At 41.7% G+C, this 68,592-nt stretch overlaps 4 protein-coding genes and 2 pseudogenes across 6 annotated transcripts; 1 reads left to right on the top strand and 5 right to left on the bottom strand.

Moving 5' to 3' along the window:
- Positions 1–8,973: 8,973 nt before the first annotated feature.
- On the top strand, positions 8,974–22,645 carry TRIM21 (tripartite motif containing 21). Of its 3 annotated transcripts, none has more exons than XM_006062019.4 (7): positions 8,974–9,118; positions 10,715–11,158; positions 11,654–11,749; positions 13,008–13,238; positions 18,512–18,534; positions 19,760–19,860; positions 20,156–22,645. In XM_006062019.4, the coding sequence occupies exons 2-7, from the start codon at positions 10,751–10,753 to the stop codon at positions 20,701–20,703; spliced, it is 1,407 nt and encodes a 468-aa protein (XP_006062081.3). In that variant the 5' UTR covers positions 8,974–9,118; positions 10,715–10,750; the 3' UTR covers positions 20,704–22,645. The 3 variants fall into 3 exon arrangements, with proteins under 3 accessions (XP_006062081.3, XP_044785366.2, XP_006062082.3); XM_044929431.2 differs by lacking the exon at positions 8,974–9,118 and adding an exon at positions 9,652–9,797 and having other exon boundaries at positions 10,715–10,954; XM_006062020.4 differs by lacking the exon at positions 8,974–9,118 and adding an exon at positions 9,653–9,797.
- A 5,276-nt stretch (positions 22,646–27,921) lies between these two features.
- On the bottom strand, positions 27,922–29,141 carry LOC123464977 (olfactory receptor 52B4-like). Its single transcript, XM_045162867.1, has one exon. The coding sequence runs from the start codon at positions 29,139–29,141 to the stop codon at positions 28,191–28,193; it is 951 nt and encodes a 316-aa protein (XP_045018802.1). The 3' UTR covers positions 27,922–28,190.
- Positions 29,142–40,348: 11,207 nt separating this feature from the next.
- Positions 40,349–43,624, bottom strand: LOC102410847 (annotated as a pseudogene).
- Positions 43,625–43,659: 35 nt separating this feature from the next.
- On the bottom strand, positions 43,660–44,604 carry LOC102411176 (annotated as a pseudogene).
- An 8,280-nt stretch (positions 44,605–52,884) lies between these two features.
- Positions 52,885–53,878, bottom strand: LOC102411512 (olfactory receptor 52B4-like). The gene has a single exon (XM_044929013.2). It carries the CDS (start codon positions 53,851–53,853, stop codon positions 52,885–52,887), a length of 969 nt encoding a protein of 322 aa, XP_044784948.2. The 5' UTR covers positions 53,854–53,878.
- An 11,698-nt stretch (positions 53,879–65,576) lies between these two features.
- Positions 65,577–66,498, bottom strand: LOC102405306 (RNA polymerase II subunit A C-terminal domain phosphatase SSU72-like). The gene has a single exon (XM_044928970.2). The coding sequence runs from the start codon at positions 66,377–66,379 to the stop codon at positions 65,795–65,797; it is 585 nt and encodes a 194-aa protein (XP_044784905.2). The 5' UTR covers positions 66,380–66,498; the 3' UTR covers positions 65,577–65,794.
- Positions 66,499–68,592: the final 2,094 nt, after the last annotated feature.

The raw sequence follows: 68,592 nt of genomic DNA, 5'->3' as shown, positions 1-68,592 counted from the left end.
TCCTAATGCTTTCACCTGTAAAAGGGAAATTTCTCTCTTGAGTTATGGTGAGGTTATCAAGAACTCATAATCCCTTAGTGAACAAATGTTAACTCTAATCAGCTATTACATAGCTGTCAGCCTTCTTGACTTGGGTTAGCTAAGGATTAGTAACCCCTCTATGCCTGCTCAAACTAGTCAGAATATACAGTCTAAGGGGAGGTTTGCTCATTCACTTTGACCCCAGATTAATGCAGAATCCATCCTCTATGACTGTTTGTCCCATAATCAGAAGCCCCACAGTAGGATCCAGGAAAGCTGTCACTTTCAGCCTGTGCAAACAGCAGACCCTGTGGGGTGTATCTGGGGCTTGTTCTGTTGGTTTGGCTAGTTGGCTGAGGACTGAGAGGGAGCAGTGTTTCCTTTTATCATGAGGTCACCATGTTTCTCAACAAGGAACCATCAAGCTCAGAAAAGACACTAATGTGGTAAGAACCCATTCCTGATGCCCACCCAAGCCCAGTATGTTATAATAAGGAGGATCCACAAAGGCCTTGAGGTAACTCTCACCTCTCAGGTTATGGAAAGACCTGAAGGGTAGTTGCCTGCCCTAAGCAGAGAACATTCAGTGCTGCCCTGAGGCAGCACTCGTAGGGCTGAAACGCTGCTGGTGGAAGGCGGTGGTGCAAGACCTCCAGGCTCAGTCTCCTGGCCCCAGGCCCCGGCTCTGACCCCACAGTCCCAGAACTCACCATGGCTCCAGAGCTTGCATCTCCTCTCATCTGAACCAGTGTTTGTGAAAAGCATTTTCTGCTGTCAGTGAAGACCAGTACTTTATAATTCTCCTGATGAAGTTAGGGAAATAATAGGTCTGCTGGGATCTGTATGCAAATCCAAGAGATTTTTGAAGATGAACTTTCTGAACCCCTTGAGTGCAGCTGGGGGACTTGGAAGAAAGTATCAAGCATTACATCCTGGGACTTCCCTGGTGGTCCAGTGGCTAAGACTCCATGCTCCCAGTGCAGGGGGCCTGGGTTCAATCCCTGGTCAGGAAACTAGATTCCACATGCCACAACTAGAGAGCCCAGGTGCCACAGGGAAGATCCTGCATGAGGCAACAAAGATCTCATGCACCACAACTAAGACAGGGTGCAGCCAAATCAACATTTAAAGAAAAAAAAAAAAAGGCAGTCCATCCTGATGACTTTTCATAGGAGGCGCCAGAAGGAGGTTAAAGTGTGCCTGCTCCTTCCCAAAGAGCCAACCCCCCAAACAGCCTGACTGTAAATGGAGGTAGGTGGGGACTAAGAGGATGATTATGAGAAGGCTGGGACCTGGGACCCTTTGCTGCAGTGTTGCAAACCTTGCACTTGGACACACCTCTCCTGGAGCAACAAAATACAAAGAAACTGTGGGACTAAAAACAACTGCATGCATGTGCAGTTGGGGCAAATTCTGGCCCCAAAAGATACAAGAGATTTAAAAAAAAAAAAAAAACTGCCATTTTGGAAGAGCCTGGAGGAAAAACAGGGTGTTGGGAACAAAAGCAAGGTATTGAGCAAGCCCCCCTTGCAGACATCACCTCAGAGGTGAGCAAAGCACCTAAGCCACCCCTCTGGCCCGACCAATAGACACACCTCTACCCTCAAGCTTGTGCCCCTCAGGGAGCAAGAAAGGAAGGGAACATGTTGCTGGCTGTCACTGTAACCCCTTCTGTAGCAGGGCCACACGTAAAGCCCTGCCTGAAGTTCTTGTCTGCCCTCTAGTCAATTAGTCCATTTCTATTGATTGGGGAAGGCCAAGAACCCTGGTTGGTAATAGAGTTTGAGCCGTAGTCTGTTCCTCTGGGGCAAGAGAGGCTGCCAGGAATTTCCATTTCTAGAGAGAATGAGAAATCAGGCACGTAACCAAAGACATGTGCATGTGTGCTTTAAACACGGAAAGTCTGTTGGAGAGGAGAAAAGTTTTCTATCTAAATTTATGCCTGTGCCTAGGGAATGAAGGTGGTTGAAAATAAAGTCATAATGATGAAGCAACAGCTCTCACCTGTTAATATACTCAGGGATCAAGCATGATGTGGCAGAAAAGCGGTGCTTTATTTCTGGATCTGTCACTCATCAGCTGTGATAATGAGCAAATGACTTTAACTCCTTGAACCTTTCATGCTTCACTTGTAAACTGGGAACATTTGCTATTTCATGGGATGGTTGTTAGAATTATATTAGAATGGGAGGGCACTCAGAAAGGAACATCATATAGTTTAGTTCAATTCAGTCACTCAGTCGTGTCCGACTCTTTGTGACCCCATGAACCGCAGCACGCCAGGCATCCCTGTCCATCACCAACTCTCGGAGTCTACCCAAACCCATGTCCACTGAGTCAGTGATGCCATGCAACCATCTCATCCTCTGTCGTCCCCTTCTCCTCCTTTCTTCAATCTTTCCCAGCATCAGGGTCTTTCCAATGAGTAGGCTCTTTGCATGAGGTGGCCAAAGTATTGGAGTTTAAGCTTCAGCATCAGTCCTTCCAATGAACACCCAGGATTGATCTCCTTTAGGATGGATTGGTTGGATCTTCTTGCAGTCCAAGGGACTCGCAAGAGTCTTCTCCAACACCACAGTTCAAAAGCATCAATTCTGTGCTCAGCGTTCTTTATAGTCCAATTCTCACATCCATACATGACCACCGGAAAAACCATAGTCTTGACTAGACGGACCTTTGTTGGCAAAGTAATGTCTCTGCCTTTTAATATGCTATCTAGGTTGGTCATAACTTCCCTTCCAAGGAGTAAGTGTCTTTTAATTTCATGGCTGCAATCACCATCTGCAGTGATTTTGGAGCCCAAAAAAATAAAGTCTGACACTGTTTCCACTGTTTCCCCATCTATTTGCCATGAAGTGATGGGACCAGATGCCATGATCTTAGTTTTCTGAAAAGTTGAGCTTTAGGCCAACTTTTTCACTTTATAAGCTCCGTACATGCTCCCTTTCCTTTCCAATAAGATATTGAGAACAGGCTTCAGTGATCTGCCTGGACTTCTCTGCATTGTCCTTCCACATGCCACACTTCCTCCACCACTCAGAGTCAGAGTTTGGCATCTTTTAAAATAAAAATTTTATTTTGGGATACATTTAGATTTACAGAAAAGTTACAAAGATAGTGTAGAGAATTTCCATACACCCTTCAACCAGTATCCTTAATGTTAACATAATACATAAACACGGTACATTTGTCAAAGCTAAGGGACCAATATCGGTACATTACTATTAAGGAAAGCTCACAGATTTTATTTGGATTTCACTAGTTTTCTCACTAGTGTCTGTTTTCTGTTTCAGGACTCTATGTAGGTACCATATTGCAATTAGTCATCATATCTCCTTAGTCTTTTCTGGTCTGTGATGGTTTCTCAGTTTTCCCTTGGTTTTCATGACCATGAGTCTTGAGAATGTTAGATAGTTATTTTGTAGAACCAACTTCCTCCATTCCCTCTTCCTTTCTCTCCAGTGTGGAGAGAAGACAATGTAGAGGTGACAGACTACACTGCAGGATGCGCTGACTCCTTTTTTATTTAAATGTTTTTTATTTTTACACAATTTTTAAAGGTTAGTTTCCATTTACTGTTACTGCAAAATATTATCTCTATTCCCCATGTTGTACAATACACTCTTGAGGCTATCTTTACCCAATAGTTTGTACTCCCCCATTCTCTTACTGAGTCCAAGCTTGCTCTGCTCGCCACACAACAGGCCAGTAAATCTAAGAGATGAAGTGTTGAGGCAAGGAATATGACTGACCCAGAAGATGGCAGACTAATGTCTCAAAACAATCATCTTATCTGGTTCTGGATGCCAGCTTCTTTAGTAGAACTGAGATGGGGGAAGGTGAGGGAATTTTTTTTTAAAGTCTATTTATCTTGCAAAAGTTCCCTAGAATGGCAAGCCTTGGGGAGAGGATGTGTTAATTTCTTCCTTCCTGCCATCCACAGTTGGACAGGGTCCTGAACAAAGGTACTTTGGGTTAATATTCAGACAGAAGGTCAGGTTTCCCCAAGGCACGCCATCATGTATAAACAGTATCCTTTTGTGAAAAATAATAATGAGAAGCAAAAGTTAAAGAAACAGCAGATCAACATGGGCTCAATTCTTCCATGTAATAATTCCCCCACCTCTATACTGCCCACCCCCCCACAATCACTAGTTCTCTACATCTGTGAGTCCTGACTCCTCTTTGTTCTACTCCAGGTTCCAGTGTTTCCTGCAGATCAGAGAACAGGATATTTCCAGATTCTTCCTGCTTGAGGCTGTTAGCAGTTCCTGGGGTTTTCCAGGTGGTTCTTTCAACCAGGACACCAGTCTCTGTCCTCAATGGATTGAAGCCCAATATAAGCTTTCCCATACCTATCATACACCCTTTTTTCATTCATTGAAATTTTAAAATTTTTGGAGGTTCTTATCATATTTCAGTTTCTAGGGTTAAAGAAATCACTTTTTAATGGATTCTTAGCTGTTTGTTGAAATATTGACATTTCTCTGATGAAATGCTTTCTTTAGCTTTTCTAGCATCTAATTCTAAAATGCTTTCTTTGCCTTAAAAGTAATAAATATGGCTAATGCCAGATCATCTCTCAATTCAGGGATGGGATAGAAAATGATAAATGGTAGTAAGCAGGTAAAACTTCATTCTATATGCTTAGGAGAGATTGCTCCCCATTCAACTCATTCTAAAATCTAAATTATCCAAGAGTCTTTGAGGCAGAAGGCAGATGACCCCCACACTGCCCCCAGAGTAAAGCAATTGGAGATTCATTCTCTACTGACCAAAACTCCAAGACAAGAATAGCAGGACAGTTACAGAAGGAGGCTGGGCCCTGCTCAGACACATATTTCTCAATCCAAAGTCAAGAGACTTCCCCAATGACACATGCACAGAAAAGGCTCCTTGCAGGCCAAAGGGGTAGCAATGTCAAGGGATGCTCTAACAAGACACCTCTTTGGAAGGATCCATCTTGGCTAAGAGATCCATGTGCACACGTGGAAGGATCCTGAGATATACCAAATATAGACTGTGAACCAGGCAAATTATAATGATTTGCCAAAGGAAAACCAAAAGAAATATCCCATAAAACTAATTCAAACTGCCACGAGGGTGCAACTCAGGGACTCTCCCTCTGAATCTGCCCCCATGTGTCTATCCACACGTACTATACTCTTTTTCTTCTTAATAAATACTTTACTTGCTTCACTACTTTCCATCTTTGTGGAAATTCTTTCCTACAAAGCCAAAGGGCCTGGACCCTTGTCACTGACCACTGGTCTAGTGGCTAGGATCTGGTGCTTTCACTACCTCAACCAGGCCCCAATCTCTGACTGGGAACCCAAGCCCCTCTCCAAATCTTTGCAGGCCAAGGCCACCCAAAATCATATCCGCTCACAAAATTGGGGTTCATTTACTCACGGTGTTTTACCCAGGGATTAATTAGGTACCAATCCTATCCTCTAGTAGTTTATGCCTCTAAACAAGAGTGCACACTCAGTCATGCCTGACTCTTTGCCACTCCATGGACTGTAGCCCACCAGACTCCTCTGTCAATGGGATTATCCTGGCAAGAATACTGGAGTGGGTTGCCATTTCCTCCTCCACGGGACCTTACCGGCCCAAGGATTGAAACTATCTCCTGAGGCTCTTCCATTGGCAAGTGTAAAAGTGCCTAAAAACTAAAATGGTATATTATTCTCTACTTTAGCAGACGAGAAGAAAGAAGAAATGTTTCATATAAAAGAGGATGGTGTTTGAGTTGAGACTTTAAGGATAAGTTGGCCTTAAATACATATATTTTTTAAAGCCTGCCTGGATTATAGTTAAGATCATTGTATATGGAATCAAGCAGAACTTAGTTAAACTCCTTACTTTTAAACTAGGTACCTTGTGCCAGGTACCTGGACTTTAAATGCATCAGCATCCACTCTATAAAATTGAAATGACAAGACTATCTAGAGAGGTATAAATGAGATGACATATAAAAAACACTGAGCCAGTCATTTGCTCTCAAATATATCCCTTCTCCCTCTTCACTGCAAGAGGTTAATTCCTGAATGCTGGCTTTCCAAGGCCCCCTTGTGACCTGGTTTCTAACTGGGTTTGCTGCTGCTGCTGCTAAGTCACTCCAGGCATGTCCAACTCTGTGTGACCCCAGAGATGGCAGCCCACCAGGCTCTCCTGCCCCTGGGATTCTCCAGGCAAGAGCACTGGAGTGGGTTGCCATTTCCTTCTCCAATGCATGAAAATGAAAAGTGAAAGTGAAGTCTCTCAGTTGTGTCCGACTCCTAGTGACCCCATGGACTGCAGCCTACCAGGCTCCTCCGTCCATGGGATTTTCCAGGCAAGAGTACTGGAGTACATTGCCTTCTCCGTCTAACTGGGTTTAGGCATTGCAAATATTGAAGAAAGATTGACCAGATCCTCTAGATGAGCTGAGATATGATTAAATTAGTGATCTTTAGTCATCAGGCAATGAGAGTAAGAAAAAAAGAAGCAAGACAATCAGCCTTGGAAAAAAGGGAAGTGAGGCAAGGGAAAACACAAACCAATGCAATACATCATCACACTGGATGACATTCACAATAAGTTTCAAAAATATAGAACAAGCCCCTCAGTCAGTGGGTTTTCTCATTAGAACCACAAGGAGGAACCTCACCTTGAAATAGTCCATGGGAGAAAAATGAAGGGAATTTATCTTTCCCACTCTCTTTTTGGGCTTGTGCCATTTGCTTATAACAACTGCTCAGAAATCTGGATCCCATGCGCTATATGTGATGTCTCATCAAATCCAAAAGTGTATGTACAGAACAGTAACCAGCACTGGTAGGGTGCTGACTATGAGAATAAGAAGGGTTCATGAGAATCGGAGATGGTGCACAAGATTAGTATCCAATACACATCACCCTGAAAGACAATGGTGATGGAAACTCTTCCTAGTGTACAGAACTTGAAGCAAGAACTTGTCCATTTTGCTTGAAACCAAAGATAAATTTGTATATATGATGTATATGTACCACCTGATTTTGTCTTACAGATTGGCCTGTAGGTCCAGGGCTGGAAAAAAGATTGAAAGATTGATGACAACGAGTTATGGGTAGACGTATACACTGAACGTCTAGGACAAGGCCCAGAGTGAAAATGTTTTCGTCCTATGTGAATTCCCACCAGATAATGTAGAGAAGGCACCCAATAATCAGGTAAATAAGATAACCCATCCTGTCTGGATATTCACTGGAAGGACTGATGCTAAAGCTGAAGCTCCAGTATTTTGGTCATCTGATGCAAGCAGATGACTCATTGGAAAGGTCCCTGATGCAGGGAAAGATTTGAGGATGAAGGAAAAGAGGGCATCAGAGGATGAGATGGCTGGACGGCATCACCTATGTAATGACCATGAACTTGGGCAAACTTCAGGAGATGATGAGGGACAGGGAGGCCTGTCATGCACAGTCCAGGAGAGCTGCAAAGAGACAGACACAACTAGGCAACTAAACAACAACAATCAGGTAAATAAGATGACCCATCCTCTGGGTGTTGATCAGCCTCTTCTCAGTCACCTGGTGCTTACTCAATGGACTCTTGTACAAGTGTCTTATCAGTAGTGGTAAATGGATAAACCCATGGAATCCATACTCAGGCAGCAATTGTATTCCTACTGCTATAGACACCTGCACATAAAAGACCAACTCTGAGCCTGATTTTTCCGTATTTCTAAGAGAATCTAGACAGTCTTTTAGTGGCACGTTAATGACATTGAACCAACAGCAATTTATCCTCACAAAATAGGTACTATTCCAGAGGAAGATTCATTTGCCATCTTATATTGCTTCTGCCAGCACCACTGTTTTTCGATTTACAACATCAAATTCTCCAACAACATCACTTACAACCAAGAAACTGATTTTACCATTGAAAAATTCTGATAATGGGATTGCACTATGGAATGCAGTGGTTTTACAATGTACATCATCAACCAGAAAAAGATGGTCCAATTAAAATATGAGATGCACTGCTGAAGGCTCAGGCATGGCAGCAGTTTGGAAACCCCACTCTGTGATATAAGAACGTTGAACCATAAATTCTGGTGCACACCTAAGATCAACAACTAATAGGTGATGGCATTTTTTTCATAACCATTATAAACACACTCTTCAGAGAATAAAGAAGGGAGGTGGTTGCAGCTCCTATTTCTCTCAAACTAGTAACTCATTTACAAATCATTTTCTTTCCATCCCCCAACATAGGGCTCAGCCTTGTTCTAAGGGTCTAGTAAAGAAAGAAGTTCTTCCACCAGAGTAAAAACTCTGATTCTCATAAATAGGAATTTGCCACTACTCCCTGGCTCGTCGAGGTTTCTTGTGCTTAGTCGCCCAGTTGTATCCGACCCTTTGAGACTCCATGGACTGTGGTGAAGTACACAGCTGTGAACGTATTTAATGCCACTGAACTACACACTTAAAAACGGTTAAGATGGTAAATGTTATACGTACTTCACCATAATTTAAAATAATAATAAAACAACCTGAGCAAGTCCCTGGCTCAAGGATAAGTGCACAGTTGGTGCCTCAATAAATGTCAAGTCCCTTCTTACCACTCACTGGTGTGATAATGCCCTGAGGTACTGCGGAATAAATCGCTCTCCCCCTGATGTTAAAAGAATATCAAGTCTCCTGAAAAGGAATTGTTTTTGGAAGTAGGGAACAGAAGGTGGCCTTTAGAGGGGAGCTCTAGGCACCCCTGTCCATCCAAACCTCCTTAAAAGCAGCTCCCACACGAGGGCACAGCACGTAGGCCTGGGGTGATGACCAGCATCAAAGAAAGCAGCATGGCTCCTCCACGTAGCAGATACGATGCTTCACTCTATTACACAATGAGAACACGGGAGGGAACGCAAAGCAAGGACTAAACTCTGAGGAGCTTTCATTCGCCCCAGCCTCCAAGAAGCTCCAGACTCCAGCGGCATCTCAACCCCTCCGCCTTCCTCCTCCCTTGGCCCCGCCCAGTCTCCTCCCCCTCTGCCCGCCTCCCTTTCACGTTTGCCGTGGACGGGAAATCGAAAGTGAAATAAGGAACGGGCTGCTACCTACTGCGTCTTGAAAAGGTGAGTGAACTTGGCTAGACAGAGGTACCCCAGCTCTCCCTGGGGGACCTCTCTCCCCTGCCCCGGGTCTGAAAAGCCTCATCCAAGCCGTCCCCACCCCTAGAAACTTCGATCTCAGGTTTTCTTTCGCAATAGGTCTCCCTCAACCCTAACCCAGCAGTTCTTCCCCTGCAGCCTGGGAGGAGGCTGGGCTGTAAACCTGACTGGGATGTCCCCTGGAAGGAGCTCGGATTGCCCTGCTTCCGCCAACACCTGAGCTGGGAAGAAAGACCCAGGGAAACTGGGAGAACTAGGATGGCAACCTAGCTCGGGGGTAGTCCAGGGGAGCCCGGTGTGGGGTAGGTCCGCGATCCCTTAGACTGCTGCTGCTGCTGCTGCTAAGTCCCTTCAGTCGTGTCCGACTCTGTGAGACCCCATAGACGGCAGCCCACCAGGCTCCCCTGTCCCTGGGATTCTCCAGGCAAGAATACTGGAGTGGGTTGCCATTTCCTTCTCCAATGCATGAAGGTGAAAAGTGAAAGTGAAGTCGCTCAGTCCTGTCCGACTCTGAGCGACTCCACGGACTGCAGCCTACCGGCCTCCTCCTTCCATGGGATTTTCCAGGCAAGAGTGCTGGAGTGGGGTGCCATCGCCTTCTCCGATCCCTGAGACTGCTATCCCCAAAAGGCTCCCTCTGCAGGTGAGAGAGACAGGGTTGCTTAGGATATTAGAAAACTATGGGTCTATGCCCTAGAAGAAACAAAGGCGGTGCCAGGTTCAGAGTAGCTGAGAAGAGCCCAGGAAGTTCTTAATAAACCACACGCTTCTGTGTGTATGCACATACATATATATACACACATATACATATGCATATGTGTGTGTGCTCAGTCGTGTCTGACTTTTGCGACCCCATGGACTGTATGTAGGCCACCAGGCTCCTCTGTCCATGGGATTTCCCAGGTAAGATACTGAAGTGGGTTGCCATTTCCTTCTCCAGGGGATCTTCCCAACTCAGGGATCAAACCTGCTGTCTCCTGTGTCTCCTGCATTGGCAGGTGGATTCTTTACCACTTGCACCACCTAGGAAGCCCATGTACTTAATACGGATATCCTTATAAGAATATGTAAGAATAAATATTCTTATATATATTCATGTTACTGATAATTAGATACCAATAACTCCTACCTATTGAAAAGATTGATGAGAATGTATGTGAAGCACGTAGCACCTGACACATGGAAGGAGCACAGTCAACGGCCGCTACTGTTAAGATTAGCTTCTCAACAGAGTGGAAGACCAGTGGCCTGAGGCAGAAGATCAATAGGTAAAGCCTGGACTCTGAGGGGTTAAGCAGAGATGAACATGATGCAAGTCGAATTGTAAGCAGCTGTCTCTCAGGTTCTCAACAATTCTTGCTATCTCTTGGGGACTCATTGTCCCCTTATGTCTGACTGAATCAGTGACCCAGACTCTGGAAGAGGAGAGCTTGCTATTCAGGTTGAGGTCCTTGTCTTTTCTTGTTTTCACTCCCTCCAGTTCACCCTCTTTCATGGTTCCCTTTTCTCACCTGGCTCTTCTCTTCCCTCCCTTTTCTCTTCTCCTCCCCTCACCGCAAGATCTCCCCAGCACTACTGAAGAGGAGCATCACCCCAATGGCCTCAGCCGTACCCTTGACAATGATGTGGGAGGAGGTCACGTGTTCTATCTGCCTGGATCCCATGGTGGAGCCTATGAGCATTGAATGTGGCCATAGCTTCTGCCAGGAGTGCATCTCTGAGGTCGGGAAAGAAGTGGGTAGCGTCTGTCCTGTGTGCCGACGCCACTTCCTGCTCCAGAATCTCCGGCCCAATCGACAGGTAGCCAACATGGTGGACAACCTTAGAAAAATCAGCCAGGGTGCCAAGGAGGGCCCACATGGGGAGCTGTGTGTGGTGCACAGAGAGAAAATTCACCTCTTCTGTGAGGAAGATGGAAAGGCCCTTTGCTGGGTGTGTTCCCAGTCCCAGAAACACCGTGATCATCCCATGGTCCCTATTGAGGAGGCTGCTCAGGAGTACCAGGTGAGGCCTCAGCACCGAGGCAGGAACAGGTAAAAAGGAGATGGGGGCCCTGTTGACGGCTTTGTTCCCCAGAGCTGGGAATGGGAGAGAGTTACCTGTGGGGCTGGAGAAAGGATAGAGGTCTCCTGCCTTCTACATCTTATTTAAGGGGGAAATGGCAAGCTCAGAACAGTTTTCTCATTCTCCTGGAGCAGGAATGTGCTATGGGAAAATGCTTTAAGAATCTTCTTCCCTTGTGGCCTCCTGCTTAATTAGAAACAAGCAGTTTGCCCCCACCCTTTGTACCCCAACCGTGTGGCCCTATTTTGTAAGAAATATCAGGCTTTTTCCAAAACCTTCCCATCCACAGAGTTCCTACCCCAAACAGACTACAGTCCTTCCTTGTCCTCTGCACTCAGGCTCTTCTAAGAACCAGTATGATCTTCCCCCCACTTCACACCACTGCACCCTACTTCTTGACCTGACTGGGTATCATCTTGCTTTCGTTCTCTGCAGGAGAAGCTTCAGGTGGCACTAAATAAACTAAGACATAAGCAGGAGTTGGCTGAGAAGCTGGAATTGGACATTGCAATGAAGAAAGCATCCTGGAAGGCAAGAGTCATATCCTGAAGGGAATCTTAGATCTGAAGCCTGGGGAGGGTCCAGCTATGCCAGTCTCTATATCTCACTCCCCAAGAACCAGCTGCCCCATAGGTCTCTTGATGGAGGGAATTAAAAGAGTGTAGAGATCAAAAAGAGCTCCCAATCAGATGGAGAGAGAGTCTTAGGAGAAGGTGCTGAGGGACAAGATGCACCCTAATGCTCCTGCTTCTTGAGCCCAGTCTCTGGAGATGACAGCACAGGGCCTCAGGGTCTGGGACAGAGGAATGCCAGGAGAGATGCCCAATGTCAAGAAATGACAAGTTGTCAAGAAATGACAATGACTGTGAGGACCAGACTTAAGGGAGCCATAAAGGCCTGAGATGGGCTTCCCTGGTGGCTCAGATGGTAAAGAATCTGCCTGCAGTATCGGAAACCCGGGTTCAATCCCTGGATTGGGAAGATCCCCTGAAGAAGGGAATGGCTACCCACTCCAGTATTCTTGCCTGGAGAATCCCATGGACAAAGGAGCCTGGCGGGCTACAGCCCATAGAGTTACAAAGAGTTGGACATGACTGAGAAACTAACACTTTCACTTTCAAAGGCCTAAGATAGGAAAACCAGTCTGACCAGGTAGTTACTTGACCATGTCCAGCTCACTGGTCCAAAATGTAATGGAGAGCTAAAGCTTGTTCCACCCCAGGGATTAGGAGGTGGGGTGGGTCAGGGACTAGAAAGGAGCAGAAGGAGCTCATGGCCAAGAGATCCCAGAAGAGGAAGACTTGAGACCCAGAAAGCATAAGGCAGGCTGTGGTGGTATTGAGTGACCCTCCAGTTACAAGCAGGAGAGGGCAAGCATAGAATATCTCAAAGACTCCTTTTTCCCAAACTTAGGAACCAGGTTATAAGCCTGGCTTTGCAGGTTTGTTGGAGTAGGGCCAGGTGTTACTCGCTCAGTTGCTAAGATATGAAGACAAAGGGGCACATTGAGGGAGCAGGGGTGACTTGAAGGAGGTTGAGGAAATCTCTGATACCACAGGCTGATGCAGCTGTGATAGGAGAGCAACTACGGTGCACCTCCCCACCGAACCCCACCAGTCCCATTCCCCTCAGGCCCAGAAGCCTCACCCACCTCCCTTCCCAGCAAAATTGTGTATGTGTGTATTCCCAGACAGAGCCAGAGTGGAGTAGGAGTACATATAGATACTTCCATTCCCAAATCTTAGGGGATTATGATTAAAAACCACCTTTCTTTCCATTGACACCAAAGGGGAAGGTTGAGGCGCACAAATTAAGAATTCATGAAGAGTTTGTAAAGCAGAAAAACTTCCTGGCCGAAGAGGAGCAGAAGCAACTGCAGAAGCTAGAGGAGGAGGAGAGGCAACAGCTGAGAACCCTGGGGGACACAGAGGCTAGGCTGGCCCAGCAGATCCAGGCCCTGCAGGAGCTGATCGCAGAGCTGGAGAGGAGGAGGCGGGGCTCGGCGCTGGAGCTGCTGCAGGTGAGGCCTGAGGACAGCTCCTCTCTGAGACTCAGGGAGTAACTGAAAAAACCCAGTTTTTGTGTTCTCTGCCTCTTCAGGGCACACAGAAACTTGGTCCCTGGCATTTTCTTAAATAAACTGGAATTCAGACCTATGAGTGGTTTGCATTCAAAGCCTAGAAAGGTACAAATTAGAAAGGAATATTCCATGCAGTAATGAAAAGAAATGGACATCTCTAGTAAGTGTCTGTTCTAACACACAATCAGATTCATGATCTTGAGAACGTACCTTAATCTTTCTGAGGATCAGGTTTCTCCTATGTTAAATGGATATTATAAAATTACATATCTTAGGGCCCCAACCTTGCCACCAATTCCTTCCATAACTCTAAATTAAGTCATTTTCTTTTCCTAGACCTAATTTCTCCATTTGTAAACAAGGGCAGCAGGGAATAGGCTAAATGACAAGGAGTTCCCCAGGCTTTAGTTATAAATGTAACATGTTTACACTTCTATGAGCTATATATGTATAACTGTATCACTCTGCCATATATCTGAAACATTGTCAATCAACTGTATTTCAATTTTATAAAAAGAAAAAAAAAAAAGAGGCAGAGAACACAAGGGATCTGTTCTTGGGAGAACCCCATGGGGTCTGCTCAATTTCAGTACATAAATATAAAATGCTTAGAACAGTGCCTGGCACACAGTATGTGGTTGCATAAATATTATTTAATTTTATTATCATTTATGTTATAAAATACCTACTGAATACCTGCCTCTGAGGAGGCCTTAAAAATAGCTGAGAAAAGAAGATAAGCAAAAGGCAAAGGAGAAAAGGAATGGAGTTTCAAAGAATAGCAAGGAAAGAGAGATAAGAAAGCTTTCCTCAGTGATCAATGCAAAGAAATAGAGGAAAACAATAAAACTGGAAAGACTAGAGATCTTCAAGAAAATTAGAGATACCAAGGGAACATTTCATGCAAAGTGAAAGTAAGTGAAAGTGAAAGTCACTCGGTCATGCCCAACTCTTTGCAACCCCATGGACTATTCAGTCCGTGGAATTCTCCAGGCCAGAATACTGGAGTGGGTAGCCTTTCCCTTCTATAGGGGATCTTCCCAACCCAGGGATCGAACCCAGGTCTCCCACATTGCAGGTGGATTCTTTACCAGCTGAGCCACAAGGGAAGCCCAAGATGGGCACAATAAAGGACAGAAATAGTATGGACCTCTGAAACTCCAGTACTTTGGCCACCTCATGCGAAGAGTTGACTCATTGGAAAAGACTCATGCTGGGAGGGATTGGGAGCAGGAGGAGAAGGGGACGACAGAGGATGAGATGGCTGGATGGCATCACTGACTCAATGGACGTGAGTCTGAGTGAACTCTGGGAGTTGGCGAGGGACAGGGAGGCCTGGCATGCTGCGATTCATGGGGTCGCAAAGAGTCGGACACGACTGAGCAACTGATCAGATCTGAACAGAAGCAGAAGATATTAAAAAGAGGTGGCAAGAATACACAGAAGAACTATGCAAAAAAGATCTTTATGACCCAGATAACCACAATGGTGTGATCACTCACCTAGAGCCAGACACCCTGGAATGCGAAGTCAAGTGGGCCTTATGAAGCATCACTACGAACAAAGCTAGCGGAGGTGATGGAATTCCAGTTGAGCTATTTAAATCCTAAAAGATGATGCTGTGAAAATGGTGTACTCAATATGCCAGCAAATTTGGAAAACTCAGCAGTGAACACAGAACTGCAAAAGGTCAGTTTTCGTTCCAATCCCTAAAAAAGGCAATGCCAAAAAATGCTCAAACTACCACACAATCGCACGCATCTCACACACTAGCAAAGTAATGCTTAAAATTCTCAAAGCCAGGCTTCAACAGTACATGAACCATGAACTTCCAGATGTTCAGGCTGGATTTAGAAAAGGCACAGGAACCAGAGATCAAATTGCCATCATCCACTGGATCATCAAAAAGGCAAGAGAGTTCCAGAAAAACATCTACCTCTGCTTTACTGACTACACCAAAGTCTTTGACTGTGTAAATCACAACAAACTGTGGAAAATTCTAAAGATATGGGAATACCAGACCACTTGACCTGCCTCCTGAGAAATCTGTATGCAGGTCAAGAAGCAACAGTCAGAACTGGACATGGGACAACAGACTGGTTCCAAATCAGGAAAGGAGTATATCAAGGCTGTATATTGTCACCCTGTTTATTTAATTTATATGCAGAATACATCATTCAAAATGCCGGGCTGGATGAAGCACAAGCTGGAATCAAGATTGCCAGGAGAAATATCAATAACCTCAGACCCATAGATGATACCACCCTTATAGCAGAAAGTGAAGAAGAACTAAAGAGCCTCTTGATGAAAGTGAAAGAGTAGAGTGAAAAGGTTGGCTTAAAGCTCAACATTCAGAAAATTAAGATCATGGCATCCAGTCCCATCACTTCATGGCAAATAGATGTGGAAACAGTAGCAGACTTTATTTCGGGGGGCTCCAAAATCACTGCAGATAGTGACTGCAGCCATGAAATTAAAAGATGCTTGCCACTTGGAAGAAAAGTTATGACCACCCTAGACAACGCATTAAAAAGCAGAGACATTACTTTGCCAACAAAGGTCTGTCTAGTCAAACCTATGGTTTTTTGAGTAGTCATGTATGGAAGTGAGAGTTGGACTATAAAGAAAGCTGAGCACCTAAGAATTGATGCTTTTGAACTGTGGTGTTGAAGAAGACTCTTGAGAGTCCCTTGGACTGCAAGGAGATCCAACCAGTCCATCCTAAAGAAAATCAGTCCTGAATATTCATTGGAAGGACTGATGCTGAAGCTGAAACTCCAATACTTTCTCCACCTGATGTGAAGAACTGACTCATTTGAAAAGACCCTGATGCTGGGAAAGATTGAAGGCAGGAGGAGAAAGGGAGGAGGGGATGACAGAGGATGAGATGGTTGGATGGCATCACTGACTCAATGGACATGAGTTTGAGAAATCTCTGGGAGTTGGTGATGGACAGGAAAGCCTGGCATGCTGCAGTCCATGGGGTCTTAAAGAGTCAGACACAACTGAGTGACTGAACTGAGTGACTGACCTACTGAATATAAAAACAGTAGGTTGGAAATGACAAAATGAAGCTAAAAGTAAAATAAGTGAGAAAATAAAATTAAACCTTGTGCACGTTATTTTGCTCTCCCAGGAAAATAAGGACAAAGAAATGAGAATTGTAGAGAAATATTAAAATATGACTTTGTTTCTCCCTTATTTGGCCTAAGCCAGTATTCTCATTTGGTATTACAGCTTTGATGTATATGCTCATTGCACAGATTATTGAGTTATATAGCCATCCTTGTCATTTTGCTTTTTCTATGCCTGTTTACTAATCTTTAAATGGAATATAAATAACAGTACTTACCTAATAGGAGCTTATAAATAATTAAACAAGTTATACCAAAAAAAAAAAAAAATCTGTTCTAAGCAATAGTAGCCATGTGTTGTTACTGCTACTTTTCCTAATTTTTGTTTTTTGTTGTTCAGTCACTAAGTTGTATATGACTCTTAACGATTTCATAGACTGCAGCACACCAGGCTTCCCAAAGTTTGCTCAAATTCATATCCATTGAGTCAGCAATACTATCTAACCATGTCATCCTCTGCATCCCTCTTCTCCTTTTGCCTTCAATCTTTCCCAGCATCAGGGTCTTTTCCAATGAGTCGGCTCTTCGCATCACGTCGCCGAAGTATTAGAGCTTCAGCATCAGTCCTTCTAATGAATATTTAAGATTGATTTCCTTTCAAATTGACTGATTTGATCTCCTTGCAGTCCAAAGGACTCTGAAGAGTCTTCTTCAGCAACACAATTCTAATTTATTTCATAATACTATAAATAACTGAAAATTCTTAAGTAGCACATAAAATTGTCGGCATTCAGTCCCTCATGACAATGCAATGAGGTGGCTGCTACCATTATTACCCCTATTTCATAGATGAGAGAACTTAAGGTGCAAAGAAGTTAAGAGGTTTAGTGATAGACTGAAGCTAAGAAACTTAACCAAGTTCGCCTGAATAAGAGGTATTATCAGCTGAGTAAGAGGTATTAAGTAGAACACACATCAATGAATTTATTTTTTAAATAGTTTTTTTTAATAAATTCACTGATGTGTGTTCCACTTAAAAATCATCTCACACCCAGCAATGATGAGCTTCCCTCACTTTGGGAAACTTTGGACTACATGGTCTCAAAAGTCCCTCTGCTGTAGCATTCTGTGGTTCCTCTTTTCCCCATACCTTTTCATTGTCTCTTGGTCAGATACAATCATGAAAAAATTTGTTTGTACATAAAAGCCAATAAGATTGATTTGACTTGGTGGCTCTCTTCTTCCCATGATCTAAATCTTCTGCCCTTCTCTGAGTTGAGCTCTCTGAGGCACTTTTGACAGGGCCTAGGAGCCTGCCAGTCCCTGGGTAAGGACTCTAGACCCTGCCCCAGAACATTCTCAGATGCTTTGGTTTCACATACATGACAGGGACAACATTAACCATAGTGTAGGACAGCGCTTTAAACCCTTCCTCCCCAGCACTGCAAATCCACAAATGAGAGCAGTTTCTGTGCATTCCGTGTGTCCTGACTGGGCCATTCTTTCTTTGTGACTGGGTCTGGGCCTCAGCCAGGCAGAGCTATTTGCTCCTTTCTTCTCCCCCAGGAAGATTCCATCAGGAAGAATCTGATCTTTTTAATTTGTTTTCTGAATCAGATTTTGTAAGCTACTCTTCCTTCCCCTCTCGGAGAAGGCAATGGCACCCCACTCCAGTACTCTTGCCTGGAAAATCCCATGGACAGAGGAGCCTGGTAGGCTGCAGTCCATGGGGTCGCAAAGAGTTGGACACGACTGAGCAACTTCACTTTCACTTTTCACTTTCATGTTTTGGAGAAGGAAATGGCAACCCACTCCAGTGTTCTTGCCTGGAGAATCCCAGGGACAGCAGACCCTGGTGGGCTACCACCTGTGGGGTCGCACAGAGTCTGACACAACTGAAGAGACTTAGCAGCAACAGCAGCAGCTTCCTCCCCCTGATTACAGGTCACACCCATGCTGGGTTTCTGCTTCCTCATCCATTTCAAGGTGGTCAGAGGCATTTTTCAGGCCTTGGTCCAGAGGCTTGGGGCAGAGCAGTGTTCTGTAGACCTCAGGGTGACATCGCTTTACCCACACGACTGAAGTCTCAGTTGTAAACTAGTGACTCCAGAACTTACTGTCTGTTTCTTGTCTCCTCAGGAGGTGAAAAGTGTCCTGGAAAGGTAAGGAAAGGTTTTCTTCATTAGAGAAGGGGGAAGTATATATCTTAAAAAAGAGTTTTAGTTAGAAAACATGCATTGAAGTCATCCCTATCCTCCTTCCTATTCTCAAAGACCCAGTCCTCCTTAAAATATGTTCTGGTCTCAGAAGACTAATTATTGGACATCTCAGTTGGTGAATGTCAACCCACTCCAGTATTCTTGCCTGGACAGTCCCATGGACAGAGGAGGCTGGCAGGCTACAGTCCCTGGGGTCACAAAGAGTTGGACACGACTGAGCAACTGAACACACACAGTTGGTAAGGTGCCCAAAGTAACTGGCATGTCATATCTTCACAAAGTGAAATAATGGACAGGGAAGTTGAGTTTACAGTCTGCTGCGACTCTTTTAAAAAGTATCTAACTGGTTTCCAAAAGAGCCATGGGTAAGACCCACAGCATGGGTGAGACTCCTTGAGGTTCCTCATGGAGGTGATTCAGCCTGTATCAGACACCCTGAGTTATGAAGTGAAACAGAAGGTACTTGTGTAATGACCTAGGACCCGGAGAGACATACAGGCTGGCCAGATGACACAGACGCTCATGTAGCCATCAAGGCTTAGATAGAAACAAAATCCTACCTACTTTTGCCCTCTGTCCCTAACACAGATCCTAACACAGATTGTTGTAGTTGTTGTTTAGTTGCTGAGTTGTGTCCAGGCTTCCCTGGTGGCTCAGATGGTAAAGAATCCATCTGCAATGTGGGAGACCTGGGTTCGATCCCTGGGTTGGGAAGATCCCCTGGAAAAGGGAACAGCTACCCACTCCAGTAATTTTGCCTGGAGATTTCCAAGGACAGAGGAGCCTGGCATGCTACAGTCCATGGGGTCACAAAGAGCTGGACATGACTGGGCAGCTTTCACTTCACTGTGTCCAACTTTTTGCAACACCATGGACTGTAGCCCCAGGCTCTTCTGCCCATGGGATTTCCCATACAAGAATTCTGGAATGGGTTGCCATTTCCTTCTCCAGGGAATCTTTCTGACCCAAGGGATTGAACCCATGTCTCCTGCATTGGGAAGTGGATTCTTTACCAGTGCATCATCTGGGAAGCCCCCCTAACACAGGAGCTGTTTGCAAATTTGCATCAGATTAAATTATCAGTCATCCACAAGGGTGGTATAGCCATCGGATTTGGGCAGGATGAGGTAGGAGTTGGAGACAGGGTCTCTAATTCTTTTTCCCCCAGGAGTGAATCCTGGAACCTGAAGGAGTTGGATGTAGCCTCCACAGACCTGAGGAATGTATTCTATGTGCCCGGGATTAAGAAGATGCTGAGGACGTGTGGAGGTGAGGCCAGCACCACGGGTGTGGGACTGTCTTGCCAAGGGAGTGAAGGGGATAAGGAGGGTGCCTAGTGCATCCCTGGGTTGGAAAGAGATGGCAAGTTAGAGTAGGTGAGGTAGGTGCAGAAATAGGGAAGGTGGTTCCCTCAAAGGTCAGGGCAAGGGTCAGAGTTGGCTAGGGGTTATCTCCTCACACAGTGAGGCTCAGGGTCACCCCTTCATCCTCATCCCTCCACTGCTGGCACAGGGTTGCTGACTCTGCACAGTCTCCCAGCCTGACTGTGGCCCTCTCTCTGCAGTACACATCACCCTGGATCCACAGACAGCCAATCCGTGGCTCATCCTTTCGGAGAATCGGAGACAAGTGAGGCTTGCAAACACCCGGCAGGAAGTGCCTGAAAATGAGGAGAGATTTGATACTTACCCCATGGTACTGGGTGCCCAGCGCTTTGACTCTGGGAAAGTTTACTGGGAGGTAGATGTGACGGGAAAGGAAGCCTGGGACTTGGGGGTTTGTAGAGACAATGTGCGGAGGAAGGGACAGTTTTTGCTCAACTCCGACACTGGCTTTTGGATAATCTGGCTGTGGAACAAACAAAAATATGAGGCTGGCACCTGCCCCCAGACTCCCCTCCACCTTCAAGTGCCTCCAAACCGAATTGGGATCTTCCTAGATTATGAGGCCAGCACTGTCTCTTTCTACAACATCACTGACCACGGCTCCCTCATCTACACCTTCTCTGAATGTGCCTTTGCTGGACCCCTGCGGCCCTTCTTCAATCCTGGTTTCAATGATAGAGGAACAAACTCAGCCCCTCTGATCCTCTGTCCACTTAAGACAGGCTGATAGGGATCCAGATGATTCTCTCTGGACACAAGCAACCCCTCTGTTGGTTCCACTCCTCAGCCAGTGACCCTGTCTCATGTGCCCATGAACTCCAAACCACCTTTGTCTCTGCAGATGTATCAGGATACCACAAGCAAACTGGCCCCAAGGTCACCTGCAGTCTATGTCAAATGACCTACAGCACCAGGCAGGATTCCTGCCCTATGTTGCTTTATGATTCCCTCCATGAAATAAACTACTTGCATTTGGCCCCCAAACTCACCTGGATCAACTAAAGCATGTTTCTGCCTTCTGCATGTGACTTCAAGTTTTGCTTTTTCCTCTCCATCTCTAGGCTTTTGGTCCAATCTCTACTATGTATCTTGCAAAGTGAAAGTGAAGTCACTCAGTCATGTCTGACTCTGTGCAACCCCATGGACTGCAGCCTACCAGGCTCTTCTGTCCATGGGATTTTCCAGGCAAGAGTACTGGAGTGGGTTGCCATTTCCTTCTCCAGAGGATCTTCCCAACCCAGATTGAACCTGGGTCTCCCGCATTGTAGGCAGACACTTTACCATCTGAGCCACCAGGGAAGTCCCATGTATCTTGCAAAGGACTTCCTAAATAAATTGTTCTCAATCTAATCCCATCATTCCTATCTTGTATACCTCGAGGATTATCTTCCCAACATACATCTGATCAAGAGTGGCTTCACAGTGCCTATAGGAAAATAGGCATTAACAGGCATTAACTTTTAAAATGAAGGCTGAATTATGCATGTCTTAGATTGCCATGTTAAATATCTAACCAGCTATGATCCCTCATTTCCACTGTTATCTCCCAACCACATCTTGTTGATAGTGGTGTTGGTTAAAGAACATATCAACATAAATGGCCAGTGTGATAGTTTTTTGATAGACCAACTTGCCTAGGCTATAAGGCCCCAGGTTTTCAATCAAACACTAATCCAGATTGTTGCTATGAAGGTATTTTTGTAGATGTCATCAAAGTCCATAATGATTTGACTTTAAATAAGGGACATTGTCCTAGATAAGCTGGGTGGGCCTAATGTTCAATCAGGTGGAAGTCTAAGGGCGGATCTGAGGCTCCTGTGAAGAAGATAGTCCACTTGTGAATAGCAGCTTCAACTCATGCCCAAGAGTCTGAACTTCACCTTCCTCAATAATCTGCCCTGTGGATTTTATGACTTGTCTTGCCAGCCCTCCCAGATGTATAAGTGAATTTCTTATCATAAGCAAATCTCATAATATTTATTTTCTGTTCTCCTCCAGTTGAACCCTAACTGGTGTGAAGGCCAGGAAGGAGGTAATAGCATCACCTGATTTCAGCACACACTTTTCTTGAATTTAAACTTTTTAAGTTGGCACAATGAAGCTCTACATGTGAATGTCAGTAGGCTGCCTGAGAGCCACTGTCCTTCCAGGAAATGTGATTCCTTATCTAAAATAGAATCTCAGATTGCCCTTAGCACATATGCTAAATATTTCATGAAAAACTTAGATATTACACAAAGATGTCAGTGACCTTAAAAAAAGCTGTTGTTTTTAGATCTGTCTTAACACTGGACAGAAAGAAGGTACTTTGATGGAAACATAGCAACAACAGAATCCTCAGGCAAGAGACAACATCACAGAGCTAACTCAATGTAAGTTGCCAAAGGTGACCAGTGCGTTGGTTGATACACTAGAAAGAATATGGAGAATTCGATTCGTCATGAATGGGATGTGCTGGGAGAGGGTTGGATTCTGTATATCCAACATGGGTCAAAGAAATATTTTTTATTAGAAGGGTAGATTATGAAATCAGCTTTTCTACTTCTCTGCTTTGGGGGTGGTCAATGTAATTGATGATGGGTTTTTCCCCCCTTCAGTTGATATGCTGATGTGAGGACACTGCCATAATGATATAAACTTAAATAAATTTTTATTTCTCAAAATCTGAATACCTTGGCATATTGGGTTATCCTGATGTTTGCAGATATATTACACAGATGACATACTGCCATCCCCTGCATCTCCACCAAAAAAGAATTAAATAGTAGAGGTTTCATAGTATCTCAACTTTTATCCCCACCAATAATTACTAATAAGTGATCCAGGTACACTCCAGCATATCACACATAAGATTATCATACTAAGTGAAGTAAGCCAGAAAAAGACAAGTATCATATGATAACACTTATATGTGAAATATTTAAAAAATGATATAAATGACCTCATTTATGAAACAGAAACAGACCCACAGATATAGAAAACAAACATGGTTATTAAAGGGGGAAAAGGGGTTGGAAGAGATAAATTAGGAGTTTGGGATTAACATATATACACTACTTTATATAAAATACATAACCGAGAACCTACTGTATAACACAGAAAACTATACTCAATATTTTGTATTAACTTATAAGGGAAAAGAATTTGAAAAAGATTAGATACATGTGCATGTATAATTGAATCACTTTGCCATTCACCTGAAACTAACACAGCACTGTAAATCAACTATGCTTCAAAAAAAATTTTTTTAATTCTCTTGAGAAATGAGTAATTAGCCTACAATTAAAATAAATAAATTTATATTAAAAAAAGAACAAAAACAACAAAACAGAGAAATGAGAGCTTTACCAGCAACAATTCTAATTTTGATTAATATTATCCTTTACAACTCAAATAAGGTCTCTTAACTTTTTGATCTCCTTTGATACCACAACTTCCTTTTGAAATATTGATAGAAGAAGCAGAAATTATTATAGCAAAGTTTTAAAGATAAACAAGCTAAGACAGGAAGATGTTAAAAATCTGTCCAGTGCTTACTCTTTGTCAATATTCAAAATCCTATTTATACTTTAAATTTTTGGTTCTATCACAGCCATATGATAAAATCATGATCAAGAAATTTAAAGATTATGGTGCCCCTCACTTATTTATGAAAATATCTTATATTAAAACATTTCTTAAGATCAAATCAGCAAATTTCAAGTATATAATACCATGTTTTAAACTATAGTCACCATACTATACATTAGATCCCCAAACTGAAAGTTTGTACCCTTCAAGCAATATCTCCATTTACCCTACCCCTGTGCCTCTTGAAACCACCATTCTACTCTCTACTTCTGTGAGTTCAATTTTTTTTTTGATTCTCCATGCAAGAGAAATCATACTGTTTTTGTCTTTCTTTTTCTGGCTTATTTCATTTAGCATTGCATGCAGACCCTTTACCATCTGAGCCACAAGGGAAGCCCTAGTATAAGGTACTCCACGTTTATTCATGTTGTCGAAAGTAGTAAGATTTCCTTATTTTTATGATTGAATAATATTCCATTGTGTGTATGTACCACATTTTTCTCTTTTTTCTCCCAGCTTTACTGAGATATAACATTTTGTAAGTTTAAGGTGCACAATGTAATGATTTAATACACATATATATGGCAAAATTATTACAGTAAACTTTGTTAACACATCTATCACCTCACATAGTTGTATTTGTATTAATATATGTTTGTGGTGAGAACTTTTAAAGTCTACTCTCTTAGCAACTTTCAAATATACAATGAAGTATTATTAACTATAGTCATCATGCTATATGTTACATCCTCATAAAATACTCATCTTAATACTGAAAATTTGTACCCTTGACAACTTTTACCCGTTTACCCTACCCCCAGACCCTCACCTCAGGCAACTACCAATCTTTTCCCTGTTTCTATGAGTTTATTTTAATTCCACTTATAAATGAGATCATAAGTATTTATCTTTAGCTTATTTCATTTAGTTCAATATTTTCAAGGTTCACCCATGTTGTAAGAGATGGCAAGGTTTCTTTCTTTTTATGGCTGGATAACAGAAGCGTGTGTGTGTGTGTGTGTGTGTGTGTGTAATATTTTATCTATCGATTCATTTGTCAATGGACATTTAGGTTGTCTCTATGCCTTAGCTATTGTAAATAATGCCTCAGTGAACATGGGAATGGATATATCTCTTTGAGATACCGATTTTGTTTTCAAATACACAGAAGTGCAATTTCTGAATCATATGATAATTCTACTTTTAATTTTTTAAGGAACATCCATACTGTTTCCATATTGGTTCCACAAATTTACATTCCCATCAACACCACACAATGGTTCCCCTTTCTCCATATCCTTGCCAGCATTTTTCATCTCTTATCTTTTTGATAATATCCATTCTAACAGGTTTGGGGTGATACCTCATTGTGGTTTTAACTCACATTTCCCCAGTGATGTTGAGAATCTCTACATGTTCCTATTGACGGTTTGTATGTCTTCTTCAAAAAATGTGTAATCAGGTCTTTGCCTATTATTTAGTCAGGTTATTTCTTTTTGATTGTGTGTGTGTGTTATTTTGCTATTGAGTTTTGCTAACTGAGTTTCTTTTTTTTTATTTTATTTTATTTAACTTTACAATATTGTATTGGTTTTGCCATATATCAAAATGAATCTGCCACAGGTATACATGTGTTACCCATCCTGAACCCTCCACCCACCTCCCTCCCCATACCATCCCTCTGGGTCGTCCCAGTGCACCAGCCCCAAGCATCCAGTATCATGCATCGAACCTGGACTGGCGACTCGTTTCATATATGATATTATACATATTTCAACGCCATTCTCCCAAATCATCCCACCCTCTCCCTCTCCCACAGAGTCCAAAAGACTGTTCTATACATCAGTGTCTCTTTTGCTGTCTCGCATACAGGGTTATTGTTACCATCTTTTTAAATTCCATATATATGCATTAGTATATTGTATTGGTGTTTTTCTTTCTGGCCTACTTCACTCTGTATAATAGGCTCCAGTTTCATCCACCTCATTAGAACTGATTCAAATGTATTCTTTTTAATGGCTGAGTAATACTTCATTGTGTATATGTACCACTGCTTTCTTATCCATTCATCTGCTGATGGACATCTAGGTTGCTTCCATGTCCTGGCTTTTAGAAACAGTGCTGCGATGAACATTGGGGTACACGTGTCTCTTTCCCTTCTGGTTTCCTCAGTGTGTATGTCCAGCAGTGGGATTGCTGGGTCATAAGGCAGTTCTATTTCCAGTTTTTTAAGGAATCTCCACACTGTTCTCCATAGTGGCTGTACTAGTTTGCATTCCCACCAACAGTGTAAGAGGGTTCCCTTTTCTCCACACCCTCTCCAGCTTTTATTGTTTGTAGACTTTTGGATCGCAGCCATTCTGACTGGCATGAAATGGTACCTCATAGTGGTTTTGATTTGCATTTCTCTGATAATGAGTAATGAGAAAATAGAAAGAGAAATTAAGGAAACAATTCCATTCGCATTGCAACAAAAAGAATAAAATACTTAGGAATATATCTACCTAAAGAAACTAAAGACCTATATATAGAAAACTATAAGACACTGGTGAAAGAAATCAAAAAGGACACTAATAGATGGAGAAATATACCATGTTCATGGATTGGAAGAATCAATATAGTGAAAAAGAGTATACTACCCAAAGCAATTTATAGATTCAATGCAATCCCTATCAAGCTACCAACGGTATTCCTCACAGAGCTAGAACAAATAGTTTCACAATTTGTATGGAAATACAAAAAACCTCGAATAGCCAAAGCTATCTTGAGAAAGAAGAATGGAACTGGAGGAATCAACCTGCCTGACTTCAGGCTCTACTACAAAGCCACAGTCATCAAGACAGTATGGTACTGGCACAAAGACAGAAATATAGATCAATGGAACAAAATAGAAAGCCCAGAGATAAATCCACGCACATATGGACACCTTACCTTTGACAAAGTAGGCAAGAATATACAATGGATTAAAGACATTCTCTTTAACAAGTGGTGCTGGGAAAACTGGTCAACCACTTGTAAAAGAATGAAACTAGAGCACTTTCTAACACCATACACAAAAATAAACTCAAAATGGATTAAAGATCTCAACATAAGACCAGAAACTATAAAACTCCTAGAGGAGAACATAGGCAAAACACTCTCCGACATACATCACAGCAGGATCCTCTATGACCCACCTCCCAGAATATTGGAAATAAAAGCAAAAATAAACAAATGGAACCTAATTAAACTTAAAAGCTTCTGCACAACAAAGGAAACTATAAGCAAGGTGAAAAGACAGCCTTCAGAATGGGAGAAAATAATAGCAAATGAAGCAACTGACAAACAACTAATCTCAAAAATATACAAGCAACTCCTACAGCTCAATTCCAGAAAAATAAATGACCCAATCAAAAAATGGGCCAAAGAACTAAATAGACATTTCTCCAAAGAAGACATACAAATGGCTAACAAACACATGAAAAGATGCTCAACATCACTCATTATCAGAGAAATGCTAACTGAGTTTCATTAGTTCCTTATATATTTGGATAACAACCCCTTAGCAGATATATGGTTTGCAAGTATTTTCCCCTATTTCATAGTTACCTTTTCATTTTACTGATTGTTTCCTTTGCTGTGCAGGAGCTTATGGGGTCTTCCCAGGTGGCTCAGTAGTAAAGAATTTGCCTGTCAATGCAGGAGACACAGGAGACATGGGTTTGATCCCTGGGTCGGGACTACCCCCTGGAGGAGGAAATGGCAACCCATTCCAGTATTTTTGCCTGAAAAATCCCATTGACAGAGGAACGTGATGGGCTACAGTCCATGGGGTCACAAAGAGTCAGACATGACTGAGCGCACACACAGGAGCTTTTCAGTTTGATGTAGTCCTACTTCTTATTTTGTTTTTGTGTGATATCAAGAAAATCATTGCCAAGACCGGTGCCAGGAAGTTTTTCTTCATATTTTCTTCTAAGATTTTTACAATTTTGGGACTTAGAGTTAAGTCTTTAATTCACTTCAGGTTAACTTTTGTTTATGGTGTAAGGTAAGGGCCTAATTTCAATCTTTTGCATATGAATATCCAATTTTCCTAACACCATTTATTAAGAGATTGTCCTTTCCTCTTTGAGAATTCTTGACATCCTTGTCAAAGATTAACTGACCAATATACAAGGGTTTATTTCTGGGGTTTTTTTTTTCTGTTCCACTGGTCCCATTTCTAATTCAGAATAAAAGTTTATTATACCTCAAATGTATATATTATTAAATGAATACATATTCCGTCTAGATGTTTTAGTAGATAAGTTTATTATAGGAAATAATTCTCATTGTTTAATATGACTTAGTTTGGTTTTTATATTTCTGTTTTTCTGGGGCCCTATGTGTACACTGAGAAGTCTCTAAGAGAATAAGCTAACTTCCCCAAGGTCAAACAAATCACTTGCGGAAAATCCAGTACTCAAATCTAATTTTGATCCAACAGCTCATGCTCTTTCCTCAACACTACCCTTCTCAAGGTAACATAGCATTCTATCTTTCAAAATCACAACAAATTGTTTTGTTCACAGTCAAGACAACCCTTACTTCATAAATCTCTACAAAGTAAGCCAAGGAATTGCAAGATCCTATGTTGATAATCATATCGCCTGTCATACAAACTCAGCAGAGTTTCCACTGTGAAGACAAAGTACTAACCACACATTCTCGAATCTGCCTGGTCTTAACACCATAAATGATGGGGTTTAACATAGGAGGAGCTAACATGCAGACATTTGCCAAAAGAATGTGGATATAAGGAGGAACATGATGCCCAAACCGCTGAGCAATTATGGTAAAAATGCCAGGCAAGTAGAACATGGAAATGACACCAAGGTGGGAGCCACATGTGCCTAGGGCCTTTTGCCGAGCTCCTCGGGAGGGAAGACGGAAGACTGCACTGAGGATGAAGATGTAGGAAACTAAGATGAGCAAGGCATCTACCACTACAGTAGAGAGAAGGACAGACAAGCCATACCAGACATTGACACGAATATCAGCACAAGCAAATTTGGCAACAGCCATGTGCTCACAGTAGGTATGTGGTAGCATGTTGCTATGGCAGAACGGCAGTCTTTTCACCAGGAACACATCTGGAAGGATCACAGAGAAACTCCTCAGGACCACAGCCAGACCAACCCTTATGATTACTGCACGGCTGAGCACTGTGGTATAGTGCAATGGGTCACAGATGGCTACATAGCGGTCAAATGCCATGGCCAACAGAATTCCTGATTCAGCAATGAAAGTGGCATGGATGAAGAAGATTTGGATGACACAACCATCAAGGGAAATCTCTCCAGCATGGAACCAGAATATGGCCAGGGCTTTGGGCACAGTGGTAGTGGACAGGATGAGGTCCGCCACACCCAGCATACAGAGGAAGAAGTACATGGGCTCATGGAGGCTGCGTTCAGTCATGATGATGAAGACAAGGAGGCTATTCCCTAGGACAGCAACAAGGTAGGAAAGAAAAAAGGGGAGGGAGATCCATGTGTGCTGGTCTTCCAGGCCAGGGATCCCCAGCAGAATGAAGAGTGAATGGCTGGGACTAGTGTGGTTGGGGGTTGCCATGCCCAGGATAAGTCATCTGGATGTTGGTGTATGGGATTTGGCAGTCATCTCTTTTCTCTTTCCAAAAAGGTGACTGGACCTGGAGTGGGGGAAATGGAAACAGATCACTTTTCTCTGGGTGAGAAGTGGAAATGGTCCTGGTTAGAAACCGGGAAACATGGGTTAAAAGTCCTTGCCATTCTATTCAACAGCTATGTTATCTTGGTAACATTACTTCCCTGCTCTGGCTCTCTCTTTTATTTGTCACTTTAAAACTAAAGTCAGGGAGAATCTAGATTAGATGTTTGTAAGTGAGTTCTCCCAGCTCTAGAATGCCATAGACCTTAGCATCAAGTTGTTATAAAGTTGAGAGCTGTGAATAACCCTGCATTTTCCACCTTATCAGAATGTGATATACATCTCAAAAGAAAAATGGTAACTGAGTTCATTATCAATTGAACAAACCTTACTGAACACATACCATGGCTCCTGGAGGACCTCCCTGAGAAAAGTCAGACAATTAAACAAAATATCTATACAATATAGATAGTGTAGAGGAAAAGTTAAACACAGGAGCTGTGGAAACATGGAAAGCTTCCTTTCAGAAGTTCAGAAAAGGATTTCTAAAGGTGCCAATCTGAGCTGACCTTGAAAAATAAACAAGAGTTTGCCAAGTAGTCATGTGAGGAGGAAGAACATGAACAAAGTCACAAAGATCTGAAAGGACAAGAAGTTTCTAGGGAAATTATAATGATTCAGGGTTACTATAGCCTGGAGGACATGGCAGGAAATGATAGGAAATAATGTGAGGCAGTGAAGTAGGGGTCAACTCACTGAGGGTTCTGGGTGCTGATGTAAGGAGTTTAGGCTTTATGTTGAAGCAGGAAGAGCCACTGAAGGGTTTGCCGTGAGAGGGGGACATGGTGAAGTTTGCATTTGAGGTCACTCTCTCTCTGGCTCTGCTGTGTAGGAAGGATGTGGAAGGGAGGAGGCAGGTTGGAAAACAGGGACTAGGGACAAGATCAACTGAGAGAATCTCTGCTCTAACGGCTGCACGTGCATTTTCTCAGTCAACATAACAGGAAATGACTGTAGTCATTTTCCCATTTTACTGATGGAGAGCAAACAGAGCTTAGAGAGTTTTTCATCCCCCGCCCCCCACCCAAGTTCACCTGGCTAGTAAATGGTGAAGCTAGGATTTGGCTACCCATGAGATGCTTTGAAAATCACACAATGTCCACCTCACTCCACCTGGGTCCCCTTCATCAAGTGATTGCTATTTCCTGGTTCCTGGTTCAAGGAAAAAAAATCTGTTACTTCCCTTAACCATCCTCATTCTGCCAGCTACAAATTTATATTTGAATTGTCTTCTCCCTCTTTCTCCTACTCAAGGCTCAGCTCTCCACCTGTGCACTGGACCCCAACCTTCTCTCCATCAATCTGTCACTCTGGTCATTTCAAACTCTCCCTCTCTGCTGACTCCTTCTCCTTACTATGTCTCTTCCCCCATTCATCTCGGTTTCACAAAAGCAGGGGTGTGCTCTCCCTTCATTTATCCCCTTACCACCCTCCCAATCTTTACCCCATGCCATTTTGCTTATAACACCTAAAACTTCCTTTTCCTTTTTCAGTGCTTCTCATTGTGGTAAGTCACATATTATAAATCATACTATTTTAGCCATATCTGACTGCACGTTTCCGTGGCACTAAGTGCATTCACATTGTTGTTCAACTCTCATCATCATCCATCTCCGAATATTTTATCTCTCTAAACTGAAACTCTGTTCCTATTAAACACTAACTCCCCATTCCCTCCCCCACCACTCTTACCCCCAGCCCCTGGCATCTGCCAATGTACTTTCTGAGAATTTGATTATCTAGGTACCTTGTATAAGTATAATCAAACAGTACTTATCTGCACCTAATGTATATTGAAATGCATTTTTTAAGGTTAACTTAATATTCCCTGTTAGCTCAGTTGATAAAGAATCCACCTGCAATGCAGGAGACCCCAGTTCAATTCTGGGTCAGAAAGATCCCCTGGAGAAGTGATATTCTACCCACTCCAGTATTCTTAGGCTTCCCTTGTGACTCAGCTGGTAAAGAATCTGCCTGCAATGCAGGAGACCTGGGTTTGAGCCCTGGGTCGGGAAGATCCCCTGGAGAAGGGAAAGGCTAACCACTCCAGTATTCTGGCCTGGAGAATTCCATGGACTGTATAATCCATGGGGTTGCAAAGAGTCAGACATGACTGAGCGATTTGCACTTAAATATATGTCCTACAAACAGATTGCATCTCTTTTTTTCCCCCTCTGCTGTACAATAGGTTCTCATTAATTGTCTGTTTTGTGCATAGTGGTGTGTATATGTCAATTCCAATCTCGTACAGAATGAAGTAAGTCAGAAAGAGAAAAACAATATTGTATATTAATGCATATATGTGGAGTCTAGAAAAATGGTACAGATGAAACTATCTGCAAATCAGAAATAGAGACATTAATATCATTAGTTAGACATTAGTATCATTAATACTTCTTTGATGATAGCAACCATTACTACTGTTAGACATATTTATTATTTCTAATTATTGTACAAAACCTATGGAATTGAAAGTATTACTAGTTCATGCAAAAAGAAACTAATCTCAGATAAGCAACAGCCCAAAGTCAAACAACCTGTTATAGGCTAAGCTGATATTTGAGTCCCAGATTATTGGAGTCAAACCTTCCATTAGTTTTAGAAACAGACATTTCTGTTTGTTGATTACCTAACCATTTGTCTTTGGCACCCTCTCCACTCCCTTCTCGTTCTCTTATTTCTCCAGAATGTCTAAGACATGTAAACAATGTAATATAGGAAAATTTATATGGACTTTAGACGTACCTGAGTTCAATTCCAGCTCTGCTTGCTGCAAATCCACATACACACACACAGTCTTCCATTCGTATCACCGTATTATCAGACACATTCATTTATACAGTCACAACATACATTATTTACTCATACAGATTTTGATGATTTACATACTAGCACACATTTTCCCTGTTCACACAAAACAGCCCTTCACCATAAGCACACACACACACACACACACACACTTTTAAATTTGCCTTCATATATATACCCACCCAAACTCACAGTCATTAACCCTTCAAATTCACTGTCACTTATCTAAGTCATAACTTTGCCTATCTCCATTCAGTATACTGGCTCTCCTCTCATTAAATCAGTTTCCTCAAGGAGGTGGATATTCCAAAGTTTAATCAGCCCTTGCCCCTGCTTCCAGTCTGACAGTCCTCTAATCTATGCCAGAAGGAAGAACTCTCTCTGGGAATGCGATTCACAAGATAACCTCCCGCTTTACCAGTTCCCTCTGGAATTGCCCAAACATGAGTCAGAGATGTAAAATATCAACACTGGTTGGCACTCTATATCAGCAATAATCAAACTGCAGCCAGTGGGCCAAATCCTGCCCACCACCTTCTTTTATAAATAAAATGTTATTGAGACACAGCCATGCCCAGTTATTTACATATTGTCTATGAATGCTTTCATGGAACAGATTGAGTAGTTGCAACAGAGACAATGCTCAAAACTTAAAATATTTGCTGTTACTCTACAAAAACTTTTTGGTGATCCCCATTTTAAAATAATCTTGTATGATTTATTATTTATGAAGGAAAGGCAATTTTCCCAAGGTCACAGAGGAACTGAGTTAAGATTTCTTGCCTCTCATTCCACTATTTCCACCATGCCACAAAGCTTCTGTAGGCACATTTTGGTCTGCCCTGACTCTGCTCTCAAGGGATGGAGAATTCCAAAGAGAACCTCTTTTGGGTGACCAAATGGTGATGGCAATCCATTATTGTTTCCCCTGTCTCTCATTAATAAACTCAGCATGTCCCACCTCCTTTATCCCCACCATTCCTGCCTACAGGCAGAAGGACCCAAAGAGGCACCAGGCTACCCTGGTCAGTACCAACCTACATCTCTCCTCACTCCAAACTGTCATCGCAGCCATTTGGAACCACAGACTGGAGCCATGCCCCTGCCTAGATGGCAGGGTATTCCCATAACCAGCAGACTGTGTGCAGTGGCCAGGGGATCAAGCTGGAGGAGAAACTGCAGGGCAAGTTATTTGTTCTCTGAGTATCTTTGGAGACCATGGTCTTATTTATGTTGTCTTTCTTTTCCCCCAGGACCTCCTCTATTGCCGGTCTCCTCAGTGACATAACCGGGAAGTCCTTAGCCCTTCTTGTCTGAGTGCTGGAAGCCTCATGTGAAAAGTGTGCCTGATAGGTTATATGAGCTTAGGAAAGGAGTTGTGAGAGAAGATTTGGAGTGAGTGTCTGACTTTTCGCAACCTCATGGACTGTAGCCTGCCAGGCTCCTCTGTCCATGAGATTTCCCAGGCAAGAATAATGGAGTGGGTTGCCATTTCCTTCTCCAATCCCAACCAGGGATTGAACCTACGTCTTCTGTGTCTCCTGCTTGGCAGGCAGATTCTTTACCACTGAGTCACCTAGGAAGCCCTAATGAACCAATACGGATACATTATTATTAATGAAAGTCTGTAGCTTATATCAGGGTACATTCTGTGTTGTATAGTTTATGGGTTTTAAAAAATGTATAGTGACATGTGTACACCATTATAGTGCCTTTCAGAATATTTTCAAAAGCTTAAAAATACTTGCAGGCCTCCTATTTATCCCTCTTCTGTTCCCTCAGAATCTCTCAAAGCCAAGGATTTTTTTTTTTTTACTATCTCTTTAGTTTTGCCTTTTTCCAGAATTCCATAAGATTTGTATCATACAGTATGTACCTTTACAAACCACCTTATTTTGCTTAGCATAATGCTTTTAAATTTCCCCCACATCTTTTTGTGTCTTCGTATCTCACTTCTTTCTATTGTTGAATAATATTCCATTGTTTGGATGTACCAGAATTTGTTTATCAATTCACCTATTCAAAGATAGTTTGGTTGCTTCCAAAATTTGGCAATTATGCACAAAGTTTCTGTAAATATCTGTGTGTAGGCTTTTCTGTAGACATAAGTTGTCAACTAGTTGGGTAAATACTAAGAGGCTTGGTTGCTAGATCATGTGGTAAGAGTATGTTTAGCTTTGTAAGAAATTGAAGAACTGAATAAGCCATTTCCAAAGTGGCTTTACCATTTTCATTTCTACCAGCAATGAGTAAGAGTCCTGTTGATCCATATTCCTATTGTCAGGGTATCGGTTTTAGCCATTCTAATAGGTGTGTAGTGGTATTTCATTGTTGTTTTAATTTTCATTTCCTTAATGAAGTATGCTGATATTGGGTATTTTTCATATCTTCATGTGACATCTTAATGGATTCTCCTCACCAGGACAGCTACTGGTTAATTTCTCAGTGTTCCCCCCTGCCATACAATACAATTACTGCAATTTTTTGCACAAATAATGTTTTGCATGTTCATGGCTTTGAATGCTCAACCTAACATTTCTTATTGGTGTCCAGAGAACAAACAGAGGAGTTATTCCTTGATAGGAGAGACAGCTCCTCCAGCAAGATGGAAGAAAAGGATGGTGGGAGCAGATATGTGCATGTACGTGCTGGATATAGATGTGTTTTAAATTTTAGTGTCTTGAATTTCTGTGAGTTTCTTACTGATTAGTTCTGATTTAGCAGGCAAGATTTTCTGTCAAAGTTAAATAGGTAGGTTCTTGAATCAAGGTTGAAGGTTTGAATAGGGTGTGTACATGAAGCATTAATTAGGTGGAATGGGAGAATGAGCTGACTTGAGCAGATGTGTAAACTTGCTGGGCTCTGTTGGTAGTCTAGGTTGATAATCATTTAATGGCACCACTCTGCTCCCCTGGTGAGTACCTAAATCTAGTTGTTAATTTGGTTTATAATAATGTGGGGATGGGTCAGAAAGAATGGAGGAAAAGATTTAAAGGATTTGAGAACACTTAGAAGAAATTTAGGGCTTCCCAGGTGGCGCAAGTAGTAAAGAACCTGCTTGCCAATGCAGGAGCCATATGAAACACAGGTCCGATCCCTGAGTCAGGAAGATCCCCTGGAGGAGGGCATGGCAACCCACTCCAGTATTCTTGCCTGGAGAATCCCATGGACAGAGGAGCCTGGCAGTTTACAGTCCATAGGTTCCCAGAGTCAAACACGATTGAAACAACTTAGCAGCAGCAGCAGCAAAAGAAATTTATTATTAATATAATGAAGAGCATGGAATCTAAACTTAATTTTAAGCACACAAGGTGGGTTGGTGATTTAGAAAGAAACTTGTAGTGTTATTAGATTAACCATCCTAGCGAGGTTGAAAAATAAGCTTCGTTAACCCATACTTGGACAAGTACTTGTGACTAGACAGTGGGATGTTTGAATTAATGAATACGAAAGTGGAGAAAGGAAATGGTTATGAGAGTGCATAACTACAGTGGGGTTAAGGGAAAGGCAACTGAGTTTAGGAGGAAATAGAGTCAAGAGCACAGGATGAAGAATTAAGTTTTCCACGTGGACACCGAAGTCCCTATGGTACTAGTGTAATGACTTGCATGCGTTTTTGAGAGAATTGAGAGGAACTTAAGACAGCACTGAAGAGTAGAAGGGAGATAGCATGAGTCTCAAAGCAGCACTAGTCTTTAAGAACACGAATGAGCGTTATTTTGGGGGAAAAAAAAAAACTGGGAAATATTTGGAAATAAAAATGGCCCCCAAATGGGCTTTAAAATATGAAGAGCTTTAAAAACTTTAAAATATGAAGAGCTTCTACAAGTTCCAAATATATGGCACCAAAGTATCAATGAACAAAAATACTTAACTGGAGGATTTTGTTTTTTATCTCTGTATGATAAATCCTACAAAGGCACCTATCTTGTTCACTCTTGTATTGCATAGTGCCTGGCATAGAGTATGTTACCAATGAAAAAATTTAACTTTGTCAAAAAAAAGAACAGTAAATAATTATTAAAGTATGGAAATTTTGCATCAATAAAAATTATATGGAAATAGAAAATAGCCATAACAATTTATTTCTTTTGAACATTGTATATTTAAATATAATCCAGAACATATACAGAAGTTTATACATAACTATATTCATCAAAGAATATTTTCTTATTGAAGTATATTGTGTTACTTCCAGGTGTGCATTATGATTTTCAGATTATTTTCCATTATAAGTTATTACAAGATGCTGAATATTGTTGGGTCTTCCCTGCTGGCACAGATGTAAAGAATCTGCTGGCAATGTATGCGACCTGGACTCAACTCCTGGGTCGGGAAGATCCTCTGGAGAAGAGAATGGCAACCCCCTGCAGTATTCTTGCCTGGGAAATCCCATGAACAGAGGAGCCTGGCAGGCTACAGCCCAAGTCATGAGTCAGACATGACTTAGTGACTAAAACACATTGGTTCATTAAATGTAACAAAGTACCACACTAATGCATATGGTAATAAGGAAAACTCTCTGATCAAGGGAGGAGGAAAGGGGTAAGAGATATACAGGAACTCTCTGTTCTTTCCACTCAATTTTTCTGTAAACCTAAACTTACTGTTAAAAAATATATTAATTTTTAGCAATCTTTGAAATTAAAATAGTGGATTGTTTAAACAGCTTATTAGATAGAGCTAAAGAGATCTGATAAAGCTAGACAGTGTATTGAAGAGCAGAGTCATTACTTTGATGACCAAGGTCCATATAGTCAAAGCAATAGTTTTCCCAGTAGTCATGTATGGATGTGAAAGTGGAATTGGGAAGAAGGCTGAGTGCCAAAGAATTGATGCTTTTGAACTGTGGTGTTGAAGAACACTCTAGAGACTTCCTTGGACTGCAAGGAAATCAAGCTGGTCAATCCTAAAGGAAATCAAACCTGAATATGCATTGGAAGGACTGATGCTGAAGCTGAAGCTCCAATACTTTGGCCACCTGATGTGAAGAGCCGACTCATTGGAAAAGACCCTGATGCTGGGAAAGATTGAAGGCAGGAGGAGGAGACAACAGAGGATGAGATGGTTGGATAGCATCACTGGCTCATTGGACATGAATCTGAGCAAATGCTGGGAGATACTGAAGGACAAGGAAGCCTGGTGTGCTGCAGTCCATGGGGTTGCAAAGAGTTGGACATGACTTAGTGACTGAACAACAGCAACAACAACAAAGGGATCATTAGAAACTTAAAAATAGATTAGAATAAGACATCCTGCACAGTGGGGGAAGGAAAGGTTAGGAGAAATTGTGAAAGTAGCATTGACATATAAACACTATCATGTGTAAAATAGATAACCAGCAGGAAGCTGCTACATAACACGGGAAGTTTAGTTTGGTGCTTTGTAATGATCTTGAGGGGTGAAATGAGGGGGATGAGAGGCTCAAGAGGGAGGGGGAATATATATATAAATATGACTGATTCATGTTAATGTATGACAGAGAACACCACAACTCTGTAAAGCAATTATCTTCCAAAGAATAAAATAAAGGGGAAAAAAAAGGAAAAATGTGTCCCAATATGACACAAAGAAATAGAGTTACAAAATAATAATGAAGGGTTAAATTTCTTGTAGAAAAGAAATAGAATATAGAGCTTTTAAAAAAAATATTGTTTCCTAAGAAATGTAACTGGACTACAGTCATCAGTTAAAATTCAAAAATTATCAGATATTATGGAAAAAATAAAATTTTATGTGGTTTAAAAGTCATAAGCTTTAAAACCATATAGGCACACAATGCTTTGGAGAAAGGATATAAAATTGTTTACTAAGAAAACAGTAACCAATAGAAAACCTACTCAGTTATATTCATATTCAACTAAATAGTATACTTACAATTTCAAAAGCGCTAAGAAGATCAGTTGTTCCAGAGCAAAACTTACAAGAATTACAAGAAACTGGAAAATAATAATTACTGTGAGAAAAATAACTCTTTTCCCAATAATTGTTGAATATTTTAAATTGGTATATATATATATAAAGTTTGAACAATACAGCTAATAAGCTTCTTCTTCCTCATTCCTTAACTCATATGACATGTTAGAAAGTTTCCAACAGTTTTATTGCATAACCAACACATTATATAATGTTACAGAAAAAAAGTTAACTATACCTGTGCAGAAAGATGTAATCATATAAAAACTGAAAAACATACTAAAATTTAATAATTATGCCTCAGTTTTCTGTTTATTGGTCATTGAAGTTTGTTTTCTTTATTTTGCTTAGTTTTGTTTATTTATTTACATAGATTCTTGAAAATTAAATATAAAAGTGTATACCATAAAAAAAGAAGACAAATCTAAGACTAATAGTCAAACCTTAGATTGAAGAAAATAGACCAAGTTTAAAACAATGAAACCCACAAAGGAAAAGAATGATGGATTTGAAAATATTTTATTTCTTTCTTTAAGTAAAACAAAAGATAACCAAAGAAAGAAAATTAAAGAAATTAAAATTTAAACAACCTGAGAAAATACTTTCAATAAATATTAATACCTTGGGGAAGTTATATATCCTCTCTGAGCTTCAAACTACAAGTCTGTAAAAAGGAAAGAATAGAAACAATAACAAGTCTGAACTGACATGACAATTAAATAAGGTGTAAAATGTTTTGCGCAAATTCAATAAATAGTTGTTACTATTAATCCACAAAGAAATACAATATGCAATAATCACAATATAAATTCTTCAAGGTGTCTATTAATAAATTCAAAGTAAAGGAAAATGAAAAAATGATTTTACCATATCACACAGCAAATTTCTAAAAATAGAACTATTTACTAAATGCTAGTAGTGTGTTTGTTGCTCAGTTGTGTCTGACCCGGTGATCCTATGACTGTAGCCCACCAGTTTCCTCTGTCCATGGAATTTTCCAGGCAAGAATACTGGAGTGAGTTGCCATTCCGTTCCCCAGGAGATCTTCCCAACCCAGGGATCAAACCCAGGTCTCCTGCATTGCAGGCAGATTCTTTAACGTCTGAGCAACTAGGGAAGCTAGTAAGGGTGCAATAAATTTTGACATGTATTTCTGACAAGAGTAAAAATTAATAGTAACTTCTCTAGAAGCAATTTTCCAATGTGCCAGATGAGTCTAAAATCTTGATATCCTTCCTTAAGGCTAAAATCATGCAAAGCTTGGGACTTCCCTGGTGGTCCAGTAGCTAAGACTCCACACCCCTAATGCAGGGGGCCTGAGTTCACTCCCTGGTCAAGGAACTAAATGCCACATGTCACAACTAAGATATGAATATGTATGTAGTTATAGTTGTTACATAAATTCATAAATTTATATACATAAATTCTGGATGATTATACACCAAAATGAACAACAAATTTCTCTGGGTAGTAAAATCATGTGCAAGTTTAATCTTCATCTTATTACTTTTCTATAGAATATTTATTTAAAAGAAAATGTTTTCAAAAGAAGTATAAACAATATGGTCTCATGTTGTAGAGAGAGTAGTACTTCACCTTGAGATGAAGTGGTTGTAATGACCTCACTGGGTAGGTGACACCAAGCTGAGCCTTGAAAGAAATGGTGTGAATTCATTAAAAGGTCAAGAAAAGTAGAGGGCATTCCAGGCAAGTGGATCATTTAGGAAAAATGTACCAAGACACCTGAAAACATGGCTGAACATGGAGAAGTTAGAGATATGCAGTTCCTTGAGACAGAATCATAGATTGCGTGAAAGTGACATGGAAATAGTTGCTGGTAAGGAAGCCTGCATTTATTCTGTACCATTTTGAGGGGAATGATCTGAGAAACAATCCCCAAAAGTCAAAATTTAGAAGTATAGCACCTCTTCACGCCCATCATACTTTGAGTAAGCATATGAAGAAATGAAGGTTTTACATGAGTGTCCAGAGATGTGTGAGATGTCTTGGGACTTAACAGCCCAAGACAGAAAGCCTACTTTTTTTTTCATCTAATTGGGACTTAATATTACATTTGACTATTCCCAAAGTTGAACTGAATATTAATGAGTTAGACATGACTGCCAAAGAACAACCTGTCCACTCCCAAATAATAAGATGTAAGTGTTTCAGTCAATCCACAGGCACAGCTTTCAGACTGATTAGAGAGGTAAGGCTCAGAGGCTCAAGTAAGTTGCTCCAGAGCCCATAACTCCATGAGTCATTTTTCCTACTGACTCAGTACTAGTTCTCTTGTTCACTGCTGCCAAAGTACATCTCATGGAGGATCACAGTTTCTGAGAAACCAGTCTCTGTCATCCCCAAAGTCATTTCTGCTTATTAAACAACATATAAACCACTTGGTCTCGTATCTGTTTCGTCTTGACTCCATAAATGATGGGATTAAGCATAGGTGGAGCAAGCATGCTGATGTTGGCCAGTAGGATGTGGATGTGTAGTGGGATGTCATGTCCAAAGCTCTGAGTGAGGACTGAGAATGTCCCAGGCCCATAAAAAAGGATGATGATGCAGACATGGGAGCCACATGTGTTGAGAAGCTTTGTGACGAGCCTCTTGGGAAGCGATGAGGAAGACAGCACAGAGAATCAGACCATAGGAAACAAAAATGAGGGGAATATCTAGGATCACTTTTGACATCAAGACAAAAAATCCATACCAGATGTCTACTTGGATGGCATCACAGGCATACTTGGCCAAGAAAATGTGTTCACAGAATGTATGTGGGATGATGTTATTTCTGCAAAAGTGCAGCCTCTTTAGAAGAAATACCATGGGGAAAATTGTACAATGTGCTCTCAAGAAAACAGCCACACCAATTTTCCCTGTCACAGAGTCGGTGAGTATTGTGGTATATCTCAGTGGGTAACATATTGCAATGTAGCGATCAAATGCCATAGTTAGCAAGATGCCTGACTCAGAAATGAAGGAGGAATGCTGAAAGTAGAGTTGGGCAATGCAGCTACTAAGAGAGATTTCCCAACTGTCACACCAGAAAATGGCCAATGCCTTGGGTTCTGTGGTTGAGGCAAAGACAATGTCAACTGCAGCCAACATACAGAGGAAAGATACATAGGTTCATGGAAGCTGCTCTTGATGAGGATGATGAAGATGAGCAGACCATTTCCAAGGAGGGCAAAGACATAGGAGATGAAGAAGGGGATGGAAATCCACATGGGTAGGTCTTCTCGGCCTGGAATGCCCAGAAGATAGAAGACTATATGGTTAACATCAGTGTGGTTGCAGCCATTCAGTCCTAAGACAGGCTAATGTGGACTTATCCTGAATTTCTCCTAATAGAAACAAAGAGAAATACAAGTTACATATGTTTTTCTAGGTTTTCTGCTTAATTATATCAAATTCAGTTCAGTTCAATTGCACAGTCGTGTCCAACTCTTTGTGACTCCATGATTTGCAGCACGCCAGGCCTCCTTGTCCATCACCAACTCCCAGAGTTCAGCCAAACTCTTGTCCATCGGGTTGGTGATGCCATCCAGCCATCTCATCCTCTGTCGTCCCCTTCTCCTCCTGCCCCCAATCCCTCCCAGCATCAGGGTCTTTCCAATGAGTCAACTCTTCGCATGAGGTGGCCAAAGTACTGGAGTTTCAGCTTTAGCATCTGTCCTTCCAAAGAACACACAGGACTGATCTCCTTTAGGATGGACTGATTGGATGTCCTTGCAGTCCATGGAACTCTCAAGAGTCTTCCCCAACACCACAGTTCAAAAGCATCAATTCTTCAGTGCTCAGCTTTCTTCACAGTCCAACTTTCACATCCATACATGACCACTGAAAAAACCATAGCCTTGACTAGACGGACTTTTGTTGGCAAAATAATGTCTCTGCTTTTGAATATGCTCTCTAGGTTGGTCATAACTTTCCTTCCAAGGAGTAAGAACCTTTTAATTTCATGGCTGAAATCACCATCTGCAGTGATTTTGGAGCCCCAAAAAATAAAGTCTGCCACTGTTTCCATTGTTTCCTCATCTATTTCCCATGAAGTGATGGGACCAGATGCCATGATCTTAGTTTTCTGAATGTTGAGCTTTAAGCCAACTTTTTCACTCTCCTCTTTCACTTTCATCAAGAGGCTTTTGAGTTCCTCTTCACTTTCTGCCGTAAGGGTGGTGTCATCTGCATATCTGAGGTTATTGATATTTTTCCCGGCAATCTTGATTCCAGATTGTGATTCTTCCAGCCCAGCGTTTCTCATGATGTACTCTGCATAGAAGTTAAATAAGCAGGGTGATAATATACAGCCTTGACGTACTCCTTTTCCTATTTGGAACCAGTCTGTTGTTCCATGTCCAGTTCTAACTGTTGCTTCCTGACCTGAATATAGGTTTCTCAAGAGGCAGGTCAGGTGGTCTGGGATTCCCATCTCTTGAAGAGTTTTCCACAGTTTATTGTGATCCACACAGTCAAAGGCTTTGGCATAGTCAAGAAAGCAGAAATAGGTGTTTTTTCTGGAACTCTCTTGCTTTTTCGATGATCCAGCACATGTTGGCAATTTGATCTCTGGTTCCTCTGCCTTTTCTATATCCAGCTTGAACATCTGGAAGTTCACGGTTCACATACTGTTGAAGCCTGGCTTGGAGAATTTTGAGCATTACTTTACTAGTGTGTGAGATGAGTATAATTGTGTGGTAGTTTGAACATTCTTTGGCATTGCCTTTCTTTGGGATTGGAATGAAAACTGACATTTTCCAGTCCTGTGGCCACTGCTGAGTTTTCCAAATTTGCTGGCATATTGATTGCAGCACTTTCACAGCATCATCTTCCAGGATTTGAAATAGCTCAACTGGAATTCCATCACCTCCACTAGCTTTGTTCATAGTGATGCTTCCTAAGGCCCACTTGACTTCACATTCCAGGATGTCTGGCTCTAGGTGGGTGATCATGCTAAGTCACTTCAGTCATGTCTGACTCTTTGCGACTCTATGAACTGTAGCCTTCCATCTCCTCTTTCTATGGGATACTCCAGGCAAGAATGCTGGAGTGGGTTGCCATGTCTTCCTTCAGGGAGGGGATCTTCCCAACCTAGGGATCGAACCCACATCTCATGTCTCTGGCACTGTTAGGAAGGTTATTTACCTCTAGCACCACCTGAGAAGCCCAATATCATATAGGAAAATCCAAATGAACTTCTTGGCCAACCCAAAAATATTAGTAACTATAGTTAAAATGATATCTATTAGATCTCTAGAAGTTATTCATCCTACATAACTGGAAAATTGTACCCTTTGTATGTGAATGTTCAGAGATGACACAAGATACCTCAAAGGATGATAACCTCAACAAAAATAGTTGAAGAAATTAAAAGCCAGAACACAATACTCATCCATCATCTAATAAATCTAGTGATGTGAAGGATACATGAGTTTGGAAACTCACAAGTTCTGGGTAGGATGAAGTTTGCTCAGTCAAACATGACACACATTCTCTGTTGCTTTGACGGCAGAAAATATAAATTCTGAAAACTTCCTGGTGAACTTGCACTGGAAATAGAATTCACTAAGCTATTTTCTAGTATCCGGTTTACCATAGTGTTTCCACCCACCAATTCTATAGCTCATGTCATCCATCACTACAAAAACTGAAAACCGTTTGTCCTCCAAAGTTATTTCTGCTTTGGGAAAAATATGTGGGCCATCTGCTGTTGGATTTCCTTCATCTTGTTCCCATAAATGATGGGGTTCAGCATAGGTAGAGCCAGAACACAGACATTAGCCAAAAAGATGTGAATATGAGGTGGAATGTGATGACCAAACCTCTGAGTCAGTGTTGTGAAGATGGCAGGTCCATAAAAGAGAATAATGATGCATACATGGGAGCCATACATGATGAGAGCTTTGTGACAAGCATCTTGGGAAGACATGTGGAAGCCAGTATAGAGAATCAGCATGTAAGAAACAAAAATTAGCAGGGTATTTAAAACCACTGTTGACATTAGGACAGAGAAGCCATACCAGATATTCACTCAAATGTCATTACAAGCATATTTGGCCAAGCCAATGTGTTCACAATAGGTGTGTGGGATGAAATTATTTTGGCAGAAAGTCAATCTTTTCCAAAGAAATACTATAGGGAAAATCATACAATAACTTCTCAGAAAGATGATAACACCAATTTTCCCAATCAATGTATGTATAAGAATAGTGGTGTATATCAATGGGTAGCATATGGCAATGTAGCAGTCAAATACCATCACCAGCAAAATCCCTGACTCAGACATGAAAGTGCAATGGATGATGAAGAACTGAGTGATGCAGTGATCCAGGGAGATCTCCCCAACATGGAACCAGAAGATGGTCAAGGCCTGAGGGATTGTGCACATGGAGAGGACAAGGTCTGTTCCAACCAGCATGCAGAGGAAGAGGTACGTGGATTCAGGGAGGCTGCATTTTGTAACAATGATAAAGATGAGGAGGTTATTCCCCAACATAGCAAGGACATAGGAAATTAAGAAGGGGATGGAAATCCACATGTGCTGGACCTCAAGGCCAGGGATGCCCAGCAAGTGGAAGACTGTGTGACTGACACCAGTGTGGTTTAAGGTAAGCATATCTGGGGCAACTTTTAGAGACATCACCTCATACTCACAGACAGAGCAGACAGAAATGAAAATCCAGATTTTCCTGGAATATTCTTTGTGAAGTCACAAAGACTTTTGGCATATCTTGCACACTCCATCTTCTGTGAACACATGCAAATATGAAATATGAAAAGTCAACAACATATGTTCTCTGTTTCAGTGAGTGATAGTCTCATTAAAAGATAGGCATATCTCCAGATAATCAAATAAAACATGCTATTGTATATATTTCTCCTACAAACAGAAGATTATGAACATTAAGTGGAAATCATTATATGTATCTAGAAAGATTATAAGAAGAGGTTTCTTGAATTTGAACTTGAACTTCACCTTGGTGGTTAGTTTATTATAAGGAGAAGAATGAAAAAAGAGGAATCAACAGAGGAAAAGTGGGTATTCAGATAGAAGTATAGCATATCCATGAACACAGCTTGTTCATATCCAGGCGACTGTGCATAGAGGATACTGAAGAGAGCAGGATAGGTTGAAGTACTGGAGATTTGGCCTAATTGATGAATGTGAGATTTGAAATCTCTCATACACACTTGTGAATTGATTCAAGAGATATTTTAAGGGGTAACATGACAGGGCCTGTGTGTCTGAGGTGAGACACTCCTCTGGCTTATACTTTAGGGACCTAAGTTAACATGTGACTGAAATTGGAAAATAGGGCATTGACATTTGGAAGATTTTTTCAGCTGGTGGAAATATTGTCATCTGGTTCTTAGTGTTCATTCATTCATTCATTAATCTGGTCAGTAAGGAAGCAGAAACAAATTTTCAGGCACCACACTACAAACTGGGGCTATAGAAAAATAGTAATTTGCCTGAGTCCTATTGGCCTTTTGTTTGAGAGAAAACTAATCTACAAGCATGTCCGTTGAAGAATTGGAGACAAACGTTAATTCCCCCTAACAAGTTCAGTTCAGTTCAGTCGCTCAGTCGTGTCCGACTCTTTGCGACCCCATGAATCGCAGCACGCCAAGCCTCCCTGTCCATCACCAACTCCCGGAGTTGACTCAGACTCATATTCATCAAGTTAGTGATGCCATCCAGCCATCTCATCCTCTGTCATCCCCTTCTCCTCTTGTCCCCAATCCCTCCCAGCATCAGAGTCTTTTCCAATGAGTCAACTCTTCGCATGAGGTGGCCAAAGTACTGGAGGTACTAACAAAGGGGTATTTTAAACTTTCTAGCTCCGTAGCTAAGTTGTATCTTACGCTTATCAAAAATAAGTCTTTACTTCTAATGTTTCTTTCTGAGGAGGAAAATCTACTCCAATTTGCATCCTCACATGCTGGGAGAAAGTGTTCTGCCATCAGATTCAGCAATCCTAGGAGTCCAGTCAGCTGGCTGAGTCAGGGCACTCTCTCCTCAAGGGCACACGGCTGCTCTGGAGAAGATTCTCTGCAGCCAGAGCCGCTGACATCCCACAGGAAAACAGGTGGGATGACAGCAGAGGGACGTGAGGGCAGGTGTGTGACTCAGAGGTGATTAGGAAAGGGAACCAGAAAAATAGCAGGAAGGAAGAGGATGAGGATGACACAAATCAACAAAGGCAGGACTGGTCTGGAGGGCAAATTATGAAAGCTCCAAGTAATTGGGGAAAGCGAGGAGCAAAGAAAATTTTATAAACTGGGGCCGGACAAGCAATGCCAAGAAGCTCAGTGCTCAATTTCCCTGTGACATTGGTCCTCCAACCAAGTTAGAGTACCTTGGTCTGACACAAGTCCAGGAGGCTCCTGCCCTGTAGTTCTCTTGTCACACCTGCCTGAGAGGTTCCTGGTCCAATTCCTATGTCCTGTTTTAGGAGTCTAGGACAGATCTCTGTCATTGTCAGGGCTTTTAACATGTTTGAAAAAATGTCTTTTTTCTAAGTCAATATCTCTTCTGTTTTCTGATGTCTGGTTGAATTATTAGGACCCTTGTCATATATTGGATCACTTTACATTCTTTATAAACCTTCATTAACCTCAGCTGCCTATAGACTCTCCACTTCCCTTCCCAAACCTTACCCTCCACATGGGCTGTAACCAACTAGTTTGATGCCTCTGATTTTTGCCAGGCATTCTGCACATATGTTAATAGCCTCCAAGAGGCTTGCCCCTCTGGCCTGTCTAGGACATAAGACCAGCCCAGTCTTTATCTTGGTCCTGGAACCACCCCACCCTTGGGCATCTAATTGACTCACCACCCTTTCCTGAGTCCTCTGGAACAGACATTAAGACTGGTGATGAAAGTCAGTTTGTTGGGGTCTGGACACTTGGCTGTTTATTCGCTGACAGGAGAGCCCTTGGGGGGAGCACTTACATCATAGCCCCAGGGACAGCTGTCTCCACCAGCTGTGCCTCCTACCAAATGGCCGAGATCCAGTCCTCAAGTTCATCCATGCACCACGCCGCCCCTCAGCCTTTCCCCCCTGTTTCCTCTCCTGCTCTCCCCACATGCTCAGATCTTCACTTCACACTGAGTGTTCATTTTTAGGATGTTTTACAACAAAAGTCTCTCCCAGTAAAACCAGCTTTTCCACAGTCCTGTTTTAATACCTACACTGCCATTAAATATTGAGTTAATGAATATTAAGAAGAGGTGAGGGAGAGGGTGGGATGATTTGGGAGAATGGCATTGAAATATGTATAATATATATGAAACGAGTCACCAGTCCAGGTTCGATGCATGATACTGGATGCTTGGGGCTGGTGCACTGAGATGACCCAGAGGGATGGTATGGGGAGAGAGGAGGCAGGAGGGTTCAGGATGGGGAACACATGTATACCTGTGGCAGATTCATTTTGATATATGGCAAAACCAATACAATATTGTAAAGTTAAATAAATTTAAATTAAAAAAAAAGAAGAAGTGGCAAGAATACACAGAAGAACTGTACAAAAAAGATCTTCATGATCCAGATAATCATGATGATGTGATCACTCACCTAGAGCCAGACATCCTGGAATGTGAAGTCAAGTGGGCCTTAGAAAGCATCACTATGAACAAAGCTAGTGGAGGTGATGGAATTTCAGTTGAGCTATTTCAAATCCTGAAAGATGATGCTGTGAAAGTGCTGCACTCAATATGCCAGCAAATTTGGAAAACTCAGCAGTGGCCACAGGACTGGAAAATGTCAGTTTTCATTCCAATCCCTAAGAAAGGCAATGCCAAAGAATGCTCAAACTACCGCACAATTATACTCATCTCACACGCTAGTAAAGTAATGCTCAAAATTCTCCAAGCCAGGCTTCAGCAATATGTGAACCGTGAACTTCCTGATGTTCAAGCTGGTTATAGAAAAGGCAGAGGAACCAGAGATCAAATTGCCAACATCCGCTGGATCATGGAAAAAGCAAGAGATTTCCAGAAAAACATTTATTTCTGCTTTATTGACTATGCCAAAGCCTTTGACTGTATGGATCACAATAAACTGTGGAAAATTCTGAAAGAGACGGGAATACCAGACCACCTGACCTGCCTCTTGAGAAATGTGTATGCAGGTCAGGAAGCAACAGTTAGAACTGGACATGGAACAACAGACTGGTTCCAAATAGGAAAAGGAGTACGTCAGGGCTGTATATTATCACCCTGCTTATTTAACTTATATGCAGAGTACATCATGAGAAATGCTGGACTGGAAGAAACACAAGCTGGAATCAAGGTTGCCAGGAGAAATATCAATAACTTCAGATACGAAGATGACACCACCTTTATGGCAGAAAGTGAAGAGGAACTCAGAAGCCTGTTGATGAAAGTGAAAGTGGAGAGTGAAAAAGTTGGCTTAAAGCTCAACATTCAGAAAATGAAGATCATGGCATCCGGTCCCATCACTTCATGGGAAATAGATGGGGAAACAGTGGAAACAGTGTCAGACTTTATTTTGGGGGGCTCCAAAATCACTGCAGATGGTGACTGCAGCCATAAGATTAAAAGATGTTTACTCCTTGGAAGGAAAGTTATGACCAACCTAAATAGCATATTCAAAAGTAGAGACATTACTTTGCCAACAAAGGTCCGTCTAGTCAAGGCTATGGTTTTTCCTGTGGTCATGTATGGGTGTGAGAGTTGGACTGTGAAGAAGGCTGAGCGCCAAAGAATTGATGCTTTGAACTGTGGTGTTGGAGAAGACTCCCGAGAGTCCCTTGGACTGCAAGGAGATCCAACCAGTCCATTCTGAAGGAGATCAGCCCTGGGATTTCTTTGGAGGGAATGATGCTGAAGCTGAAACTCCAGTACTTTGGCCACCTCATGCAAAGAGTTGACTCATTGGAAAAGATTCTGATGCTGGGAGGCATTGGGGGCACGAGGAGAAGGGGACGACAGACGATGAGACAGCTGGATGGCATCACTGACTTGATGGATGTGAGTCCGAGTGAACTCCAGGAGCTGGTGATGGATAGGGAGGCCTGGCGTGCTGCAGTTCATGGGGTCGCAAAGAGTCCGACATGACTGAGCAACTGAACTGAACTGAACTGAACTGATGCCAATCCCATACTGTTCTGATCGATACAGCTTGGTAATAGTGTTTAAAATAACTACAGAATTATAGGTAGTTGTAAAAAACAATATAAAGAGTAGCCCCTCATACAATTCACCTAATTTTACCCAAGAGTAACATCTTGTATAACTATAGTAGAATATCTAAACAAAAAAATTGACATTAATAAAATCCACATATTTTATTTAGATGTTAAACATTTTACATGCACGTATTTCAAGGGAGTGGTTCTGGGCAATTGTATCACATGTATAGGTTTGTATAAGCATCAGCACAATCAACAGTGTTCCTGCCGGGCTGTACACAGGCTTTTGAAACCTGTGCTTGCTCAGCTTTAAGATGGAAGAAAAGAGGACTTCCCTGATAGCTTAGTTGGTAAGGAATCCACCTGCAATGCAGGAGACCTGGTTCAGTTCCTGGGTTGGGAAGATCTGCTTTAGAAGGGTTAGGCTACCCACTCCAGTATTCTTGGACTTCCCTTGTGACTCAGCTGGTAAAGAATCTGTCTTCAATGTGGGAGACCTGGGTTCGATCCCTGAGTCAGGAAGATCCCCTGGAGAAGAGAAAGGCTACCCACTCCAGTATTCTGGCCTGGAGAATTCCATGGACTGTATAGTCCATGGGGTCGCAAAGAGTCAGACACGACTGAGTGAATTTCACAAAAAAAAAAAAAAAAAAAAAAGATGGAAGAGTCCAGAGTCAGCAACAGAGACGTCAATGGTATAATGGATGGGGAACTTAAATGTCTGAAGCAAGTTCCTTTCGTGACACCCCACAGTAAGCGGGGGTGACAGGAAGAATGCGATGGCAAACTTTGCTCCCTGGAGAAGAGGAGATTACTAGTTAGAGGGGAATTGACATCAGATGGGCTCATTAGTTACCAGGAAACCAGGAAAGGGGAATGTCCCCTCACTGTCCTTTTGATAAGAACAACAACTATCTGGGGCCTGGGGAAAGTACGTAGGAAGGTCAGTTGTATGAGTAGGGTGTAGGTAAAGAGGCACTGGTTGGGCAGGGGATGTACAGAGAATAGAGGAGGCTGACATGACATCTTGCTGGAGACCCAGAAATTAGACTCATTTCCCAGTGAGGCCAGTGTTGTGGCTCAGTCCTCGAAAAAATTTCTGTTTACTAGGACTGGGGAGGAAATGTAAGGCATCTAACAGTCACAATACAGGAGACATCATGACAAGCAAAATACAAGTAGTAATCACATCTGAGATAATACTACACCCACCTGTGGTTTTTTGTCCTGGTCTGCAACAATAGTCAGAAAATTCAAGTTTTCAGTAAAACCAGAACATTTGCAAAGTCATATATATAAGACCCACCTCTGAACCACAGCTACTCCATTTTGAATTTCAAACGTGTTCCCTTCCTCAATAACCAAAGCAGCTGTACAATGCATGTCTGAAAGGCCACAAAACAGGATGCTCTGGTCAGCAAAATTTAAGTTAAGCTATGCAGAAGCCAGAATGACTTTCCCAGACCTCAGTAGGGCAGAGGTTTCCACCATTTCCCTTTTTGACTAAAAACCTTCCAATAGAAAACACTTCTGATAAGAATATGAATTCAGAGATGCTGGGGTGCTGACTGCTACACCAGGTTCAGATCATGTTCATCGGTGCTAAACCCCCTTTATATTCACCCAGTCATTCATGTTGGGGGAAAACTAATCAGAATGCATGAGACTGAGACATATGTTAATGAGGAAACACTTTAGAGGCCATACATTTGTTTTAACTTTTTATTTTGTGTTGAGGTATAGCCAATTAATAATGCTGTGATAGTTTCAAGTGAACAGTGAGGGGACTCAGTCATACATATACATGTATCCATTCTCCCCCAAACTCCCCTCCCATCCAGGCTGCCACATAACATTGAACAGAGTTCCATGTGTTATACAGTAGGTCCTTGTTAGTTATCAACTGTAAATATAGAAGTGTCTACAAGTCGATCCCAAACTCCCTAACTATCCCTTCTCCCCATCCATCCCCCCAGAAATCATAAATTTGTTCTCTAAGTCTGTGAGTCTCTTTCTGTTTTGTATATAAGTTCATTTGTGTCATTTCTTTTTAGATTTCACATATAAAGAATGTCAGACGATATTTCTCCTTCTCTGAAATTACCTCACTCATTATGACAATCTCTAGGTCCATCCATGTTGCTGCAAATGGCATTCTTTCATTCCTTTTAATGGCTGAGTAATATATACATATCACATTTTTTTATCCATTCCTCTGTTGATGGACATTTAGGTTTCTTCCATGTCTTGGCTATTGTAAACAGTGCTGCAATGAACATTGGGGTGCATGCATTCTTTCGGATGTTTTTCTCTAGATATATGCCCAGCAGTGGGATTGCAGGGTCATATGGTCGCTGCATTTTTAGTTTTTTAAGGAACTTCCGTACTATTCTTTATAGTGACTGTACCAATTTATATTCCCACCAATGGTTTAGAAGGGTTCCTTTCTCTCCACACCCTCTCTAGCATTTATTATTTGTAGAGTTTTTTTACGATAGCCATTCTGACTGGTGTGAGGTAATATCTCATCATAGTTTTGATTTGCATTTCTCTAGTAATTAGCAATGTTGAGCATCTTTTCATGTGTTATACATGTTATGCCATACACAGCAGCAGCAGCAAGTCTCATGTTCCTTTGAGGTGGAACAGTTTTTTGAGTGTGCTCAGAATCAGGGTGACCTTAAGCTTTGTGAGGGTTTCACAAAACCTTGTGAAACATTGGTGAACAGGTTAGCTTAATCAAGAAGTTCCTATCAAAGATGTGAAAAATCATCTCTCATGCCCACATTGGTTTAACATTACAAATATAATTGATAGTGAAGATTTAAAGTGTGAAACCACCAGGTAAACCTCTCCTCAATCATTAATAACTTTTGTGCTTCCTCGGGATTGCTGAGGAAGAGGGTTTTCTCATTCTATGGAAGTTCATTGAGATGGTATTGAGTTTGGGGCTACACAGATGTTTGTGGTCTCTTAAACATGCTTTTCTGATGTCACTGGTGTGAATTCATTAGAATAAAATGTTTTTCTTTCCAAAAATATTTTGTCAAAATTTGACAAATGTAAACTGTATATTTATAAAGTATACAATCAGATGATTTGATATATAAATATATCAAATATACATATACATATATAGCAAAATAATACAATCAAGTTAATGAACATATTCATCACCCTTTTCATAGGTGCAATTTGTGTATTATGTATATGAGTGTGTGTGGTGAGAAAACATAATATCAACTCTCAAGTTAACAAATTTCAAATATACAATATAGGATTATTAAATATAGAAACAATGCTATCCATTAGGCTCCAGAAGTTATTCACCCTGCCCAACTGACAAATTGTACCCTTTTTATGTGATTGTCCAAGGATGTCACAAGACGTCTCAAAGAGTGGGAAACTCAGTCAGGAATGGTTGAAGAAATTCAAAACCAGAAATCAGTACTCATTTCATCTTTTACCAAATCAAGCTAATGACATGAAGGATACATGATTTAGAAGTTCACAGGCTCTATGTAGGACACACCATGCTCAGTCAAATATTGTACTACTCTCTGTTGCTTTGACAGCAGAAGATGTAAACTCTGAAACCTACCTTGTGACCTCCCCTGAAAACAGAATTCACCAAGACATTTATGTTTCAGTTTATCAATAGTGTTTCCACTCACCACATATGTAGTCCATATCATGAACAGCTAGAGATGATGAAAAGTCTGTTCCTCCTTTGGCGTTATTTCTGCTTTGGAAAAAATGTGTGAGCTACCTGCTCCCGGATTTGCTTGGTCTTGATCCCGTAAATGACAGGGTTCAGCATAGGTGGAGCCAGAACACAGACATTAGCCAACAAGATGTGAATATGAGGTGGAATGTGATGACCAAACCTCTGAGTCAGGATCGTGAAGATGGCAGGTCCATAAAAGAGAATGATGATGCAGACATGAGAGCCACATGTGTTGAGAGCCTTGTGGCGAGCGTCTTGGGAAGACATGTGGAAGACAGCATGAAGAATCAGCACATAGGAAATAAAAATTAGCAGGGCATCTAAAACCACTGTTGACATTAGGACAAAGAGTCCATACCAGATGTTCACTCGAATGTCATTACAAGCATATTTGGCCAAGCCAATGTGTTCACAAAAGGTGTGGGGTATGATGTTATTTTGGCAAAAATTCAATCTTTTCAAAAGGAATACTATGGGGAAAATTGTACAATAGCTTCTCAGAAAGATGGTAACTCCTATTTTCCCAATCAGTGTGTGTGTAAGAATAGTGCTGTATCTTAGTGGAAAGCATATGGCAATGTAGCGGTCAAATGCCATCACCAGCAAGATCCCTGACTCAGACATGAAAGTGCTGTGTGTGATGAAGAACTGAGTGATGCAGCGATCCAGGGAGATCTCCCCAGCATGGAACCAGAAGATGGCCAAGGCCTGAGGGACTGTGCACGTAGAGAGGACAATGTCTGCTCCAGCCAGCATGCAGAGGAAGAGGTACATGGGTTCATGAAGGTTGCGCTTTGTGAGGATAATGCAGATGACCAGACTGTTTCCAAAGAGGGCAATAGCATAAGAAATGAAGAAGGGGATGGAGATCCATATGTGCTGATCCTCAAGGCCAGGGATGCCCAGCAAGCGGAAGATAGTGTGGCTAACACTAGTGTGATTTAAAGTCATCATGTCTAGAAATACCACTGAATACATCACTTCTTATTCACATACAGAGATAAAAACACAGATTTTCCTAATCTTGGTGAAAGCAGCAGATTTTGGCATATTCCGTACTTCTGCCTTCTTGGAACATGCAAATAATAAGACATATACAAAGGTGAATAGGCTATGTTCTGTAGCCTCAAATGCTACTCTAGTTAAAGGATATACAGGTTTCCAACTAGTCAAATAAAAAGATATTGCTGTATGTCTTTTCCTACCAACAGATGGGTATCAATATACAGCAGGGACCATGGTACATCTCTGGGAAGGCAGTAGCAAGATTGTAATTAAACTTGACATGAAGGAGTTTATCATATAGCAAAGAAAGAAAAGAAAAAGATGTATTCTTGAAACATTTTCAGGCAGGGTGGCTTAGGCATAGAGAATACTGGAGAAGGTATGGGAGGATTTGTACAGGAAGATTTTTCCTGATTGTGAAGGACATTTATCACAGCTTTACATTTAGACTCAACCATTTACATGGGGAGCAGCCATTAGATGTCATGAAGTTATCAGTTTAGAACAGTTGATCTAGTTTTTAAAATTATCTATGGAGGTTTACCGGAACAGTAGTTGATGAAACAGGATTCTAAATAGCCAATGGTGTTCCTGGAGTAAAATGGATCTGAACCTAACACTGAAGGGAGAATTAAACTAATATCTATTATGCATCTGCTTTATGCCAGCAGCTGCAGTCATCACTTAGTATATGCTACTTTATATATTTTTACACTGCCATGTTGACTATCCATTCAAGGAACTGGATATTATCTCCATTTCACTCTTAAGGAATATGAGACTCAGCAAATGTGAATTATTTGCCAAATATCCCAAGGAAATAATTAATAGATATGAAATTTGAAAATTGTGCGTTTACCACATACAGGAACCTCACTGGTGAAGAGGGTCAAAAGACCTTAAGAGGTGCCATTGACAAGGCCTGTGTGCCTGAGGTGAGGCAGTCCTCCAGCTTACATCTTAGAAAACTAAGTGTAGAAATGACTGAAACTGAAAAAAGAAAGGTATCACTTCTCAGAATGAGGAGGGAGGGCTGCATGATATTTAAAGTCTTTTTGCATGCAGAAATTGAACATTTCTTTCTTAGTACACTTTGATTCATTAATTAAATCAGTTATTCAGGTAACATATTTTGAGCAAAAACTATTTTCAGCTGCTATATCACTAACCAGGGATAGAGGGGGGAAACAGGAATTTTTAGAGTCTTATAATATATACTTATGGTTTAAAGAGGGGCAAATTGTAAATAGACAGGTTTTAAGAAGTGGAGACAAATGTGAATTCCTTCTATTGAATGAGTATCTTAAAATATTTGTCTCATAGGATTGATCTTATACTCACTATAAACATTGTATTTTCAACTCCAGTTACCCTGGATGCTTCTAATTTTCCTATTTGGGGAGGAAAATCAACTCCTATAACCATGGCTGGGTGCTGGGAGAAAACGTTCTGTCATTAGAGTGATCAGTCATCAGTTGGCCTTGGGTCTAAAACTGTTGGGCTTCTCAGGTGGCTCTAGTGGTAACGAATCTGCTTGCTAATGCAGGAGATGTAAGATATGTGGGGTTCGATCCCTCAGTCAGGAAGATATCCTGGAGGAGGGCATGGCTACTTCAATATTCTTGCCTGCAGAATCCCCATGGACAGAGAAGCCTGGCAGGCTAGAGTCCATAGGGTCACAAAGAGTCAGACATGACTGAAGCAACTTAGCATGTACACTGAAACTGTTTCCCATTGAGCACATGCTCCCCTCTGAGATTCTCTCCAGTGAGGGCAGCCTGTCTCTTGTAGGAAGTGGAAAATCAGAGAGCAAGGGGAGAGCACCAAATAGAAACGATGGTACTTGTGAGTCCCACAGCCTGATTAAAAAAAAAAAAAAAAGGAAAATAGATAAAGGCAAGAAGGAAGAAATCAGGAAAGACAAATCAACAAGGTAGGGCTTCAGTGGAAAGTGAAAGTGAAAGTCGCTCAGTTGTGTCCAACTCTTTGTGACCCCATGGACTATATAATTCTCCAGGTCAGAATACTAGAGTGGGTAGCCTTTCCCTTCTCCAGCAGATCTTCCTGACCTAGGAATTCAACCAGGCTCTCCTCCATTGCAGGCAGATTCTTTACCGAGTTATCAGGGAAGCCCTAGAGCATTGCAAAAGTTCACCACAGCCAGGAAGTGGAGACAGGGACTAAGAGGGAAATATTTAAAGTCAGAGCCATAGAAAGAAGCCAGAAAGCTAGGGTTAGGGAATTTCCCTATGGGACTGGTGTCCCAATGGAGTGACTTCAGTCTGAAACAAGTTAATTCTTAACACCCTACTCAAATGCCTCCTCCTATTTCTCACACACAGGCAAGTCTCCCTGGTAGCTCCCCAAAGCCCCTTCCCACACCCTACCTGGGGAAATCCCACACAGATCCTTCTCATTTTCAACATCTTTCTCATATTTTGCCAAGAGTGATCTACTTTAAGACCATTTGTTTTCTATTTATTATGTCAAGCCTAATTCTATGGCACCTGTTATTTAATGAATGATATCTCCTTTTCTAAGGCAGAGAAAAGGCAGAAGAACCAGAGATCAAATTGCCAACATTCACTGGATCATCAAAAATGCAGGGGAGTTCCAGAAAAATATATATTTCTGCTTTATTGACTACACCAAAACCTTTGACTGTGTGGATCACAACAAACTGGAAAATTCTTAAAGAAATGAGAATACCAGACCACCTCACCTGCCTCCTGAGAAACCTGTATGCAAATCAAGAAGCAACAGTTAGAATCAGACATGAAACAATAGCCTGGTTCCCAAATAGGGAAAGGAGTGCATCAAGGCTTTATATTGTCACCCTGTTTATTTAACTTATATGCAGAGTACATCATGAGGAATGCTGGGCTGGATGAAGCACGAGCTGGAATCAAGGTTGCCAGGAGAAATATCAATAACCTCAGATACGCAGATGACACCACACATGTCAGAAGCAAAGAACTGAAGTTGATGAAAGTGAAGAGCAGAGTCAAAAAGCTGGCTTAAAACTCAACATTCAAAAACCTAAGATCGTGGCATCTGGTCCCATCACTTCATGGCAAATAGATGGGGAAACAATGTAAACAGTAACAGACTTTATTTTGGGGCTCCAAAATCACTGCAGATGGTGACTGCAGCCATGAAATTAAAAGATGCTTGCTCCATAGAAGAAAAAGCATGACCAACCTAGACAGCATATTAAAATGCAGAGGCATTACTTTGCTGACAAAGGTCCATCTAGTCAAAGCTATGGTTTTTCCAGTAGTCATGTTTGGATGTGAGAGTTGGGCTATAAAGAAAGCTGAGCACCAAAGAATTTATGCTTTGAACTGTGGTGTTGGAGAAGATTCTTGAGAGTCCCTTGGACTGCAAGGAGATCAAACCAGTCAATCCTAAAGGAAATCAACCCTGCATATTCATTGGAAGGACTGATGCTGAAGCTGAAGCTCCAGTACTTTGACAGCCTGATGTGAAGAACCGACTCATTTGGAAAAGACCCTGATGCTGGGAAAGACTGAGGGCAAGAGGAGAAGAGGGCAGCAGAGGAGGAGATGGTTGGACGCCATTACCAACTCAATGGACATGAGTTTGAGAAAGCTCCAGGAGTTAGTGATAGACAGGGAAGCCTGGCATGCTGCAATCCATGGGATTACAAAGAGTTAGACATGACTGAGTGACTGAACTGAACTGATCTGCTAATTTGCTAACTTCACCTGGTTCATATACTCTCAACCTCCCTTTCCAGATCTCACCCTTCACTTCTGCTAGAAGCACCTCTGTTTAGTGTCATTCCACACATATTAACATCCTCCAAGGGTCCTGCCCCTCTAGGCTGTTTAGGACATAACACCTGCCCAATCCTTACCTTGATCCTTAAACTGTCTCTACCTGTAGACGTCTAATCACTCCCTGGCCTTAGAATGAATCCTCAGGAACAGACGTTCAATGGGATATATAAGTCAGCTAGTTGCATGGCAGGATTTGGGCTGTTTATTCTCCTTGATGTGAGCCCTTGAGAGCAGCACTTATCCCAGGACTCCAGGGACAGAACTGTCTCCACCAGCCTCACCCTCTTCCCAAATGAGCTGTCTCTAAGACACCTTCACATCTTCTTCACTTCCTCCTGCTCCTTTTCTCTCTCTTACTTCTTTCAGATGCTCTGATAAAAAAAAGGTTTTTCACCTAAGCTAGTCTTTTAAAAAAAAATCAAGGGCATATAAATTTAATGTGATAAATGCTGTTTTGATAAACTGAAATGAGGCTGTCAATGTGAGTCTAGTGCTAAACCCTGTAGCTCAGATTCTCTTGAGTTTAGCAAGCCTCATCAACTCTGTCCCCTATGGTAACTCATCACGACTTTTCTCTATTCTAATTACTGTAAAAGTAGGATGTCATTTTGTCCTTTATCTTGCACTGGACATCATTTACATGTGAATTCTGCCTGCGTTCTCTTCTCCTTTGGAAATTTCAAGTAAAATAATAATTGCTACTTGGCTCCACTGTGTTCATAAACACAAATGATAACCCTGAGTTTGCCTACTAATGAAAATTACCCTTAAGCTTATCTTTACTTGGTACATTTTTAAAAAACAATATAAAGTTTTTATTTTGTATTGGGGTATAGTGGATTAACAGTTTTGTGATAGTTTCAGGTGAACAGTGAAGGGACTGTGTTAAATCTATTTTCAGTAAAAATATGAAGCTTACAGTTAATATGTACCAACAATTTTTGACATTTCTTCTTCATGAAATAGCTTGAAATTGAAAATATTAGTTGCTCAGTCATGTCCGGCTCTTTCCGACCCCATCAACTATAGCTCACCAGGCTCCTCTGTCCATGGAATTCTTCAGGCAAGAATACTGGAGAAACTAGCCCTTCCCCTCCCCAGGGGATCTTCCCAACCTAGGAATTGAACCCAGGTCTCCTGCATTGCAGGCAGACTTGGTATTTACCACCTGAGCCACCAGGGAAGCCCATGAAATAGTTTACACTAAAGTTATACCCATCCTCAGCTTTTCCATGAGTTTCAAATTTTAGAGACATGAATAATGATATTGTTGCCTAAGGATATATAATTATATGTACTTAGTGCTTAACAGACCACATGTAAATCAAAATAATTTTGACATGCTCATATTTGCCTGCCTCCTTTGGCTACACTCAAGATTTTCCCTTCAATATTGCTTTTTATATCAATATTCATGGGCCTAAGCATAGCTTCTTGTTTTTATGCTCCTTGAGGTTGGCTGAATCTTCAGATCTGTAAATATCTTTTTATGAGTTTGGAAATGTTCCACAATTCTTTCTCCAAAAAAATATTTTCAGTCCCGTTCTTCCTCTTATTTTATTTGAAACCCCAGCTCCACATTAGATATTTTGACATTTTTCCCTCAGTAGAAGGGGAAGAGGGTGACAGAAGATGAGATGGTTGGATGGCATCACCAATTCAATGAACATGAACTTGGGCAAACTCTGGGAGATGGTGAGGGACAGGGAGGCCTGGTGTGCTGTAGTCCATGGAGTCACAAAGGGTTGGACATGACTTAGTGACTGAACAACAACAACAGCAAAGTCACCCAGGACTTGATGCCATTGTTCATCAGAACCAAGAATATTTCACTACCCAGGAGTAAGGAACCACTTTTCACAGAAGCACAGTACTCAACAAATGAATGTTTTTAGCATGAAGAAAGTTCTCGTTAGGAAAAAATGCTTTTCTCCATGGAAGCCATTTGTCTTCAACAATAAGAAACCAAGGCACTCACTTTGTAATAGGTTTCCCTGGTGGCTCAGACAGTAAAGAATCTGCCTGCAATGCAGGAAACCCATGTTCGATCCCTGGGTCTGTAAGATCCCCTGGAGGAGGAAATGGCAGCCCTCTCCAGTATTCTAGCCTGGGGAATTCCATGGACAGAGGAGCCTGACAAGCTAACTTCCATGGGATAGCAAAGAGCCAGACGCGACCTAGCAACTTTCACTTTCACTTTGTAATATGCATTCCTTACCACGAATGAGACGACACTTTTCTTTAAATTTGAAGGTTTATTTCATTTTATTACATTTAATGAGTTATTTGAACAAATCGTGCCAGAATTTTAGTAATAAATACAATTCATTATGCACCCTGAGTTTCTATTAAAGTTCGCATTAGAAAAGGACATCCGATCTTAAAAATAAAAATATTTTGAAGTTCAAACATTCAATACAAACCTAGCTCACTAAAAAAAAAAAATCACATTTATACACATGCCAAAAAAGCAAAAGGATTGTTATCACTATAAATGGATAAAACAGACACTGTTTTTCATTTTCTGAAATATCGTTCAACAGTTCACTTGTCCAGCAACCTTTTATGAGCCTTGGCTTGTTGATCATTAAAATGGAGTCACTGAGGTTGACTTCTTTGCATAGATGTGTGAACACTGAATTATTCCTTTGAAGGCAAGTCTCCACACTATTCAAACTCAAATTGAAAGGACTTTGATGCCTACTTACAGTTCGTTTTCTGTTTGCCATGAAATCTTTTTATCCTCCACTTCTTGCCTGAGTGGGATGCACCTGAAAAAAAAAAAATCATACAGACAGCTTTTAGTATAAAAGAACTTTGAAGACCCTTCTCAGAGAAAATATCCACTAGCCCAAAAGTCTATACTAAAGTTCTTACTGACAAGGGAGCTGAAAATCACCTAAGATCTTCAGTAGAACAGACTGTGTGCAGAAAGCTCCTTCCTGTTTTCTGCTTTGCTGCCGGGAGCAGCTCAGCCAGACTGCTTTGCATGTCATCAGCCTGCTGGAGACCCTGGCAGAGCTCACAGGTGATCAAAGCACCAAGGCTGGCTGCCTTCAGCGTGTCCTTTATATCCAAGTTGATCACATGCACAGGCTGCCAGGGCTTCTGTTCTCTATCACACAGATCTTTCACCACCATTTTATACACTCTCTCAGCACAGGTGAAGATGACATCAAAGGGATCTGGGCACTCTTGAAATAGTTCTGGACAAGGCTTAATTATCTCATTTCTCCCCAGTATGTGAAACACCCCACTGCTGCTATAGCATACCTGGTCTTTGAGGAGAAGGTCTTTGCACATCTACTCATATGTGGTGGAGAAATCATAGACCACAGGGAGGGTGCCAGTCCTGGGAGTGTCATACAGGATTCCACTCCAAAAGACTTGACATTGAATCCTTTCTTCTTGAGGATGCTGTGGGCTTCCATGCTCTTGTTCATGTTGCTCATACAGACCAAGCCATGCTGAATGGGGAGGAGGGCATGATGGTGGCCACTTGAGATTCCAGCTGCATGGGTGGGCTTCAGGGCCCAAGGGAACTCTGAAACCAGGGAGATGAGCACCTGAGTCCAGCTCTTGTAACTAGTATAGTGTCAAAGAAGAGACCAGATTTATATGCAGTCATCACCCTGAAGTGGGTAGAGAACTCTTGTTTGATGAATGGGTTAACTCTTGAATGATTGGGTTTGGATAGTGGATTTAGACTAGAGAACTAGATTCAGTCATCTGAACAATCTGGTGTTAAATTATCTTTAACAACTAATTCTGGGCAAGGGTGTCACTACCCTGTGGCTGTGTTTTGAAATCTCCACTTATGAAAGAAATGCAAAAAGGCAAAATGGTTGTCTGAGGAGGCCTTACAAATAGCTGTGAAAAGAAGAGAAGCAAAAGGCAAAGGAGAAAAGGAAAGATATACCCTTGAATGCAGAGTTCCAAAGAATAGCAAAGAGAGATAAGAAAGCGTTCTTCAGTGATCAGTGCAAAGAAATAGAGGAAAATAACAGAATGGGAAAGACTAGAGATCTCTTCAAGAAAATTAGAGATACCAAGGGAACATTTCATGCAAAGATGGGCACAATAAAGGACAGAAACGGTATGGACCTAACAGAAGCAGAAGATATTAAGAAGAGGTGGCAAGAATACACAGAAGACCTATACAAAAAAAGATCTTCATGACCCAGATAATCACAATAGTGTGATCACTCACCTAGAGCCAGACATCCTGGAATGTGAAGTCAAGTGGGCCTTAGGAAGCATCACTACAAACAGAGCTAGTGGAGGTGATGGAATTTCAGTTGAGCTATTTCAAATCCTAAAAGATGATGCTGTAAAGTGCTACACTCAATATGCCAGCAAATTTGGAAAACTCAGCAGTGGCCACAGGACTGGAAAAGGTCCGTTTTCATTCCAATCCCAAAGAAAGGCAATGCCAAAGAATGCTCAAACTACCACACAATTGTACTCTCATTTCACACGCTAGCAAAGTAATGCTCAAAATTCTCCAAGCCAGGCTTCAACAATACATGAACTGTGAACTTCCAGATGTTCAAGCTGGATTTAGAAAAGGCAGAAGAACCAGAGATCAGATTGCCAACATCCACTGGATCATCAAAAAAGCAAGAGAGTTCCAGAAAAACATCTACTTCTGCTTTATTGACTACGCCAAAGCCTTTGACTGTGTGGATCACAACAAACTGTGGAAGATTCTGAAAGAGATGGGAATACCAGACCACCTGACCTGCCTCCTGAGAAATCTGTATGCAGGTCAAGAAGCAAGAGTTAGAACTGGACATGGAACAAAAGTCTGGTTCCAAATCTGGAAAAGAGTACATCAAGGCTGTATATTGTCACCCTGCTTATTTAACTTATATGCACAGTACATCATGAAAAATGCTGGACTGGATGAGGCACAAGCTGGAATCAAGATTGCTGGGAGAAATATCAATAACCTCAGATATGCAGATGACACCATGCTTATGGCAGAAAGTGAAGGACTAAGAGCCTCTTGATGAAGGTGAAAGATGAGAGTGAAAAAGTTGGCTTAAAGCTCAACATTCAGAAAACTAAGATCAGAGCATCTGGTCCCATCACTTCATGGCAAACAGATGGGGAAACAATGGAAACAGCGAAGACTTTATTTTGGGGGGCTCCAAAATCAGTGCAGATGGTGACTGCCGTCATGAAATTAAAAGACGCTTGCTCCTTGTAAGAAAAGTTATTACCAACCTAGACAGCATATTAAAAAATATAGACATTACTTTGCCAACAAAGGTCTGTCTAGTCAAAGCTATGGTTTATCCAGTATTCATGTATGGATGTGAGAGTGGGACTATAAAGAAAGCTGAGCACCGAAGAATTGATGCTTTTGAATGGTGGTGTTGGAGAAGACTCTTGAGAATCCCTTGGACAGCAAGGAGATCCAACCAGTCCATCCTAAAGGAAATCAGTCCTGAATATTCATTGGAAGGACTGGGGCTAAAACTCCAATATTTTGGCCACCTGATGCAAAGAACTGACTCATTGGAAAAGACCCTGATGCTGGGAAAGATTGAAGGTGGGTGGAGAAGGGGATGACAGAGGTTGAGATGGTTGGATGGCATCACCAACTCAATGGACATGAGTTTGAGTAAACTCCAGGAGTTGGTGATGGACCGGGAGGCCTGGGGTGCTGCAGTCTATGGGATTGCAAGAGTTGGACATGACTGAGTGACTGAACTGAACCGAAGTTATGATATTAGGCAAAATGCCCAGACTATTCCCAAGCTTGTCATCAGCCCTTCCAGTGACCCGAGAACATGCATATGAAAAACATGTTTGAAATTTCCAAGCTTACACTTCATTCAATTACAAGAATTGTTCCACATTTCTTTCCTACAACTGACGCTCTAGAATTGTAATTGTGTTAAATCACAGGAAGATACACATAGTTTTGCCCATAAAGTAATAAAATTATTCACCTGTGTAAAAAGGGAACTCCTGGAAAACATCCCTGCAGATAATATTTCAGGAGTTCCAAGAATACCACCTACCCTCCATTTGATTTTCTCTAATTCATGATGATTCTCCAGGGACTGGAGCAGCCACCACTAACTTTCTCATGTCTTCAAGTAGAGAGCTGTCTGACCATTCTATACTGAAATATAGTCATTTTTAGTTACATTCCTTTGTTAGTTTGCAGAATTAACAGAGCAAAGGATATTGATCTAAAAATTATAAACAAGACATCAAACAATAAGGACAGTCCTGTTCCTTCAAAATGGTGCAAGAGAAACATTCATTTAGTACATCACAGATTTTATGTCCCTGTTCCTCCAACAGTTAGAGTGATTGTCATATTCATAGTCCTACCTTAGAAAACACACTTGGTCTTCTCAAAGTGTGAATCTCAGACCCAGGGCATTAACATCAATCTGGAATGTGTGAGAAAGGCAACTTTGGACCCCAGACCACCAAATCAGAAACTCTGGGAGTGGAGACCAGAGGCCTGTCATGCACAAAGCCCTTCGGATGATTGCGATGTACACCATGACTTGAGAGCAACTGCCTCAAAGCAGGAGTTTCTGAGCCTCGACTGGAACTTGGAAGTCCCCGGGAATTTGTACAAAGAATGGCTTCAAGAATACAAGGGAAGCAGAACATTTGTAAGAGAAATGTCTTACAAACACCAGGCATAAATGGAAAAGCTGTCACAACTTAAATATAGTGTGAAATTTTATTACAGTCAGTGACCCAGACTTGAGGGAATCCTATAAGTCATGAAGAACTAGATCTTGGGCCTGAACTGAATAGCGCGAATGGAAATAGATCAGGGCCTTATGGGCCTTCCCGGCCAGGTCTTCAGTCAGCCTCTGTCTGTGAAAACAACTTTAGTCAAAAAATAACCTTAGGAACTTCCCTGGTAATTCAGTGGTTAAGAGTCTCTCTGCCTGTTCAGGGGGCACAGGTTTGATCCTTGGTCCAGGAAGATTCAACATGCCAAAGGACAATATAACCCATTGGCCACAACTATTAAACTGGCGTGCTGCAATTACTGAAGCCTGCCCACCTAGAGCTGGTGCTTCAAACCAAGAGAAACCTGCACACTGCAAGGAAGAAAATTCACAGAGCATGGAGGACCCAGCACATTCAAAAATAAAGAAAAAGAATAAGCTTAATCACAGAAGTGAGAAAAGGCAGAAACAAAGGAAAACAGTCTAACAAAACTAAATAATAGTTTAGTCACTAAGGATAGTTAAGTATCTTTAGTTCTCCCTTAAGTGCTGTAGATAATATTCTGAGACATATCCTGTGAGCTGTCTTGTAGATACTGAAACACCTGCCCCGTGGGTTAACTACACAATGACTAGGCATTTGCCATGACATTTGCTGTTTTTGTTGTTTAGTCACTAAGTTGCTAAGACTCTTTTGCGACTTTGTGGACAGTAGCTGCCATGCTTCTCTGTCCGTGGGATTTTTCAGGCAAGAGTACTGGAATGGGTTGCCATTTCCTTCTCCAGGGAATCTGCCTGACCCAGGGAATGAACCTGTGTCTCTTGTATTACAGGCAGATTCTTTACCACTGAGCCACCAGACTGGCCCCATCCATGATATAAGCTTCCACAATTTTGAAATTGCTCATAAGGAAAGAGGAACAAACCAACCATTGAACTGAAGATTAACTGGACTTAAAAAATCAAGATGACGCAGATCAAATCAGCTCATGACCAATGTCAAGATGACTATCATAGCTGTTTCTACATGTAGCCCCTTCCCTCTGTCTATAAAAACTCTTGCCCACTGATTGTCAGAGGGGCAGAGTCAGTCTTTGCAGAGGAGTCTGTCCTTCTCCCTGAACTACACTCTCCTGCCCCCTCCACCTGGTTGCCAGGATGCAAAATAAACTTTCCTTTCCACTAAACTTGCCTCTTTATTGGCTTTTGAGCAGTAAGCAGCCAGAACCCACTTTCAGTTACAAAACTCTAATCAAAATCAGAGGGGAGGACTATGTTTCGAAAGGATTTAGCAAACACTTTAAGCCAACCTTGAAGACTAGCGCACAAATTGGTGCCATATAATGTGACCAAGGTAAAGGGAGGAAGCTGAGAGTCAGCCATGGTTTGCTCTCTTCTTCAGTAGAAGCAGACCGTGTGCAGAAAGCTCCTTCCTGTTTTCCTCTCCACTGCCAGGAGCAGCTCAGCCAGACTGCCTTCCATGTCCTCTGCCTGCTGGAGGCGTTCGCAGAGCTCACAGATGATCAGAGACCCAAGGGTGGCGTCCTCCGTGTTGTCGTCCATGTCCACGTTGATCACGTGCACAGGCTGGCAAGTCTCCTGCTCTCGGACCCACAGCTCTTCTATCACCCGGTCATAGACCTTCTCCTCGCAGGTGAAGATGACATCAAAGTGATCTCTGCACTCTTGAAATCTTTCCGGGCGAGGCTTGATTCTCTCGTTTCTTCCCAAGATGTGCAAGATGCCGTTGCTGGTATAGCGTTCTCGGTCTATGCGCACAAGGTCCTTGCGCATCTGTTCATACGTGGTGGAGAAATCATAAACCACAGGGAGGTTGCGCGCAGTTCCTGGGAGCCTGACTCGGGATCCGGCTCCAAAAGACCTGACACTGAAACCTTTCTTCCTGAGAATGCTGTGGGCCTCCATGCTCCTGTTCATGTTGCTCATGCAGACCACAGCCACCTTGAGGGGGGAGAAGGACATGGCGGAGATCACCTGGGACTCCAAACAGATAAGTGGAATTCAGAGGCTGAGGGGACTCTGAAACTTGGGAGAGGATGGCCTGGGCCCAGCTCTTCCAGAGTATTAGTGTCAAAAAACAGAACGTTTTTATACGGAGGCACTAGCCCTAGATGAGTGGAGATCTCTTCATTGGTGATTGGGTTAAATCTTGAGTGACTGGGGTTTCGTTCTGTTTTTCTGGTATAAAGTTTATTGAATTATACTTTCGTATGTACACATATCCATAGGGAACATATCCACAGAAACTCAAGAGCCCCCTCAGGCCACCTTTTAGCTTGAGTGATTGGGTTTGGATAGTGGATGCTGAACAGAGAACGCAATCCAATCACCAGAACAATCCAGTGATTAAATCACCCAACTTCTACCTCAAACTTGTGCCTACCCCCAACAGCCATCACAGAGCATTTTGCAATCTCCAGTTAACCCCTTCATTGCTTGTACATATAGTGCTAGTTTTGAATTTAGGCAAAGTCAATAGGCTACTCACAGACTTGAAATTTTCAAGCCTATACCTAATTTAGTGACACAAAACATCACTATGGCTATTCTATATCTTTTTCTCATATTGTTGATACTTCAGAAGTGTAACTGTGTTAAACTGTAGGAAGATATCCATATTTCTGCTCCTAAATTTATAAGATTATTCACCAGAGTCAAATCAACCTCTGGAAACATTTCTTTTTTTTAATTTAAATTTATTTATTTTAATTGGAGGCTAATTACTTTAAAATATTGTATTGGTTTTGCCATACATCAACATGAATCTGCCACGGATGTACACTTGTTCCCCATCCTGAATTTCCCTCCCACCTCCCTCCCCGTACCATCCCTTTGGGTCATCCCAGCGCACCAACACCAAGCATCCTGCATCAAACCTGGACTGGCATTTTTCACAAGTTACAAAGAACACTTTTCTTTTTGCCCATTGACATTTTTTCAATTCATAATGATTCTAGAGAGAGTTGATCAAACTCAATGTCCTTTAGCACATCTCTCAAGTACTGCTCTGAGCACTCCCTCAGTTCAGTTCAGTTCAGTTCAGTCACTCAATCGTGTCTAATTCTTTGTGACCCCATGAATCACAGCACGCCAGGCCTCCCTGTCCATCACCAACTCCCGGAGTTCACTCAAACTCACGTCCATTGAGTCAGTGATGCCATCCAGCCATCTCATCCTCTGTCGTCCCCTTCTCCTCCTGCCCCCAATCCCTCCCAGCATCAGAGCCTTTTCCAATGAGTCAACTCTTTGCATGAGGTGGCCAAAGTATTGGAGTTTCAGATTGAGCATCAGTCCTTCCAATGAACACACAGGACTAATCTCCCTTAGGATGGACTAGTTGGACCTCATTGCAGTCCAAGGGAGTCTCAAGAGTTTTCTCCAAAACCACAATTCAAAAGCATCAATTCTTTGGCACTCAGCTTTCTTCACAGTCCAACTCTCACATCCATACATGACCTCTGGAAAAACTATAGCCTTGACTAGATGGACCTTTGTTGGCAAAGTAATATCTCTGCTTTTCAATATGCTGTCTATAGTTGGTGACAACTTTTCTTCCAAGGAGTAAGCATCTTTTAATTTCATGGCTGCAATCAACATCTGCTGTGATTTTGGAGCCCAAAAGGATAAAGTCTGACACTGTTTCCACTGTTTCCCCATCTATTTCCCATGAAGTGAGACCAGATGCCATGATCTTAGTTCTCTGAATGTTGAGTTTTAAGCCAACTTTTTCACTCTTCTCTTTCACTTTCATCAAGAAGCTTTTGAGCTCCTCTTAATTTTCTGCTGTAAGGGTGATGTCATCTGCATATCTGAGGTTATTGATATTTCTCCCAGCAATCTTGATTCCAGCTTGTGCTTCTTCCAGCCCAGAGTTTCTCATGATGTACTCTGCATAGAAGGTAAATAAGCAGGGTGACAATATACAGCCTTGACGTACTCCTTTTCCTGTTTGGAACCAGTCTGTTGTCCCATGTCCAGTTCTAACTGTTGCTTCCTGATCTGCATATAGGTTTCTCAAGAAGCAGGTCAGGTGGTCTGGTATTCCCATCTCTTTCAGAATCTTCCACAGTTTATTGTAATCCACACAGTCAAAGACTTTAGCATAGTCAGTAAAGCAGAAATAGGTGTTTTTCTGGAACTCTCTTGCTTTTTTGATGATCCAGTGGATATGGGCA

The sequence above is a fragment of the Bubalus bubalis genome, chromosome 16 (assembly GCF_019923935.1).
Source record: "Bubalus bubalis isolate 160015118507 breed Murrah chromosome 16, NDDB_SH_1, whole genome shotgun sequence".
In the NCBI taxonomy this organism is placed as follows: Eukaryota; Metazoa; Chordata; class Mammalia; order Artiodactyla; family Bovidae; genus Bubalus; species Bubalus bubalis.
The sequence above is the reverse complement of the archived record's forward strand: the minus strand, read 5'-3'. Positions and strand labels throughout refer to the sequence as shown.

Coding starts and splice junctions, on each gene's coding strand:
- TRIM21 (XM_006062020.4), top strand. CDS start 9,708: ATGGGATTTTCCAGGCAAGAGTGCTGGAGTGGGGTGCCATCGCCTTCT. Junction 11,159..11,653: donor AGGCTGCTCAGGAGTACCAG/GTGAGGCCTCAG, acceptor CGTTCTCTGCAG/GAGAAGCTTCAGGTGGCACT. Junction 18,535..19,759: donor GTGAAAAGTGTCCTGGAAAG/GTAAGGAAAGGT, acceptor TTTTTCCCCCAG/GAGTGAATCCTGGAACCTGA.
- LOC123464977 (XM_045162867.1), bottom strand. CDS start 29,141: ATGGCAACCCCCAACCACACTAGTCCCAGCCATTCACTCTTCATTCTG.
- LOC102411512 (XM_044929013.2), bottom strand. CDS start 53,853: ATGTATTCAGTGGTATTTCTAGACATGATGACTTTAAATCACACTAGT.
- LOC102405306 (XM_044928970.2), bottom strand. CDS start 66,379: ATGTCCTTCTCCCCCCTCAAGGTGGCTGTGGTCTGCATGAGCAACATG.